This window comes from Rousettus aegyptiacus, unplaced genomic scaffold, assembly GCF_014176215.1.
Source record: "Rousettus aegyptiacus isolate mRouAeg1 unplaced genomic scaffold, mRouAeg1.p scaffold_m13_p_2, whole genome shotgun sequence".
Lineage (NCBI taxonomy): Eukaryota > Metazoa > Chordata > Mammalia > Chiroptera > Pteropodidae > Rousettus > Rousettus aegyptiacus.
Genome location: NW_023416295.1, coordinates 27,811,619 through 27,878,362, shown reverse-complemented (window position 1 = coordinate 27,878,362; position 66,744 = coordinate 27,811,619). Strand labels below are relative to the sequence as shown.

At 35.7% G+C, this 66,744-nt stretch overlaps 3 protein-coding genes and 2 pseudogenes across 5 annotated transcripts; 4 read left to right on the top strand and 1 right to left on the bottom strand.

Annotated features, from left to right (window-relative positions):
• The first annotated feature begins 17,839 nt into the window (after window positions 1–17,839).
• On the top strand, window positions 17,840–29,444 carry CUNH2orf69 (chromosome unknown C2orf69 homolog). The gene is made up of 2 exons (XM_016131111.2): window positions 17,840–18,297; window positions 26,394–29,444. The coding sequence occupies exons 1-2, from the start codon at window positions 17,968–17,970 to the stop codon at window positions 27,219–27,221; spliced, it is 1,158 nt and encodes a 385-aa protein (XP_015986597.1). The 5' UTR covers window positions 17,840–17,967; the 3' UTR covers window positions 27,222–29,444.
• On the top strand, window positions 23,886–24,004 carry LOC118614580 (annotated as a pseudogene).
• A 707-nt stretch (window positions 29,445–30,151) lies between the features above and the next one.
• TYW5 (tRNA-yW synthesizing protein 5) lies at window positions 30,152–50,047 on the bottom strand. Of its 3 annotated transcripts, XM_016131112.2 has the most exons (8): window positions 49,835–50,047; window positions 44,907–45,061; window positions 41,278–41,347; window positions 38,869–38,913; window positions 37,911–38,048; window positions 36,055–36,142; window positions 35,568–35,684; window positions 30,152–33,481 (listed from the first exon to the last, which is right to left on the bottom strand). In XM_016131112.2, exons 1-8 carry the CDS (start codon window positions 49,910–49,912, stop codon window positions 33,225–33,227), a joined length of 948 nt encoding a protein of 315 aa, XP_015986598.1. In that variant the 5' UTR covers window positions 49,913–50,047; the 3' UTR covers window positions 30,152–33,224. The 3 variants fall into 3 exon arrangements, with proteins under 3 accessions (XP_015986598.1, XP_015986599.1, XP_015986600.1); XM_016131113.2 differs by lacking the exon at window positions 37,911–38,048; XM_016131114.2 differs by lacking the exons at window positions 37,911–38,048; window positions 38,869–38,913.
• A 75-nt stretch (window positions 50,048–50,122) lies between these two features.
• MAIP1 (matrix AAA peptidase interacting protein 1) lies at window positions 50,123–58,199 on the top strand. The gene is made up of 5 exons (XM_016131115.2): window positions 50,123–50,705; window positions 54,448–54,519; window positions 54,943–55,069; window positions 56,267–56,414; window positions 57,894–58,199. Exons 1-5 carry the CDS (start codon window positions 50,256–50,258, stop codon window positions 57,970–57,972), a joined length of 876 nt encoding a protein of 291 aa, XP_015986601.1. The 5' UTR covers window positions 50,123–50,255; the 3' UTR covers window positions 57,973–58,199.
• A 3,130-nt stretch (window positions 58,200–61,329) lies between these two features.
• On the top strand, window positions 61,330–61,448 carry LOC118614647 (annotated as a pseudogene).
• The last annotated feature ends 5,296 nt before the right edge of the window (window positions 61,449–66,744 follow it).

Sequence of the window (66,744 nt, the reverse complement as noted above, 5' to 3'; positions counted from 1 at the left end):
CTGTCACAGCTACTTTGGGAAAAGAAAGAGTTCCCCTATTGTCTCAATGTATTGGTCATCCTGTGAAACTCAATTTTTATTTCTGACATAGCAAATCTCTCTCTGGAATCAGAAATAATTATTTTAACAATAGATTTATGTCATTTTCATTTTGAGTTTATTTTAAACTTGAAGTGTGCTACAAACAATTCTTATGTTAGATTGCCAACTACAAAACAGACTTAATAATTATAACAGAGAAGCTATAAAAATGTCAACATATGTATTAATTACATTAAAATACTACATTCTCATTATTGACTTAGCTTTTTGAAATGATACCAAATAAAGCTTTATCGACTCTCTCAGTCATGAATATCTATCATGATGGAACTTTATATAACAGAGGTAATTACTGTTAGGATTAGTTTCAACTGTGAGGGACAGAAAACCCTAAATTACAGTGTTTGAATAAGAGAGAAATTTCTTTCTCATATAAAATCCAGAAAGTGATTTAGGGCTGCCATTATGGATACACACAGACTTAGGCTGTCCTAACCATTATCAATATTTAATTTCCAATTTGTGATTCAAGGTTGTTCCTCTGCCTCCAACTATTGCATGTATAGTCCAGGTAGAAGAAAGAAAAAAGGGAGTGTGTCCCACCCACAATACTGTATTCTAATTTTTATGACTAGCATGTAATCATGATTCTATGACATAGTTAGAGTATTCATAATTTTTAATTCTTTTGTTGTTATGCTTGATTATATACTTTCTATGTTAAAATATAATATCAGGAAAAGGTGATATCATGACTCTTATGCAAAAGAAATGTTGAGAAAAAAGAACAAAGCTTCCCACTACAAATGTTGAGAAAAAAGGTATCAAGCTTCCCACTACATTACAAAGCTACAGTAAGCAAAACAGTATGGCATGGGCATGAAAACAAACACATAGATCATTTGAACAGAATAGAGAGCCCAGAAATAAACTCACAGAAATAAACCATATACAAAAATCAACTCAAAATGAATTAAAAACTTGAATGTAATACCCGAACCATGAAAGTCCTACAAGAAAACATAGGCAGTAAGCTCCTTGACATCAGTCTTAACAATGATTTTTTGGACTTAACACCCAAAGCAAAGGCAACAAAAACAAAAATAAACAAATGGGACTATATGAAACTAAAAGTGTCTGCATAGCAAACAAAACCATCAGCAAAATAAAAAGGTAATATACTAAATGGGAAAAAAGCATTTGGAAATCACATATCTGACAAAAGACTAACAACCAAAATATATGAAGAATTCATATAACTCAAAGCAAAAACTCCCAAACAATCCAATTTTTAAATAGGCAGAGGATCTGAATAGACATTTTCCAAGACAAAGACATGCAGATGGCCAGCGGGTACATAAAAGGGTGCTCAACATCACTAATTATCAGGGACATGCAAATCCAAACCACAACGAAATATTACCCAATACCTGTTAGAATGGCTATTGTCAAAAAGAAAGAAAGAAAGAAAGAAAGAAAGAAAGAAAGAAAGAAAGAAAGAAAGAAAGAAAGAAAGAAAGAAAGAAAGAAAGAAAGAAAGAAAGAAAAAGAAAACCAAGAAATAACAAGTGTTGGTGAGGATGTCAAGAAATGGGAACTCTTGTGCACTATTGATGGGAATGTAAATTAGTGTAGCCGCTATGGAAACCAGTACAGAGATTCCTACAAAAACTAAAATAGAGCTATCATATGATCCAGCAATTCCCCTTTAGGATATTTATCCAAAGGAAACAAAAACACTAACTTGAAAAGATATCTGTACCGCCATGTTCAATGCAGTATTATTTATAATAGCCAAGACATGGAAGCAACCGAAGTGTCCGATGATGGATAAATGAAGAAAACGTAGCTAGCCATGCATATATGTGTGTGTGTGTGTGTGTGTGTGTGTGTGTGTGTGTGTGTGTATGGAGTGGTACTATATATGAAATGTGGATACACACACATGTACATACACACTGGAATATTATTCAGCTATAAGAAAAAAAGAAAATCCTATCACTTGCAACAACATGGATAGACTGTGAAGGCATTATGCTAAGTGAAGTAAATCAGACAATGACAAATTTTTCATATGAAGAATCTAAAAAAGAAAAAAATCAAACTCACAGATCTAGAGAACAGATTAGTGGTTATCAGAGGTGAAAGGTTGAGGGCGGTGAAATGGATGAAGGTGGTTAGAAGGTATAAACTTCCAGTTATAAAATAGATAAGTCCTGGGGATTTAATATACAGCATGGAGACAACAGTTTAATACTGTGTTGTATATTTGCAAGATGCTGAGAGTAAATCTTTTAAGTTCTTACCACAAGAAAAAAAATTTCTAACTGTGTATGCTGATGGACATTAACCTTATGTAGCAATCATTTCACAATATATACACATTATGCTGTATACCTGAAACTAACAATGTTATATGTCAAAAAGGACACACTTGGATGCATTTAATCAATTTATCTGTATTATAGTTTGCAGTATACTATGAGATTAAAATAATCCCATATATATGGTAACATTTATTATATATACTTATGCTAAATTTTAAAACATGTACCATGCCATGTTCTTAAAATCCAGGGTTATGGAGTCAGATGTGGACTCTTCCAAACCAGCCAAGTGACTGAGCAGTTTCCTAATTCGAACCTCAGTTTCTCTGCTATAAAAATAGTTATAAGAAAACCTACCTCAATGGGTTTTCATAGAATTAAATTAACTAATAACATGTCTATGTAAAAATAGAACACAATACCAAACACATATGATGTGCACAAAAAGGGTTAGTTCCTTCACTATCTTAGGAAGCAGAGCTAGAGCAGTAGTGTTGTTTCTTTTTATTTTCTTTTTTTTCTTTTTTCTTTTTTTCTTTTTTTAACTTTACTGTCCTGAGAATGACCTTGGGAGTTGATAGAATTGGGGATTCCTAGGCCCCTCTTCTGAATCTGTGAATTCTTGGGTTTAGCACAGAAAATCACCAACAATGACTTCTGATGTAGTTGGTCCCTAGATCCCCTTCCGAGAAAAAAGTGGTTCAGGTGAAAAGGGCACCAGGTGGTGAAATATGCGGGAGGAGTTGTTCCCTGATTTAGTTTGCCTTTCTAAGAGATTTAACATATGGTTTAAGACAAGATATCTTCCTTTCTATACCTCCTTTAGCCATCTGTAAAATAGGTAATAACTACTTCTCCCTCATCATAAAATACTAAATGAGAATTTAGAGATCAAATATACTATTGCTTTTGACTCAGGTGAAACTTTGGTAAATAATGACCAAGAAAGGGAGAGTTAAATTTGAAAAAGGAATAAAACCAAGAGGAAATATGTTTGGTAAAAGGCATAAAATTATCTTCGGAATGAGGTGGGATATGAACAAACTAAAAAAGGGACTGGAGACAAGCAAAACAAAGATGCAACAGAAACATGGGGCAGAGATATTTGTTTGGGGAATTCACGAATGAACAGTTACTCCGAAAAGGGAAGGTGTTAAAAGGAAAAGTAGCAAAAGGTACAGGAAGAAAAGGAATGGATACACAGGAGAGGGAAAACTTTAAGAAAAAGAAGGCAGAGGGGTCCTGGAATTTGTATCTTGCCTAATTATTCCCTTAAGATCCACGAGAAACAAATAATTCTGCTGAAGGAAAAGAACTAAGCGGAATTTCTGAAGAGCACAGAACCCAGAACTTAAAGGACGATTTGTAGCTGTGAGATTTTTCTTCTAAATCAGCAAATACCCATGCAAGGATTTCATTGAAGGATATTTAATTATAAAGTCACTAGGGATGATTTAAATCTCTCCCATTGACTCAGATGCAAGGATTAAAGATAGACTTTCAGGAATAGACCGAAACAAAGCAAATTTTAAAAAAATCTTTGGGAGAGGAGAAAAACATCTGGCTATTAACACTATTAAAATAGGATACAGAGTTTTTAAATGATTTTTAAATGAATATGTTATCCATAATAAACTGATAGGAAGGGATCATAAAAATGGTAAAACTCCTGAAAAAATGGAATGTGAAAAGAAAAATTATAAAAATGTAATAGTGCATGTATAGCAAGGTAATTTGAGTTACCGGTTTGTGCTTGCTCTCTATACTTCCCTCTGTTTTTCTCTCCCTCCATTTCAAGCAGGCAGCCATGCTTTGGAATCCTTTTGTCAGAGGAGTTGCGTAGTTAGTTTAGTTTAAAAACACAAGATACATATACTCAAGCTCTTCCTGTCTTTTGTAAAGGCCAAAATTCATCAAAGATATTATAGTAGGAACCCTACTGGAGAGGGGAGAAAAGGCAGCCAGAAAGAGAAATATCAGCTGTGCCAACCGAGTTTCAAATGTTTAAAAGGGCATTCATGGGTGAAAAGGATTGTAGTACTTAATTGTAGTACTTAATGATTTTAATAGCATCCAGTTTATTCAAAGTTGTAAATGTAAAACTAGTTTTTCTTAAGGTTGAAACATAACATCTAATAAATACAGTTTATTTTATTGCGGATTTAAAAAATCATAAAATATTTCAAGCTTACAAAGATGTATGTATATGTATGTGTGTATATACACACATATATACAACATGACACATGAAATAATATTTATGGTTCAAAGAATAACAAAATGAAAATCCATGTGGCCACCACCCTGCTTAAGAAAACAAGCATTACCTACGAAGCCCTTTGAGCCTTTACCTGATGACACCCTCTTCCCTTACCATCTCTTCTAGACATAACTGCCTATTTTATGTTGTGTTCATAATTTCCTTGCTTTCCATAATAGTTTTATCTACAAATGAGTGTGTATATTCTTAAATCGTATTGTTTAGTGTTGTATATCTTTGAACCTATGTCTTTTCAGACTTTGTCTGTAATTTGCTTTTTTACTCAACAGTGTATTTCTGAGGTTCACCCAAGTGATTCCATGTGGTTACAGCTCACTCATTTTTCACTGCTGTATAATATTCTATAATTTGAATAAAAAACTATATATTCATCCTTCTGTTAATAGACATTAGGGTTGTTTTCAGTTCTTTTGTTTCACCATTACGAACAAGGCTGCTATACACATTCTTGAATATATCTCATATTAAGAACATATAAGATTCTTTCTAGGATAAAATCATGGGGAGATAAAATCACCTAGGAGTAGAATTGCTGGGTTGTAAGGTACACTAAATTGTGTCCCAAAGGGTCCTATCGCTTTATATTCTCTCAAGCCAAGTGGTCTTCATTCTTTTCAGTACTTGATACAGTCAGACTTTTTCATCATTCCCAATGTGCTGAGGGATAAAATTCCTTTATAAATCATTTTTATTTATTCATTAATTAATGTTCAATTAATTTATAAATTCAACAGATTAAAATTCCTTAAAAAATTAACACTCCATTACAAAAAAATTAGGCCTTTTTAACTATTTGATATTTTAAACTATTTAAGATATCTAATTACCTGTGCCAGTTTTAATGAGTGACAAGGCAGACTAACAACTCACAAGCAAAATCTAAGATTCATAACTATTATAACTCTAATGAATGTGTTAAGTCAAGGCTCTCTTAAACATTCAACACTATTTACAAATTAACCAGTTTTTTAAATATATATTTTTTTCTGCATCCTTAGTATAACATCAAATGATCTTAATTTTTCTGACTTAAATCACAAGCTAATATATCAAATTCTCTTTACCTTTTCAAATACTTAAAATAAAAAAAACAAAAGCAATAATTACAAAGTTTATTCCTAACTCATTATAACTATTAACTGATTTACTTCATCAGTACAATTGACTTACCTAACTATAGGGTTTATGATCACAGGCAGGCTAGATGAGAGATTGCAAACTGCTATATGGATCATTGGTTAGAGATTTGAGACAACAGTCAAGATTGGATGTTACTTCCAGGATCATTCTGTCAAAGTTATAAGCTACTTCACAGAGTCCTTAGTAGGACTTCTGCTTGCTCTATTGATGTTCAGGTTATCTATTGTTGCACAAAACTTCCCCCAAAACTCAGTGGCTTAAAACAACTATAATTTTGTTATATTGATGATTTTTATAAGCCACAAATTTAAGCAGGGATTGACTAAGAGTTTCTTCTGCTCCGTATGACTACCTAGGCAGCCATTTGGTGGTATTTAGCTAATGGCTGAGCTAGGCTAGAGAGTCAAAGACAGTGTAACTCACTCATCTATGTCTTAATGTAGACATCTAGAAGGCTGGGCCCCTCTCCATGTAGTCTCTCCTACAGAGTCATCAAACTTGTTACATGGTTGCTCAGGGCTCCAAGATTGTTTCAAGAGGCTCAGACAGAACCCCCTAAGCCTTTTTTTATGACTTAGCCTCAGAAATTCCAGAGTGTCACTTCTACCATGTTGCATTGATCAAGCAAGTCACTAAATACAGTCTAGATTCAAGCGAGGAATTAGACTCCACCTCTCAATGAGAGTACTGTCAAAAAATTTGCATCCATCTTTAATCTACCACAGTTGAGTTCTGCTTGCTGTATCAACTGACAACCCTATCTATATTCACACTGATCTTCTAGAATTTAGTTTCCCAGAAAAACCATATGCTGCTAGGCATCTCTTAAGTTTCATATTTTTCAAATTTGCATTGTAAACATTTTCAAAATTTAATCACCTGACTTAAGAAAATAAGATTCTGAACTTCCCACCCAGGTTGCAGCTAATCTCTCAGTAAATGATGGGTTAATTTAATTTTATTCTCCACCACTACTCTTAATCTGGCTTGTAAGACTTTATTTAAATTTTGCTTTTTATCTGCCTCTCTAGTCACAATTTTATAATCATTATATTACATTCTTTATTGGGAAAGGTCAGAGGTTGCCAGATCCCAGAGTGTCAGCATCAGGTATATGATAAGACAGCAGAGGGCAGGTAAATACTGAATTGAAGGCACAGAAGCTACTAAATAACTAGTGGAAGATTCCTATCCCCAAGCAGGCAGAAGAGTTGCTGGATCTAAAGGATTGGCCATGGACTAGGGGCAGTGGTTATTTCAGTGAAAAGCAGAATGAGCCAATAACCTAAATTCAGGTATCTGAAGGGTCCTCTGCAGTACAAATCAGAAAGGAGGAGGTTTGTGAGCCCCAGTAATTATCGAGAATGAATTAGTCTCCAGCTTTATTAATGTGAAGCAAAAAGGTAAATTTAAATTGACTTTCAAAAAACAGTGTGGTATGTTCTGCAGACCTGAGTTAATGGACAATGATTCACATTGGACTTGACTAGAACTTTAATACTGTTTGCCAATCTTCTCACTATCCTTTGGTGAAAACTCCTGCCACCCTAACTACTATCCCAAGTAGCTATTAACATACTTCTATCACTATCCTCAAGACCCCTACCCTCACATTCTCAACCAATGGACCTATTTCCTTCTCAGAGAACTTTCAATTTCCTGTCCATCTGTCTCCCAAACTTAGCTATGTCTGTATGCATTCCTCGTGGCAGAGGAAGAAGTGCTCATCTGCTGGCAGAGTTAACTATTCCTCTTCAAGGCAAATTACCCTCCTGCTTCTTGCCTTTGCTAGAAACTAGACTTCTCATCTATACCATCAATTTCTCTTTTTCTATTCTATACTTTAGCTCCATCTATAAACTGGTGAAATCTTTTCCGGTCTTAAAAAAATTATCTTTTGTCCTAAGCTCCCCTCTAGAACCTGCTTCACCTCTCTCTTTTTCATAGCCCAATTTCCAAAATTACTTACTCTAAACTAGTTCACATCTCTAATTTACTCTTTGACCCCCTATAATATGGCTTTGACCCTCACTACTGACACTAAAATTTCTCTTGCAATGGTAACAAAGGCCCAGGCCCCAACTTTGGATTCCTTCTGACAGTTTTGCTCTGCAGCTTTCTGTACTATAAACTAAACCCTCCTTAAAGATCTCTCCTTCTTCATCTCAAGGTACTCCTGTCTCTTTGACCACTCTTTCTCAAGTTCCATCATTAAATACTCTTTCTGTAAACAATTATTATAGGTTCTTCAGAGTTCTGACCCTAGACCCCTACTTATTCAACACTGTTTCCCTGGGCCACCCTGTATGCATCCATATATTTAAATCCTGATTTGTACAGGACTTCTCTTTTGAATTCCAGATCAATACATTCAAGTTAAACTCCGCATGGGGCCAAAATAAGAATAACAGGAGGAGGACAATGTACCTTAAATAGCAAAGTTAGGGAAGACTCCTTTGGAGAGATAAATTGAGACCTAAAAAAATTAAGAGCTAGCTGAAAAAAAAAAAAAAAAAAAAAAAAAAGCAGAAGAAAGAGTTACTCAGGCAGAGAAAGGCAAAAGCCATGAAGAAACAAAGCATTGAGTTATTCCAGGAAATCAAAGACTAGTGTGGCTGAAAAGCCATGGGCAAAAGGGAAAAGAAAAATGAGTTTCCTCACATAGAACCCCAGAATTAGCCTGTTCATCCACCACACTGCAGCCCTGGGCCAGAGCAGGCCTTGTCACATCTCTGCACAGGGCTGAGCCTGCTTGTCCAGGGGTACAGGACAATATGCTCTTTGGAGGCAGGCTTATTACCAAGGAGAAAAAGAAAGAAATTGAGCTGAGCATGCCCCATATACTCTTCCCAAATTTTCCAGACAAGTTTCTCTACCTCTCTAGGCAGGATGAATAAGGTGGCAAAGACAGATATTATCAAAGCCATCATCATAATAATCACTCATAGTTTATAAGCCAAACGAAATGTAGGTAGAACGAAAAAGGAGTTGATCAATAAACAAAGTGGGTGGGATGTCAAGGTACTGGGAGTCTCGATTAAGGACTCCCAAAGCCTGGCTATGGGAGTCCTATGGAAAAATAACTGAAAAGACAAAAGGATAATGGTCAAAAAGCCAGATATTTGCAGTCAAGATTTCAGAGGTAGTGCAAACTTCGGTTCTGATAAATTCAGGAAATGGCTATGGGCGTGTGGCTACAATGAAATGGAGGAAAAGGTGCTGGAGGCGAGAGGATTAAGGACTGAGAAAGCAGATGTAGAATAAATTATCCACATGAATGACAAAGTTCTAAGGATGTCATAGAAGGAGGTGAAGAGAAAGACCAAGATGTGAACCAAAAGCTAAAGTTTCCAATGGATGAGGAGGGGAAGGAGGACATTAAATATTACTGATTGTGGGGGTGGGGGGGGGTGGGGGTGGGGGTGGGGAGATGAGTTTTGAAGAAAGAGAAGGAGGGAGTGAAATGGTTTGAAAGAAGCTATGGGATGCAAAACCATCTACTCCATTTCTTAGCCCTAAAGCACTTTGGCTGTGAGAGGAAAAAGAGCTTCCACATGGGAGGGCTGTCAGAGAGAGCAGGATCAGAGATAGCTTTTGTTAATGCAAGGAAACATTTCAGTAGCTGGTTGAAGCTTTAAGGCAGTTCACAGAACAAGACATACTGGGAGCGTGCTGGAGACCACAGTGAAAGGGTTTGGGAGTTCAGGAAGGGGTGAGCGGAGCACCGTGCACCTTGTACTAGTCACCTAGAATGCAATGTGAATAGTGTTCCCTAAGTTGTGCAGTGCGAGGGCCCTAGAGATAGTAATTAGAGCAACATGAGGATGGGTGTATTTGGGGAAGCTTGGCCCAAACAGAGGTAAACAGAAACACGAAACGTAATAGAACTATTTTTTTATAGTCTCTTAAAGGAGGGTTAGGACTTTGATTCTAACTCTAAGGCATTAATGTCTTAGTTTATGATAATGAAGCTTTGGGGCAAGTGTTCACCAATGGCTTTCCCAAGGAGTACTACATCCTGAGACGCTTACTTTCTAAATATTTCTCTAGTTATTCCTCTCTTCCCTCTCCCCACTGTCGCTGCCTTAGCTGAGGATCTCATTTTCTTTCTTCTGGGCTTTTGCAGAAACCAAAGTCATGACTAGCCACGCCCACACGTACTGAGTCCTGTATTTCCCACCATGTCAATTTGCACGGCGTTTTCTATCCACGCCATGCTTTCTCCCCCCCACATCTTTGTACTTGCTCTCTCTCTTTTCCTGCACTGTCCCTTCTCTCCTTGTTTGCTAGGTAGCAACAAATCTTACTCATATTTCAAGACCCATTTCGAGCACCATTCTTTAATGCCTTTCCTGACCACCCCCACTTTGATCTCACAAACATTTTTATTCCTCATTTGAGACTCCATACCTTGCAGAACGGATTTATATTTGTCTTCCCAGATATGCTGTAAATTCCTCGGGCCAAGCGTTTCTTAAATTTCTTACACACATTTCTATCCATACTGCTTCATATGTAATAAGTTCTCACTAAGGGTTTGTTGAATGGATAACATAACATAATGGATAACACAACAAAGGGCATCTCTCAGTATTTTTCTGTTGTCTTGCCTCATTAACATTAAAGGGAGATGGTCCCCCAATCCTTTCTCATGTTCAATCACAAAGCCCTTACTCCCAGCTCATTTATGCATCTGAGGGACTTTATCAATTATTTCATTTCCTTATTTATCTCTTTACTTTCTTCTTTTCAACTGGCTTTTCCCCTCTGCTATCAAGTATATTCGAGTTTTAATTATTCATCCACAATATCACCACCTTGTCTCTGTTTCTTCTCATAGATACTTTATTATTTCTACCAGATCTCCTACAGATGTGACTTATGAAAGCATCTTTATTCTACTTGTCCAGCAGGTAACTGTCAGATTGCACATCCACAGATCTGAACAAAACAAAAGCAAAAAATAAAATCTTTAAGGAATAAAGGTAATATTTCCCTAATATCCCACAAACTTTCAAGGTCACTGCAAAAAGCCAAACCAACTCTTAGAAATACTTGTTTTGGCCCATTTAAAATTTTAGACCAAGGCCGCCTTCCTTCTCAGGCTCAAACTTGTGGCAATATCTTTGTTCCTCTCATCACATATATAAAGTCCAAAAAAATAAAGCTAGTTCTTAATTTTTGAATGATAGACACTTTAAGAACCTGATGCAAAGTATATAGACCCTTACTTCAGAAAAATGCACACAGTCATTTTTTTACTTAGTTTTAGAGGTTCACAGACTCCTTGAAGCTCAAACATGGACTGCTTTAAAATCTCTTGATATAAATATTGAGCATTTATTAGAGATGATTTAAATTTTTCCTTTTTGCTTATCTTTATTTTCTAATTCTTCCAAAATAAAAATAGATTATTTTTTAAAATATATTGATGTTTTCTAAAATGCCACCCCCATTCTATATGGTTTACTTTAAAGATCTTGCAAAATAAATTCACTATGTAGTGAACTTGTCGGAGACCGACGGACTTTGATTAGAAATGGCTGTCATAAAAGGCACTCAGTTTTCCTATCTATAAAATGGAGTAATTAATATTAATTAGTCATTACATTTTATAAATTAATACTTGGAAAATGCTAATAATTATAATTTACATATAGTCCCTCTGGGTAGTCTCCGTTATTCAGGTTGTAGTTTTGTTCCCTAGTCTTGAAGCAGATATAATTCCACAGCTGTTGCTTCAGCTATTCTGTGCTCTGTGAAGGAACACCTGTTTGGAATGTACCTAAGGAATTATTTCTTTGTTTTTTTTTTTTTTTTTGCTTTTTTTTTTTTCTTTGATAATTAAAGCTCTGCTATGGCGATGGCAGACATCTGGATTCACTTTTAAAGACTTCGCTGTTTTTCTGGCTCCTCGGAGATTCATGAACTATAATGTATTAGATGAAAACGTGGTGATGTGCTTCATTTTGCAACAGCAATTTTACTCTTGCTTTGTTATTTCCCCATTGCAATGAGTGAGAGCTGCCACTTTGTTACTGCTGCTAAGAGACTAAGGGAACTGAGTTGAGCTCCAGAAATTTAATATGCTATATAATGCCTGATTTATTTTGATTCTGGCTTTGACTTGAACTGATAAACTCACTCGGGGCTGCTCTGCAGAATCGATATTCAGGGGATAAATTTTTTTTTTATAAACTGGTTATGAAATAACTTCTTTGGAGGAACAGGAAAATCTAAGTTTACTTAGCGGCTCCCAATACTAATAGAAATAGAGAAACTTGGCAAAAGTATTCTATTATATATAATTTCCTCAAAAGCTATATTCTTCAACCTCCGCTCAATTATACCTCAATAAACATTTTTAGGATTTGCTTTCTAGAATTATTATATTATCACTGCCTCTTCCTTGACATTCTTCTTGGTCTGTTACTCATAGGTAACAATACCAATGAAGAAATATATATCAGTCAGGACTAAAAGGTGACAGTACCGTAGCCCAATTCTGGCTGAGTAAACAGAAAAGCTTGAAAGGAGATAAGAGAACTCAGAATTGGTGGGAGGCTGGAGGAACAGGCACAGAGCTTAGCTTCCAGGATCAAAGCTTACAGCTCCCCTGCAGCACTGACCTGATGAGGAAGACATGCCCTTACTAGTGCCCCAACAAACACTGAAAGCAACTGCTGCCACTCCCGCTGCCCACCAAGGCCACTTCTATACTGGGGATTTAATCTTTTAAGCATCGCCACCCCCAATTGTCAGATGCCTTTACCAGCAGACTGGTTTCCAAGCAGAATCTTTTCTTCCTCAAGCTACTAACTTCCAAATCGAAGTCTTATACAGATGCACTAAATGTTGCAGCCTAGGTCACATGACTGTGCCCTAGGTGTGAGAGTCTAGAGATTTTGTTTTCAGTTTACCTTAGGAAAGCAGCGCTTACATTAATATTGGAAATTCCCTAAACATAGCAAATATATTCATAGCATCCTGGGCAGCCAGAAAATATGAAAATGTTTACAACAGGAGAGAATTAATATTTGCTGAGAATATACGTGAAGTGCCAGTGCTTTAAAGATATTACATTATTTAATCTGCAACAAAATAGACATTTTAATACTACTTTAATGATGGAGAAACTGAGGCACAAAGAAGTTGTTGCTAACCCTGATCATAGATTCATGTCTAGGCTTTTTTTCCTTCAGAATTCTTCCTTGTCTCATGAGGTAAATCTAATTTCCATTTCCCGCGTTCTAGTTCAGCGATGAACAGCGAGTAGTGGGTTGAAGGGAGGAGAGGAAGCACCGGCGCTAGGAGCAGGCAACGAGGGGTGCATCAGCTACAAGAAACTGTAAAGGCAATAATAAAACAGACTAAAAATAGGTCTACTTTATTATTATTATTATCATTATCATATGACAGCAATTCTAAAGTATGTCAGCAATAATATATTCCCCTTGCTGAGGTATTCCTACTCCTTGATACACAAGTATATGAAAGAAGCCCTCGATTTAATTTTTATGTTTTTTTTAAAGGGAAGTTTGTTTAAAACTCATAATCAAAATGTCATGAACACTTTTACGTTCCTAGAATAAGCCATATAATGGGGCCATTTAACACATGATGTACCAAAGTCCCTATCTTTTAACATTATTTCTAAGAAAAGATGAGTTCTAATTTTTATTTTAGAAGTACATCTCTCCCGAGCTGGCAGTGTAAACAGAGGATCTTTTACCTTCCAGAAGCAGCAGAGGCTCTGGTAGTAAGGCAGAACCTCCTTGGAGAGTGCCTTTGTTGGTAGAGGCTCTCTCGGCAAGGTAGCTATTAGTGATGAGGAGGAAAGAGATGGATCCCCATAATTTATACAGTGAAATAGGAAAAAGTATCTCTTTAAATTGGCATGAGACAGTTAATGTTCAGATAAATCCCAAGATACAGCAATTATGAGATCTTAAAGAATAACTTTACCCCAGCATGAAGTCTTATACATTCTAGGTCCTAAATATATGTCAGATATGTCCTCTTTCCTCCTCGCTCTATTCAGATCCCAATACTATTTAACCTAGACTATTAGCTGTTAGCTGGTCTTCCTTCCTATCATTAGTCTCAGCTAATTTCAATCTATTATCCATATAACTATCAGAATAATCCATGAAATCATGAGTGAGATTATGAGGTTTCCTTGCTTAAAATTTTACATTGACTTTCATGTCCACAGGATAATAATGCAAACTCCTTTGCAAGATTCAGAAATTTCTTTTCTGATATGGCCATAGTATAGCTAATCTGAACTACTAGCCCTCCAATTGTGTGATGCTCTTTGAAGTCTTTCTGGTATTGCATATGTTGTCAATTCAGCAGGCTGGGAAAAAATTTTGGAAAATACATATCTGGTAAATGACTGGTATCCATAATCTATAAAGGATTCTTAGAACTCAGCAACAAGAAAACAAACCCAATTAAAAATGAGCAAAAGATCTGAGAAGAGTCCTCACCCAAAAAAGATTTAGAGATGAAAAATAAGCGTACGAAAAGGTGCTCAACGTCTTTTTATTATAAAATAAAACAACAATTAAATACCACTACACAGCTATCAGAATGGCTGAAATCTAAAATGCTGACAATATCAAATGCTGGTGAGGATATGAAGCAACCGGGATTTTCATTCATTGCTGGTGGAAATGCAAAATGGTACAGCCACTTTGGAGGACTGTTTGGTGGCTTCTTACAAAACTAACCTTACTCTTATCACACAATCCAGCAATTATACTTCCTGGTATTTACACAAATGACTTGAAAACGCATGTCCATACAAAAACCTGTACATGAGTATTTAAGTTAGCTTTATTCATAGTTGTCAAAAGTTGGAAGGAACCAAGATGTCCTTCAATAGGTAAATGGATAAAAAAACTGTGGTACATCAATACAAGGGAATATACTTCAGCAATGAAAAGAAATGAGCTGCTGTGCTATGAAAAAAAAGAAACATGGAGGGAACTTAAATGCATATTGTTAAGTGAACTGAAAAGCCAACATACTATATCATTCCAAAACGAGCAAAATTATGGAGGCAGTAAAAAGATCAGAGGTTGCCAGGGGTTCATGGGAAGGGAAGGAAGGAAGGAGGTACACAGGATCTCTATTATTTCTACAACTGCACATGAATCTACAAGTAGTAGAAAAAAAGTTCAATTTTTAAAAATTTCATTAGGCTTATTTTTCATCCTCCTACTGCTGACAAGTTTTGCCAGCTGTTTTGCTATCATATAAGTCACCACATTCCAAGTCTTCAATACAACTTCCCATTTGACTTAGTATCCCAGATTCCCCACACAGCTTCAGATATAAATCTAGGCCTTCTGGGGGTGCAGGAAGAAGAGATGTCATTATTCATGACATGTGAAGAAAACCTGCCTACCTACCTGAGAATGAAAACAAAGAAAACAAATGAGAAATCAAATTCCCTGTTTTAGTCCCTGAAGCCCTGGCCTAACTTTGTTTCTGGTAATTACCTCTGGCCTACCTTTGTTTCTGGGAATTACCTCAATAACCATTTTTTTAGAGCATATTAAAATTTTTTTTTCATTAAGGTGTATAAATTGTATATATATTGGTTAGAGAACTTTTAAATTACAAACTATATTTTTAGAATAGTTTTAAGTTTATAGAAAAATTGAGTGGCAAGTACAGAGAGTTCCCATATCCATCCCTATTTCTCCACCCTAGTTTCTCTAATATTAATACCTTCCATTAGTTTAGTATATTTGCTACAATTGATAAGTCAACATTGTTACATTATTATTAAGTAAAACCCATAGTTTATATTAGGGTTTACTTTTGTGTTTTACATTTCATGGCTTTTGTCCAATGCATAATGCCATGTATTCACCATTTATAGTATCATACAGAATAGTTTCATTGCCCTAAATATCTCCAGTGCTGTCATTTAAATTGCTTTTCCCTTAGAGGTAAAGTTTTAATTTTCTTTGGATGCTTTCAAGATTTTCTCTTTGTCTTTAGTTTCTACACATTTAACTATGATGTTAAATCTATTAGCATAATTTTTTTTTTATTTATCTTATTGGAGGTTCACTCAGATTCTTGAATCTGTAGGGTTATGTGGAGATCTCTCCGTTAGAAAGGAGGGGTAAACTCAAACGACTGGTTACAGTGACATTAAATGTAAGCCTTCTTGTGAGCAAGGAAATCCAAGCTCTAACTGAGAATAAAGGAGGAAAGTTCTGGGCTGTCTGTGCCTATGGCTGTTGGAAAAGTAGTCATTTATAAAACTGGTCTTCCTAGTGAAAAGAGAAAAATAAGTATTCCAGTAATATTGATGGGACCTATGAGAAGGAATTACAATTTCTATGACTTACTATAAATCAACTGTTAGATTGAGAGTTGTTACTTTCTCTGGAAGTGGTTCCTGTAGGGTTGTATAAATCCTTGACTATGGGGTGAGGGAGATGGGAACTTGTGCTTACTTCACTGTTTCTTTACTCTGCCCCTTAAATCTTTAATTGTATTACTGAAAGACATCAATTATATTAGAGATATTGAGACAACTTTTAGTATTTATCTTTACTACAATTAATTTTCTTTCCAAAATACAAACATTCCCCACTCCCTTCAATAGCGATAGATTCAATTAAAAGGTCAATCTTAAAACAAGACACAAAAATCAAAACCTATGTTTGGAGAATATATATATGTGTGGTCTTTCAGATCATATTTCAGTAATCCTCTACCTAACAAGAGAAAGTAAAAAAATGTATGTGGTTTGGAAATAGAATGAAGGCTGGTTGCTTGAGTATCATTATATATTCATTATCAAATAATTAGCCTCTGCTTCTTTTTAACTATTTATTTTTGGAAAGCAGATCTACTTAATAATATTAATAATTTTTGATTGGCTGCACTACCATGATGTTAGATGGAACCCAATAACTTAGGCTAGAGTAGGACAGCATATTACACCTCTCTGAAGTCACTAAGTATATGTAAATATATAGAAAAAATTATATTTTATCATTTGTTCATTGTGCTCTTACTTCAAGGCTATTGTTAGTATGTGATATGTGGAGCAAAGAAAACAGTATGTGTGCTTTAACACACACATATATGTAGACTCAGGTCAGTCAATATATAAAGTGCTTAGTTTGATTCCTGGCCTGTAGTAAGGCCTCCATAAATGTTGGCCATAATTTTTATAATTCTTACTAATATTCTCTCTCACAATGTTCTTTACAGTGTCTTGCCTCACAATTTTAGAGTACTGGATCCTCTCGACTTCATTTTCTGTCTTTAGCATACACTTAGCCAAATCTTATTCTTACACAACTGGCCATAGATGGTTGTTGGACCTCTACAATTGTTCCCATCGTTCCAACTTGTTTTCGAAAACCCTAAAATAGCAAATCTCATTGGCTGGAAACACCCCAAAGCAAGTATATGTCTCGCCCCCATTTTTCCTGTCCCAGTCTATGTGCCCTGCTCCCTGCTACCAACTAAAGATGCATAAGACTTCATATCTAATCATAAATTCTTCTGAACCTAGAAATCTTCGTATATTTACAAAGAAAATGCGAGGGCATGAGAAAAGGGAGATTCTCTTTATCCAGGGCATGTATAAGACTTCCCACACGTTTTCAAACAGGACGGAATTATTCCATTTATATATTTGGGGCTGTATCCTTTTAAGGCTCAACAGACTGGAAAACCCTCCCCTGAAAGATGAGTCTACCTAAACGGGCGCATGGGGTAGTCAAAACTCTATACCGCATTACTGGACAGCGACCTTCGGGCCGCTCCAGCTGCTGCGCATGCGCCATAACTGCCAGCCTTCTTGGTCGGCATCTTTAGTTCATTCTGTGTTTCTTTGGTCTCCTTCGGCTCGTTCCCAAACTTCCGTTCGAATTTCCCGGCTATGGCAGAATCCGCCAATCACAAACGTCCTTCATCGGGCCACGCCCTTCCATTGCCCACTCCGGGAACCCGAGATTGATTTCGCGCACACCCCTCCTTCCCTACGCACGCTGCGCGCAGACGTCGGCCTCTGACGCCGTCGTCGCTCCTGCGCGGACTCCCCCTAGGGCCGCTCCCTCCGACCGTTGGGTGGCCTGTAGAAGTCCCTCCTTTAGGACTTCCCCTCTCCGCCAACCGTTCTTGCGGCTGCAACCCATGTGGGGGTTCGGGCTCCTGCGGTCGCCGCGGCTGCTGCTCCTGTTGCCGCAGCTCGGACTCGGAATCGCCGCCTCACGCTCTCAGGCCGGAACCATGAACTTGGGCGGCGGCAGCAGCAGCGCGCGATGCTCCCCTTCCGACGAGGACCGCCAGTGCCTGCATCTGTCCACGGTGCCAGGAGCCGACCCGCAGCGCAGCAACGAGTTGCTCCTGCTGGTGGCAGCAGCGGAGGGACCGGAACGGCGGGGTCTCTCTGGGGACCGGACGAAGGAGGGGCCGCAGCCGCAGCCCCAGCATCACGTTCTCTATTTCCCCGGCGATGTGCAGGTAACCTGGGGCCTGCCAGGGCACCTGTTCCTCTTGTGCGTATGCGAACTCCCTAGAGTCTCCTCGGAGCTGGTGCCCGGTTTCTTGCCTCGCCAGAACACAAGCACACATGCACTCACGGAGGTGGCTTTTCGGTTACTCCCCGAAATCCAACCCGCCGCTTCCACACCCCTGACCCCCTCCTCTTGTAGCCCCGGAGGGACGGTGTCCTTGCAGAGTTAAGACCTCCGAAGAGCTAGCTGTCAGTTTAGGCTCCAAGAGAGTAGAATTTGAAATACAGAAGGAATGAGACACGTAATGGCTACTCATTCTGTAACTTGGTTTCTCATAGGGGTGTGTGTGAGGTGGGGTGGGACAGGAGACATGGCCTTTAAAATAATTGAGCACGTTGTGTTACACTGGCAGTAATTATAAAGCAAACAAACACACAACAACAAAAAACACTACAAAGGTATGACACTCAGCAACCCCAAGAAAGGGAGCGTGGGCGGAAGAAAGGGACAGTAATTGCTAAGCATGTCAGTGTTTTGATGTTCACTTACATTGTGTACTTTTGTTTTTTGTGTGATCTTATCTTTATTATCAGTTTTATAGCTGCAGGCATATAACTAGCTATGTAGTCTTAGAAAGCTTGGCCTCAGTCAAGATCTTAATCTAGAACCGTGTTGTCTAATAGGGTAGCTATTAGCTCTCTATGGCAATTTAAATTAAATAGAATTAAAAATCTGGTTCCTCGTTTTCACTAGCTGCATTTCCGGTGCTCACTAGCAGCTAAGGTTTGTGTGTGCTGTAATGAACAGCACAAATACAGAAGAAGGTTCCACAGAACATTTCCATCACTCAGAGTTCTATTGGATAGCGTTGATGTAGCCAGGTAAAGCTAGAATATGGCTAGATGTGCTTCTTATACCATGAAACAGTATTAATGTATTGTTTTTGAAATCGATGCTGTAAAATGATAGACTTAAAAACTTTTTGCCTCAAGTCAAATGATGCTTAAGATATCTGTAGTTTTTTTCTCATCTTCCAAATAATTGACTGATTTAGTTGACTGCTAATAAACACTATGAAAAAACTAGTATACAGATTTAAGAGAAGAAACTTAATTTACTCAATCAATACCCTTTTGCTCAGTTTGGGAAAACAGCATGACATTGTTGACAGTGACTTCCAGTTTGTGAACCAGCTACTGTGTGCATCTATGATAATGATGATGATGATAGTATGATAACTAACCTTCATTTAGCATTTACTAAGTGTTTTTAAAGTACAGGTTTTTAGATGAGGTCTGAAAAATGTTAAGTATAGTTAGGGTATTACCGCCTTTCATTTTGACATCATCCATTTCTTTATGTAGCCTGAGATTCCATTAGTTTTTGGACAGTGATATAATACTGTTGATTGAGGAAGAGTATGAAAATCTGAAAATCCAGATCTTTTAGAGAAGGAATAGAGGATAATGCATCAAAAGGTGTTGAGACCAGATTGCCTACGTTTGAACCCCAATTCTGCACTTTTTAGCTGTTAATCTCTGGTCAGCTGCATCTTCAACTATAAAATAAGAATAATAATTTATGGGATATCAATGAGGATCAAATATGTGAATACCCACTGAGTTACAATTTCTTCTCCCGGAATACCTTTTTAATTATTGGGGGTACCCTAGTGCTCAGTTCTTGGACTTTTCTTCTACCTTTACTCCTTGAGTGATCTCTTTCAGTCTGTGGCTTTATGTACTACCTGTACTCTGACGACCTTCAACATTTGTGTATCTAGCCTAGACATATTCCCCAAACTTTAGTCTTACCAATTGCATGCACAATATTTTATTTTGGATATTTAATAGATGTCTCAAACTTAAAATCTCTGGATCTTTGACCCTAGACCTGTTCTTCCTGCAGTATTCTTCATCTCAGTTAATGGAAACTTCCTTTTCAGTTGATCAAGTTAGAAATCTTGAAGTTATCTTTTAGTCCTTTCTTTCACATATCATATCTTAATTCATCAACAAATAAAGTGGCTTCACCTTCTTAATGTATCTAAAACTGTTCAGAATAATCATTTTAAAATGTAAGTCAAATCATGCCACACATCTTTCTGCTTAAAACTCTCCTATAGCTTCCCTTATTGCTCAGAGTAAATAAAAGCTAGGTGACTCCTTGATGGCCTGCAGGGCCCTTCACTGTCTTTATTTTTTTCCACCTTGTTGCTTTTCTGACTGTTTCTTTTTTTGTTGTTTGTTTTACCCTGTTCCAGCTATACCAGCCTTCTTCAAATTGCTAGTTAGGCACACTTCACCTCAAAAGGTTTGAACATACTGCCTGGAACAATTTTCCTGCAGATACCTATAGGATTCATTATCTTACCTGTCAAGTCTTTGCTCATAGTTGCCTTCACAGGGAGGCCATTTCTGATCATCCTATTTAATAATCAAACATATGCACAGGATCCCTGTTAACTTTAATTTTTATCCATTTAACTTACTATATTAGTAAGTTACTATATTCATTTTGATTTTTGTCTACTACTGCAATTTAAGATTTATGTCTATTTTCTTCACTGATGTATCTTTGATGCTTAGTGATTGGCATGTAGTGGGTGTTCAGCAGATAACTTGTTGAATGAATGAATGTATGCAAGTTGATTTGAACATTGCATGAAGTGTTCGATAAGTCTTGGTAATTATTATATGAAATGCTTGTAGGCTCAGATTTCCTCATCCATATTTTTGTACTTGATTCTTTTGTGCTTGATGTTTATCCATATGAAAATTACCCTGTTAATTACAGCTCACCTTTTTAGTGTGTTGATCCTTTAAGAGCCATTATTTGAGTTTGTATCATGTAAGATTAAATAAGCCTTCTTTCTGTATCTTTATTCTTATTTTAGATAAGTATTGAACAGAATAGGGCCAAAAAGAATTTTGTAGGGTATCATTAGAAACTTCACCTCATCCTAACACAGATTCATTATTTGGTATTAATTGGATCCGGCTATTCATGTAATTTTAAATCCTAAAGTAATTACCATTACTATAAATCCTAAAGTAATTACCATTACTTTCTTGATGTTCCTTTTGCTTTCATTTTTCATTTTATATCCTTTTTTATTCTATATTTGTCCTTTTATCATTTGTATTATAGGAAAGCTGAGGCTGTAGTTATCCATATTTCTTTAGGAACCTCTTGATGTTTTTCTTATTCATCAGTAATGATTTTAGAGGGGGGATCAGGATTCTTTCTTTTAATTAGGAATTTTCTAATTTTCTTGAGTTATCTTGCTTTTTAAAGCCTCAGGATATAGAACTATACTTCTTTCTTTCTTTTTTTTTAATCGTAAGCTTACAATTTGGTGAATTTTGGTGAATTATTACAGTAACGTAACCAACACCGCAGTCATGTAGCCGACACCACAGTCATATAATAACATCTCTATCATTCTAAAACGTACCCTCGTGCCCCACCTCAGTCAGTCTTTTTTCTCTTAGCCCCAGGCAATCACTGATCTGCTTTTGTTCACTATAGTTTTTGCTTTTCCTAGATTTTCATTAATTGGGGCCATCAAGATGGAAGAGATGCATAGGGTAAGGCATGTGGGAATGGGTGTGGAGCTTCGATGCTCTCTCTGAACACATCACTTTCCTAGCACCTCCATGTGTTCACCAACCTGGAAGCTATTCAAACCTGTACTTTGACGATTTTTATGAAGGCTTCATTGCATAGTCATGATTTATCATCATTTCCAGCCCCTCTCTGCGGAATGGGTAGTGGGGCAGAAAGTTCCCAATTTCTGGTCATGTCTTGTTCTTTTTGGTGACTAGCCCCTATCCTGGAGCCCATCAAGAGTCACCTCATTAGAACAAGAGATGCTCCTATCACCCAGGAAATTCCAAGGGTTTTAGGAAGCTGTGCCAGGAATCGGACACAGACGTGTGTGTGTCTACTGTATTATTTCACACCTGGCTATGTAACCTGGGGCTCTGTCAGGCTGCCTTCTTAGGCTGGATCCTTCTAGCTACCTTACTTGGGATGCCCACTTTATGCTCAGCAAAGCTTTATATCCCCTTGCCCCATTTTTGACGGATGTACAGCTTGTGCCCAATAAAGTTCTCGTGTTGCTATAAGAGTAGTCCACCTAGCTTAATCTTTATCATAAATGTATATACTCTTGGAGATATGTGTGATGTTTTCCTAAATACCCTTTGTACCTTTACTTCAGTAGCAGTATGGGGTGGGCCTGTAAGTTTTTGCAGGTTAGCAAGCATTTGCCTGTGGAATAAACATCCCTTAATCTCTCCAAGAGATTCTCTTGCCACCTGCCTCACTGGGAATGATGAGAAGCATGCCTCCTACCTCTTAACCCCTACAAAGAGAGTAAAGGCATTGCATTCCCAACTGGGATAAAAATTCTCTCAAAAGAAACTCTCTCTTCCCACAGTCTTTAGCCTTTTCTGTAGATTGGCCTTGGGTAGTTTTGGCTACTTATTAGCAGGTCCTATGAGGATGTCTGGTGTCTTTTTTTTTTTTTTTTTTTTTTTTTTAAATATGGGAGTGCCTATCTATCGTTCTCAGATCTGGGCTTTGACACCATAGTTAAGAATTCTATTTTTACATTTTAGTTTGCACAGTTCCTTAGCATAAGCATTTTCTCCTTCTGATCATGGAGAGAATCAAAGAAAATACCAAGTTTTTAGATTTACTACCTCCCGGTAGAGACTGAGACTCATAAAGTCTTGACTTAATTTTGGCTCATTAATTAGATAACTACATGATATGAATAACTATAGTTTCTAGGACCTCAGTTTCCTTAGCTATAAAAAGGATTTAAATGAGCCCTTTCAGCTATAAGCTTCCTATGATCATTTTAGCATAATTTTATCACAAATCTGCAGAAGCAATAGCATAATCCATAAAAACTTAACTGATAGCCTTTTAACATAGATGATAAACTATTAATAGTAATAATCAACAAACTGTTAAGAAGGACTTTGAGCATCCTATTGGGAAAACTGACAAAGGACATAAAAAGATAACTAACACACAAAAAAGAAAATTGCGAATAAACATAGAAAAAATATTCAACCTGATTAGGAATTAAAACATGCAAATAAATTAAAAGTAAGATATTTTATCATAGTAGCAAAGCTGTTTTAAAAATTACTGCTAATAGCCAGTGCAGGCCAGGTTGTGGGAAAATAAGCACTCATATACTTCCAGTAGGAATGTAAATTGATATTAATCTTTTTGATGGGAAGTCTAAAAATTACGATGCAAATCTGTATTGGTATTGAATCATGCCTATAGTTATTAAGTGAAAACTGCATGTGTAAGCTTGTAGAGGGAGAAGAATGCTCTCTTATATACATACTTATATGTGTATATGTATTAGAGAAAACTGGAATCCTAGACACCAAAATTTAATAATGATTATTTCTAATTGGTGGCTTTATGGAGAGTTTTTCTCTTTTTTGTAGCTTTGTATGTAGACTGAATTTTTGTAGTATTTATTTTAATTTTTCAAATAGAAAAAAAATGCATTTTGCTAAAAGTTTAGTTTATTTGATTGTACATTGAAAAGTTAAGTTTTCAGTCTACGGCCATGCCACCCTGAACGTGCCTGATCTTGTCTGATCTCAAAAGCTAAGTAGGGTCAGGCCTGGTTAGTACTTGGATGGGAGACCACCTCAGAATAGCAGGTGCTGTAGGCATTTAAATTAAAAAAAATAAATAAAAAATAAAAATAAAAATAAAAATAAGCTTTCTTTTCATCCCATTCCCTCTAGATTCCCATTTATTTTCCCCAAGGCTATCACAGTTACCAATTTCTCTGTCTTTCTAGAGATATTCTATGCTGATGCAAACTTTTTTAAAAACATAAATGGTAGTATAGCATACAAGGGTTTTTTAGCCCTTATCTTATAACCCATAGGAGTACTCATAAAGCTGTCTCATTCTTTTGAAGCAGAAATAAATACCATAAATATATTTACTCGTGTATATAAGTATATCACTGAGATAAATTGCTAGAAGTGGAATTACTAAGTAAAAAGGAAGGTGCATTTAAAACTTTACTATAGAATAAATGACTTAAAAATAAGGAAAAAATACCAGTTTCTCTTTTCTCTCACACCCTATATCCAATCCATCAGCAAATGCTGTTAACTCTGCTTTCAGAATGTATTCAAAATCTGACCACTTCTTACTACCTTTGCTTTTACCACCACTCTGGTCCAAACCACCTTCTCTCACATCAGGATTTTACTTGAGTAGCCTCTGCTTCAACTGTAGTAATCCTTCCAAAACACAGATTATAACAGCAGAAGACTGTCATATCATAGCAAAAGTCCAAGTCTTCACAATGTTTTACCAGGCATGATCAGCATGACCCTCCTCCCCAGAAATCTGACTTCACTAGCGATACTTTTCCTCCTCCTTCACTCCGCTGGGACTCCTCTGGCCTCATTGCTGTACCTTGGTTATGCCAAGCATGCTTCCACTTCAGGGCCTTTTGCAATTGCAGTGCTTATGCCTGAAATATCATGATTCATTTCCTCAGTTCCTTCAGGTTCTTCTCCTGCCCTGCCCTCTCCAAAATCTTGCACTCCTTTCCCCCTGCTTTAATGTACTGCATCGCACTTACTGTTATCTACTGTTTTGTGCTGTCCAGACACTAGCCACTTGTAGCTGTCAACCACTGGAAATGTTAGTCTAATCAAGGAACTAAATTTTTAATTGTATATAACTTTAAATCTAAAAACTTAAAAAAGAAATCTAAAATTCGATTCTCAAGTCAGTTTCTAGAAAAGTTTTAAGTATGTTTGAACAACTTTGTGATTCTACTTTTTCAACAGTAAATTTTATGAAATCTAAATTCAGATTATTTCTGATGAAAATATAGCATCCAAATTGAGATGCGCTGTAAGTGTAAAATACACTGGATTTCAAAGACTAAGCAAGAAAAGGAAATGTAATAATTTCTCTGTAGTTTTTTTTTCTATGGGTTGCATGTTTAAGAAGTAATATTTTGAATATATTGGGCTCAATAAAATGTATTATTAAAAATAATTTTCATGTTAACTTTTTTAGTTACTAGAAAATTTTGCGTAGCTTATATTTCTGTTGAACAATTTGGCTCTATTCACTAATGGAGTTGTTTGTTGTGTATTTCTGTACTTACAATGTCAGCTCCATATAAGCAGGAATTTAGTCTGTTCTGATCCATAGCCAGTCAGGTATCCAATCAATTTTATAGAATAAATAAATTTGAATTTTCCTTTTAAAACTATGAATAAAAATTTAAAGGAAAATAAAATCTACATGTATGTCCTAGAACCTATACATATAGAATACTTATAAGATTAAAAAGGGGTAAAAGACATGAACTTACACAAGTATAAATCCAAATGGCTAATAAATATATGAACAGATTTCAACTTCAAATTGTCAGTAAATACAAACTAGAGTATCATTCCTATGCCTATGAAATTAATGAAGATAAAAGTTATATGTACTTCTCCGGAAGACAGTATTAAATTATAACCTAGTTTTTCCATACCTAGGAATTTAAGGATGTAATCGCAGATGTGTCAGAAGATTTTTGTATAACGTTCATTGCAGCTTTGTAAAACAAAAATTGAAGTCAAACAGCATTCAGGTTGCTAGAGTAATCCAAAGAGGGAGGAATGCAGGATAGCAGTTTTAATAGGAAAATATCTTTATTAAATTTTGTGTTGGTTAAAAAGTATAATAAACCAAATCTTTGTTTTTGGTTGTTAATGTGTTATGAATGATAGATTGTATGTATACTAAGTAAAATTTATTAAAAATATCCATAATCCTGAAATAAGTGTTTTATCATTTAAGTTCCTACTGTGCTGTTTAGCTATATTTTATAACCCTTTTGATGGATTTGAGGCTTAAACTGAAGATTTGTTCAAAATCTTATAACCAGAAATAACAGATTTAGTTTTTATTTATAGTATGTTAATCATAGGTCATAACCTCCCAATGTTCTCAATAAAGATGAGAAACTATTCTGCAGGAATAGGTTTATATAAATATGTTTTTAATGCTTGTTTCATCTTTCTTACCTTTCAGAATTATCATGAAATTATGACTCGTCATCCTGAGAATTACCAGTGGGAAAACTGGAGTCTAGAAAATGTTGCCAACATTTTAGTCCAACGATTCCCCAATAGTTATATTTGGGTGATAAAGTGTTCCCGAATGCATTTGCACAAATTCAGCTGCTATGACAATTTTGTGAAAAGTAATATGTTTGGTGCTCCAGAACACAGTACCGACTTTGGAGCTTTTAAGCACCTTTATACATTATTAGTTAATGCTTTTAACCTAAGTCAGAACAGTTTGCTATCAAAGAAGAATGTGAATGATTTAAATAAGGACTCCAAAACATCTAATTGTAGATCCAGTTCTTCTCATACTACAAATGGTTGTCAGGGAGAAAAAGAGAGGACCTGTAAAAACTTTGATGAGTCGGCCATGAATTTTTATCCACCATCACTAAATGGTGCTGCTTTTACTTTAATTGGATTCAGTAAAGGATGTGTTGTTTTGAATCAGTTGCTCTTTGAACTGAAAGAAGCTAAGAAAGACAAGAACATAGATACTTTTATCAAAAGCATAAGAACAATGTACTGGCTGGATGGTGGTCATTCTGGAGGAAGCAATACTTGGATTACTTATCCAGAAGTCTTGAAAGAATTTGCACAAACGGGGATTATTGTTCACACCCATGTAACACCTTACCAAGTACGTGATCCAATGAGATCTTGGATTGGAAAGGAGCACAAGAAATTTGTTCAGATACTTGGAGATTTTGGTATGCAGGTGACTAGCCAAATTCATTTTGCAAAGGAAGCTCCTTCCATAGAGAATCACTTCAGGGTTCATGAAGTATTTTAACACTATAAGAATATTAATGTACTCATTCAGTGGAAGAGCAGAAGCACTTTGTTTTATAAATTCAGATGAGATGTAATTCAAAAATGCATTGTCCATTTTTGGCGGGAGCACACATTCCTAAAAAGAGTGTAATGTGCAATAGTATTCCTTGTGAATGTGAACAGTTTTTAATTTGGACTGGGTTAGAATTAGTTCATTTGAAATCTAAAAGATGGTTTGTGATAATCCTGATATATAAGACCCTTTAGAATGAAAGTCCTTATAAAAGGTAATTAAAATGATTAGAAATAGTTTATTTTCTGAGTAATGTTTAAAATTAGTTTTGGTGGCACTATAACAGTAATTAGATATTTTGGCACTAAAAACTTTTGAGTAGAAACACTATTTCTCTTCAAAAAAAGCAAAGGCACCCTAATATTTTCCATCATTTTGGAATAACTATACCCTGCCTTTATGTTTTATATACTTGTGGAATCATTCTTTAATGTGCCACCAAGAGTTTTTTCTTGAGAGTCAAAATATATTTTTTTCCCAATATCCAAGAATGTGCAGTAGTATAAAGTTGTTTTTGAAAAACATTACACTTAAGCACTCTGGCTAAATTTTCACTTCTGGATATTTTGGCATTTCTTGATCTCAGCCCAAAACCAGTAATTTGGGGAAAATTGTTTTAAATTGAACATAATTATGTATATTGGGTACAAATACATTACTGATTTAAAATCTTTTTATCATATCAGTCTTTTGAAAGAGATCAACTTAGGTAAAATATATAATACTCTGTTAGTGCTCTATTGACAAGCAAACATACTACATACAGATCAAAGTCCATGTTTCTCCAGAAGCATGATTTTTGTCTGCCAAAAGAAAGTAGCATTCTTTGGCCCAAATGCAAATTATATTGCTATAGAAAAGTTACAAGGAAAAGTACCTTTAATTTTGACTCAGAAACTCAATTTGCCTAATACTACTACATAATTTGGGTGAGGTTCCTTTTGCTCATTTTTCTTGACCTAAATAAAATACATTGAGAAACTAAGATCTAAGTATTATCAACAAGCACTGAAACATAGCTGTGTAATTGCAATAAAAAGTGAGTGGTCACATTTATAATTAGCTTTTGCAGGACATGAAAAAAATGTGAAAGTAACATGCTGCTTTCAGACTAAGAAAAAAGACTATCTTAATAACACAGAGGACCTACATTTATAAAATAATGAAAATGTTAATTTCTTATTTTTTTCCCCAGAATATTTTAATGACTCTATACATTCCAAATATTCAGACTTTGGATAAAGAATTCTTAACCAAATGCTTAAAAATAATATCCCTTAATTGTACAAACTTGAGTAGTATCTCTGAATGTTATTTCTTTTTTTGAGGACAAAGTAGCTTTATATATTGCTTTGGTTTCTTTAAATAACTTTTTTTTGAGACCAAAAATTCCCAATAAGGAAACAAGACAGCCTGATTCTAGCATCTTATTACCGTGTCTTAAAGGAACATAATTGATTAGATGGCTTTTTTCAATGTTTAGTAATCCTTGGTTAAATTCATGTGTATCTAATGTAAAATAGCTGTTACTGAATGCTCTAATGGGGGGAAGGAAAGATATTTAGTTTTACAGGATTCAAATGGAAAAATAGGACTTTTCAGCAGGATTCATTAAAAAATCTGAGATACTGAAAATCTAGGTTCTTTAGTCATGTGAATGCTTCATTGTAATTGTTATGTTGAATGGATATTAAACTCACTGGACAGTTGGAACTGCCACTGCATCAAAATGAGACAGTGTTGAAGAGTATTTCTTGAATGAAATATATTCAAGGTGACCCACATTCAAAATAAGCCTTCTGGACTTTGTTTCCCTTGTTTTGATATTTTATGGAAGCGATAAGTCAAATTTGTTCTCCACATTCGTCTAAAACTTTTGTAAATGTTAGTGTATCCTTTTGGATTATACCTGTTTGTGTCATGAACAGAGAAAAGTAGTTATACAATATGAAAGTTGTTTCTGTCACAGCATGAATGTACAATTGTATTAAATCTAATCCATAGAAGTCTGTTTGGATATGCTTTATGTTATTAGATTTGTTAAAACTTCAGACCGTTATTTGAAAGGAAGCTTTGCCAATTTGGGTATGTTTTCATTGACCCCCATGTTTTTTCAAATGACCAACTTTGAAACTTCCTTTTAAAATACATCTGCTTTGTATTGCTCCACACAAGTCTGCATTATTTCCATTTCTTCTGTTCCAAGTGAACAAAATCTCTCAAAAATAAGTTCTTCATTTTGTGCTAATCACATCAGGTATCTGTATTCTTTTGGCTCTCCTTAAGAGACTTGGTTAGAATATGGTGTGATCTATTTTTCATTTTATTCATGTAGTAGTACCTAAGCACACACCCAGGCAAGGAAGGTTTAGGAACTAAGAATATAGTACAAGCAAAACAGTCCCAGCACGTGAGTAAAAAAAATGTGTAAAGCTTAAGAGGTAAAATAGGAAACAAAAGGTGGTAGTCTTAAAAGAACTATTCTGTTAGGCTTCATTTAAGGGCCTTTATGAGAAACATGCTTTAACGGATAAGATATACATGTAGATAGACTTTTTGTCTGTAAATTCAGGTTGCTCTTTCCAAAGACAGGGAGACCTAGTAGCTCTGTTAGTGGAAGAGAAGCGGAGTCAGATGGCCATTTTAGTATCCCATTTTATGAAACTTTAAAAATTGATACAATGTAGGTGTATTTAAGACATTCAAACACTCATGGCCTGTATGCTTAAAATAAGACTTTAAGGTAACACCAGAGATATGTGGGTGACTGCCAATCTATGTTAGTTCCTCCTGACTACATCTGTGTTTTAGCGCTGGGGAAAGGAATCACAGCAGCACAGTTCCAATTCCATCCAGACCTGCATACCAGCTTCCTGTTTTTTTTTTTTTTTTTTTTTTTTTGGCAACCTCTTAAATTCAGCTTAGATGTCTACTAGCAACTTTAGATAGATGAGAGAAAAGCCTTGTTACTAAGGTTCTTTCCAAATGTTCACATAGCTGCTATTAAAAAGGTTGGAAAGATAGAAAATAAGCCTTCTGGACTTTGTTTCCCTTTTTATATTTTATGGAAGTGATAAGTCTGAAATTCATTGCTGAATAAATAGCATTCCAATGTAATTATGTATCAAGACATACTGTTAATGTGTTCATGAAAAGCTAATTACAACATACACGTTATTTTTTAAATTAATTTTAAAATACAGGAGCAAAAATTTCAAACGATTTGTCTGCTACCTATTTGTCTAACCTGAGGCAGTGACTCTCACTGGTTTCTCATATATCGCTGCAGTAATAATTCTATGTATGTACAAATATGTTTACTTACAACATATCTTTGTTTTACAAAATGGCAGCATATACCCAATTTCAAACCTTTTTCTCATTACCTTGGAAAAATTCCTTGCCAGTACCTACATATATCTCTGCCTCATTCTTTTACTGCATGGTATTCCATTTTTATATTATACCCTGCTGTCTACCTGTTCATCATTAGTCTTAACTTTGTATCCCTTGTCTATGTAGCAAGCAGTACAATGAGAAGTTTTGTTGGCAGAGGAAAACTATTCCTTTGTGCATCAGGCCAAGCCCCCAAACTGTAGCCAAATAATTATATAATGTATTCAGAAGTATTTGAGATGAGCTGCACCTAAGGCAGAAAGAATGAATTACTAACCTGGTCACCATAACTAATTCCAGTTTCTATCACCTAGTTTTGTGAGCCCGGATCATCATTTAAGCAATCTGGATTGATTAGTGATTTCTAAGATCCCTTTCAACAATAAAATTCTAAGATTTGAAATTCCTGATAAATTACAGCAAATACTGTAATGTTTTATACATGAAAAACATCTCGTTTGGTCTTAACTAGGTAGGCAAAAAGATTAAAACAAACACCAACATTAGAATTATAACCAGAGAATTAATTTTAAAACTTCCCAAAGTGTTCATCTCAAGCTTTCCAGATACCATAACTAACCTCAAATCACTCGGCAAAGAAATAAAAGTGGAAGCTACTACCAGTCATCAATTATGTGCCTACCTTTGAACCAACTCTATATTTCTGTAGCAACCCTACAAAGTCTTAGTTCTATTTTAAAGATGAGGAAAACAAGCTTCATTAAGATTAACTTGCCTAAGATCATTCAGTTTGCTTCCCAAATAAACAATTAAAATGAATATTCATTGAGCAAAACTGTAATCTCAGTTTTCCAAATTTTCTACATGGCTCTGGGTATACACTTTGCAATGATTCGCCTACTGGTTAAAGAGTAGGGGGGAGGAGGGCAAAACAGAGGGTTTATTAAATAATTGACTATAAATACTGTTCAAACAAGGGCATTGTCCTTTTTTTCTTCCCAAGAGTCATGTAAAAAAGTTCTTTGCTTAACCTAAGACATAACCAAATATCAAAATGTAATAATTAGATCTAACATAACAATTTCTTTTCTGACAGATTCTCTTCACTTTTGTTGATCAGAGTTTAACTTCAATATCTTTTTTCAAAGACACCTAGGAAGTTCACAACAGTTTTTTATACTTTTCCTTTCTGATAATTTTTTATACTTGAAATTAATCCAACTCCAAATACAGAAATGAATTATTCCCAATAGAAAAAAATTATTCTCTCTGAATTAAAATATACCAAATTGATATACTCAGATCCTTTTAGATGGGCACATTTGTGTTTATGAAATATATTTCATCTTCAATGACAGTGCAAATAATTACTAAGGTCCAAAACAAAGAATGGCACAGATCCATATACAATGGCTCATTGTCTTCAATGGTGACATTTTTGGGCTCTCACTTTTTTTCTTTTTAATATATTTTTTTAAGGGATAAGTGGAAAAGCATTTCGTGGAGAAAACTTGAATGAGGTTGAAGTTTAGCCATAGTATAAATTAAAACTAATTTGAATATTTTTTGACATTCAAAACCTGAAAAAAAGGGGCAGGCCTAACATATACTGGGTTCCAAGAAAAACCAGAATCATTAATTTGTTTTAAATGAATCACAAAACTAGTAATCTAAATTACTATCATCTAATCCAGTTGTTCTCAGTCCTGATTATGCATCAAAATAACCTATGATGTCTATCAAACACAGGTCTGGTAAAACCTGAAACACTGAATCAGTCTATAAAGTTAGTACCCAGGCATCTGTACGTAAAAGCTCAAAAGATTAATGTAGTAGATATTTGTTGGTTGCCCATCATTTTTCCTTATCAGAATCCTGATTTCAAAAATAATCATTCTGCCCCCATATGTACCTCATGTACCTTAGCTCCAGGAGACCTGACTGGCCCAGGGGTTATTCCATACCTCTTGCCAGTGCCTGGCTAGCGGATGGACTGGTCTAAGCCACTTTAGATTAGTGAGACCAAGGATTTGGTGGCAAACTCTGGGAAAGCTTTCTTGTATTTACAGGGCCCCTGGAATCCAGCCTGACTCCTCCACTGCATTTAAATGAAGGTGCACACGGCCCCAACTGCTACTGGCAATCATTCCATGACCATGAGGTAGCCAGCCTTAGAATGATGCCAATGCAGCAGTTGAAAAAGGGAGGAAAAAACCCCGAGGTTCTTAATGACACTACTAAGTCACTGGATCAGAAATAGATCAGAAGCCCAATTATCATGAGACTTCATGTATAATGATTCAATGCATTTTCTTAAGTCACTTTGAATTTTTAGTTATTTGCACCTAAAAGCTAAAGAGTAGTTCCAGTACACATTCTTTGAACCATAACAATCTGTATTAAATAGAAGCCACATAAACATCCCTTGATTCTTATTTAATCTATATTTTAATCTGTAATATAATCTGAGACTGATTTATCTTTCCTCTTTTAACAAAGAATCTATAAAAATAATTTACATCTTGTATATTTTTCTAGTATTTGAGCTGAACTCTATTTACAAGTTTAGATTCATTGCATTCGCTCTGTTATTTACTCAAAGTTTTTGCTATAGGCTTTGTCTTGAATGTGTAAGACCATTCGCCGTGCATAGAAGTCCTGGTATTCCTCTGGTAATTCAGCTAGTGTTTTTATGGCTCTGTCCAAAATTTGTGCAGCTCTTGATGCTGCTGTAGGATCTTTGTTTCCATAGGTATCTGTTTTATCATAGCATTCAGACGGAAGGTGCTTCCAAAAGACATTCACTCCCACTCCAAACTCTTCAGAAATTACATTATGGAACCATAAAGCTGGAGAAAAAAAAAATTTAAGTTAAAAATAAGAACTACAGTTAAAAAAAATAAAATGTCAGTGAAATATCACGAAATGCATGTAGCCAATGTAAGAAATAATTCTTGTAACGAAGATTCCTTCGTTAGCATACTCCCAGTTTTTAACAGAATCATTTTAACTTTTATGAACTGCCAACCAATTTAAAGTGTCAACAGCACAACCCTACATTTAAAACCTTTGGAAAAAGCAATTTTTCCTTTTTAACTTAAAAGACATAATAAAGTTATATTTGTTTTGTAGTTTTGTAATTTGGGGCTGTGTTTTGTTACTTGTTTACACTTCCTGAGTCCCATGACCACATCAAAACTATTTCTTTTGTACACAGAACATTTCAATTATTTGAGGAGTATATATGACCTTTTCTTGCTCAGTACAGTACTTTTGTTCTCAGAGACTTCCTGTTCAAGCTGTATTTGATTTTCTTACTTACTTAAATTTGCATTCATTGTAGCCTATTCAGTTTTATATTTCTAATGCAATTACAATCAGCTTGTATTTTTTTCAGCTCCTTTAAAATAAGTATATAAAACTAGAGCAAACATTTTGGTTGAGAAGATGAGTAAATTTTTTCATATTATATAGCTATTTTTTACTTCCACTATAAAGTTTGCTTCTTTGTTTTCAATTGAGTTTAAACATTTTTAAAATATGGGTGCTACAGGAATACTAAAGCAATACCACAATATAACAAAGATAAAGTAACAATCACATTAAAAAAAGGTTTAAGCTAGTCAAACAATGAAAGGAAGACTTACAAGATACTAAATTTTAGAAACAAACTCAGAGTGCTCTAGGAAAAACAAAAGCTTAAAATATTTTGACTTGCAAAACTTGTTTTCAAACATGGTTTTAATCTTAAGCACTCTTTCTTTCAGAATCTCTTTTTCCTTATTTAGTAAAACAGGAAAAAAAGCTAAACATTTTGTTAAATTTAAATCCAAAGATGGGGCTTTTGCTTTTATTTCAAAATATATGCATATGTTCAGTATTTCTGGTTTTACTTTTTTAAAAAAAATTGTGCACAGAATAAGGGAAAACTACATAACCCTTAACCATATTCTAAAGATAAAAAAACTCCAAAATTTAAATAATGGCAACAAATTTAAAGACTAGTGTGCTGATTGTTTTCAATGAATATAAAAAGTCAATGTATCAAATTTTTATAGACAATTAATTATATGAAGGACATTGTATCCAGCCCCTGGGGCGGGTGGGGGGGGGGCGGATACAAAGATTAACAACATATGGTTTCTTGTTCTCAAGCAATTTATAATCTAGCCTCAAATAAGATCATATTTTCACTAATATTTTTACACTTAATATTCATTAATAGTGTTTAACTTAATTTCATCACTGAAAAAAGGTATTAATGTTTATAAATATATTAACTTAGATATGGGGAAATAACTATAGAATAGAATTTGTTAATGCACCCTTTTAATCTTAATTATGGTTTTTAAAATTTTCTGGTATTCATTTCAGAATCATAATTACAGATATTAATTACATTACTGGTTAGTAACTAATGCTTATTTATTGTACAAAGAAATTAACTAACACTAATTCAGACTGTAGAAAAATAATGCACATAAAAGACATCACAAGTGTTGGAAATTATAACATTTTGATATTTAATAAAACCTCTAATCTGTTTTGGCTTTAAAATATATTTACCATTTCTTAGTAACTACTTAAATTACATAGTTCTAAAACATATAAATATGTTAGAAATAAAATAATTAAAAAGAAAAACCAGGTATAATATTTTCCCAGATAGAAAGGTATCTTGCTTGACGTCATTTAATAAAATAATCTGGAGTATATAAAAATATATTTATAGGTTGCCTTTGAAAAAGACTGTTAATTTTCTAAAAATTTGCCTAAGCATACTTTACACACACACACATTTGTGAATAAAAAATATATTGTACAGGACAAAATACATATTACAAATATATTTTTGTACTAAAAAAATCATGTAATGGATAAGTGACAGAGTACAGATTTTATAAATAGCAAATTACTGAGTTCTAGAAATCTTACCAGGAATGAATAACACATCTCCAGCTTTAAGGGAACATTCATACCTTCTAGCCTGGGAAAACAGTGGATATTTAGCTAAGTCTGGGTTATCTATATTCAGTACTTCTGATTTAGTACCTGAAAAGTTCCGAAAAAGGATAATAAAGATAGAACGAAGTTAGTGTTTTTAAAAAATTACATAAACTTGAAAATTTATTTTCTGTACAATTACTTACAGTACCCACAGTGAGAACAATTATTATTCTCCTTTCCATGACCCACCCTTTATTTATGACCATTGATAGCCATATAATACAATTAAGAAAACCTAAAATCTCATTCTTTATGTTGGCTGTCATTACATGTATACATGTACACAATGGAGAACACAATACATTATAATTAGGAAGAAGCCTTAAAATGTTTTTCTATGCGAATAAAAAAAATTCTCAAAAAGAGTAGCTGAATAAACTACTTTAGAAATATTCACTTAAAAAATAAAAAGTACCTGATAAATATAAATACTGGGCATCTCGAGGACTGAACAGTACTACACGCTTTTTTCCTGTCACTTGTATTAAAATGTTATCCATTACCTGAAGACAAATGAGAACTTATAGATAAGAAATACCTAAAACTTACATACATAGAACCAATGATATTCAGTTAACTGTAAATCTTATCCTTTAGTAAGACTTGACTCACATTATCTAAAACTCTTCTAATAATATTCCAATGAAAATACTTGTATTCCAAACACAACCGTGCCTTTATTAAAGATATTTCTGCGGCACAGCCTTAAAATGGAAAACGCTGGCAAGCCATTAGGAAATCTGAAGTCAAAACTACATGCCCTTGCCCCACCATTACAACAGTGAGAGTGGTTACACCTACTCGAGGCTCCCCTTGATTAGTATATACTACTTGTCTGTCAAGCAATGCTATAAGGCCAACATTCAACAACAGATTGAAAGCACTTAGAAAAATTATGTGTTGGGAAAATACAAGGTATTGTGGCAACCACTGCTCTTTTAGTAACTTTTAATATATGGCCAACTATAATATGGTTACAGGTATCTCAATTTCTAAATTACTGCTTTAGGACTATAACCCGGCAAATTTTTTTGATATACTTGTTAATGGAGCAATCTTGACTCTTCTTGGGCATGCAAGGGTGTACTTTGTTGGTACAGGTTGTGGAAAATGTTAAAAAGCAGAGCTACGTAATTCTCAACTAAGGAATTAAAGTATATACTAAGCAAAATACATTCATGATTATTTACATCTCTCTTCTATTTAAGCATTTCTCCTTTAACCACTAAGCCTTTACTTATATAAACCTTAACTATATCACTAGCATTCCTTTGTGTTAGTTTTAACTTAAGAAAAGCTTTATAATATTCCACTATAACTCAATATAAAACAGATACTACTTAAAATTTAAAACAGTCAAAGAATATAGTTAAAAATGTATTTGAGTTATCACATCATTTTCTTACGTGATCACTTTATGTAAAACCTTTAAAAAACAGTACGTTAAGATTTTATGTCTATCTCACTTAATTACAGTTGCTAGGTTAAACTACTCCTAGGACAGGTCTTCAGCTGAATTATACAACATGCTTATAAAACTTAATATAGTTCGACTTAGAACTTTAAAACAAAATTCCTTTATATTTAGACATCTCTTAGGTATTGCTTTAGCTTTCCAAATATCTCCACCCAACACCAAACTATACACAACACTAGATTTTAATGTCTTTTAAAATATTTGTATGCATATATTTAAGAAAATAAAATTATAACACCATAGAATAAATTATCAAAATCAATAATCTACACATCTTGCTACTCAACAAATACAACAAGCAGGTGAAATCCTCGGGGGATATATATCCTAAGACCTTCGGATATCTCCTGAATTCTTACAATTGGAAATGGCTCTCCACAAACTTCTGCCATTATCCTAAAAACAGTTCCATCTAGTTATGTGTATCATTTCAACATCCTCATAACATTATCTCATCACTTTTTCCACTTTCATAATTTTCACCCTCATCTGCTGGCCATTTTTCACATGTAAAAAAAAAACCACACACTGCATAAAACTTGATATACATATATGATGAATCAAGAACAAGGCCAGAGAAATGCACATGTTGAGAAAATAAGCTTTAACATTAGTTAATAATTCACTCCCATATCACCACCTTGCAGAGAGCATCTGTTTTTTAAACCTCACCATTCAGCAAATTACATGTCAAGGATCTTTAGGGTAACCTACAGAGTTGAAACTGTGACTATTATATCTATGGATGCTAAAGATCTACAGTAGCTTTTAGATGTCTCATTTGTGTAGCATACATCATAGTGGGTCCAAAGTTGTAATCCTGGTGAGCTAATTCGAAAAACACTGGAAAAGAATTGTTCCTCTTTGAAAAGTTTTGGAAACTTAATGTCTCCTTCCAGTAAAGGAAACTGCTTTCTGATATCTGCAACATCCTGCATTGAGAGAAACAACAAAATTTTAAATAATAAACATAACATTGGCATAATGCTTATTTTATCTAAGGCTGCCATCAGAGTCCACGATATTAAGAAGGAATGGGGCAAAACTCTGTTTACTACTCTAAAATACTAGAGCATTACCATAGCCAACAAATAAAGGAATAACAGACTGTATAACAAGACTGCAGATTCAACAATATCATTACTATTAAGTTTACGATGCTCCTTTTATAGGAATGTTCTTCCTACTTAAAGCAAGATTAATACAATTGTCATCTAAGATCGAGTATTTTAAGTTTAGGAGTCAACAACCTGAATGTTATCGACTATATAAAACCTGTGGGTTCTACTGAAGAAGAATAAAAGAAGGTAAAGAACTAAATGGTGACATACAGGCAAAAATATAATCTTATTTGGTTATTTCAAGGACCACTCCTTAGCAATGAAGCCACAGTAACTGGATTCTGAATGCATGTCAAAGGTTACATAAATTATTTGGAATTTTTAGTTATTTTAGATTATATTTTATTAGCTGAATGGCAATCTGTAAAATGTACAGTAGAAAGGATTTCTTAATTGTGTAGAGATTAGAGCAGATGACTTTAAACACTAAGATTCTATGGTCCTGCTTGAAAACTAACTTATCAACTTTTAATAGACGTACTTCTTATTCAAGGGCTAGAATCACTGTGAAAAACAGAAAAAACATAAAATGGGTCATATGTCAGACACTAAGTATAAAAATGATAGTGCCAGTTAAAATATATACATCCACGTAAGCTTTAAGCAATCGTTTGATATTCAGAATTCTTACCTTTCTAGGGTCTTCCCCAAGTGACCGTAAGTAGTACTTCTCATTCTTAAATATCCCAAAGAAAAACAACATCAGTAGTCATGTAAAAATATTAGAAAGTAAAGATGGAAGGAAACAAGTCCTAAAATCTACCCCAGTTTTAAGTCATTTTCATAAACGTTCCATTTTTCTACTCTTTCAACTAATGCTCTCTGGTGGTCAAATGAAGAAATGTCTCATAATAATGACTGAATCCTCAAAACATTAAGTAAAATAAATTCTAAAGGCAATATACACATACCACAATGCTTAGACTTTATACTCTAAATCATATGAATTCCTAAAAATGTCTTAAGACCTAAAAGAATTTTCATTCCCATTTGTATAGCACATGATCTTGAGATATTGCTGAGGGCCAAGAACAAACTAATATGATGCAAATATTGAATAGAGGATAAATAAAATATTTTATACTTTTAATAATAATTTTTTTTAAAAATTCTGAAACACTGTATTTTACCAAGCTAAGCCTATCCCTGATTATATAAATTCTCAAGCCAAAGTGAGCTCATTAGGAATTAGAAATATGACATCTTATAGTAATAAATGAAGTTGCTACTTTAAAAAACGATCAATTATACTTCACTGAGTAGCTATAATAAGGAACTGTTTAAATTATAAAACGTTACTAGTGCTTGCATTTCCTATAAGAATTAGACAACTGAGATATACTGGGTCAAGCACAGGCGCAATTCAAAACAAGAATTCTGCCTCTTTTATCCCTACACTGAGTGTTGTAACACAAACTTCAAAATATATCTTATTTACTGTAACAACACATTATAAATCTATGATCATAAATTTAACTAAGCTTTCAACTGTTTTTGTATTTTTAACTAGTATCGTATCAGGTAAATTCTATAAATTACTGGCTAATTAGGTTTCAAGTATGTTCTTCAAAATTCTAAGTTTTCTACCAATTCTAATATTTAGGATTTATAAAATATGTGGCAGATACAGAAATACACTGCTCAGACTCTCCCTTTGAGAAAGTACTCACTATTTCATTGCAAGGAGTGAGATTAACTTCCAGCTGCCAGCTGCTAACTCCTTCAGGTTCCCCTCAGCCTTTGAACCAAGCGATGACTGAGCAAGATGGTAAAAGACCTAGACAATGCTACCCAATACGGGACTCCTCTAACAGGCAATCTTTGCTCAGGAGTTCCATACTGAGTTGGCAGACTCTGTCAGATCTGTAGCACTGGTTGACGGTTTCCCAGTACCCAGTTGTCCCCTTTCCTTTCACAAGTATTATTTCCCAATGAAATTTTTTGCACTCCTAACTCTATCTCAGCATCTGCTTCCTGGAGGACCAAACTGACAGCCCATACTCATCTTATTTACACATTTACCACGATTTTTAGACTTTAATCCTTTACCTCGTTTCTATTTCTTTTACTTCACTTGACATTTCATAGCTATTTAAGCTGTGTCTCTCATTACCATTGGACAGAAAAGTACCAAAGGAAAACTGAACCTACATGTTAAAGCATAAGCATAAAGTTAAATTACCATTTTTCAGGTATGGCTAATGAAATCAATTTTAGTAGACATTCTAGTTATACTATAGAACCACAGACCTCCAGAGTTTGTAGGGATGTTAGTGGTAATCTAGTATAACCTGTACTTGATGAGACAACTGTGAAAATGAAACACCTTTTACAATCAAACTGACCACCAATACAGCTAGCTCAAATGCAACTTTATTCAATGCTTAAAAAAGTTTATTTTTGAAATGTGCTTTTGAGATGACAATGAATTTTTAAAATGTATTTATATATTATAAGCCTCAATGCCTTATCTCAAGATATTTGAATTGCTCTACTTAAAGGTGGATTATAATGTAAATGAGTAGAATACTTCTGAACAAATGTTATATACAGCAAATACACACAATACACTGATAACAACTAACATAAAATACAGAAATAGTCTAATAGTCAATAAGATGAAAATAAAGTTCTCCATTAGCAATTGAATTTGGCATATCAGACCAAAGCATTTTCAAAGAAAGGAATATTAAATATTAATGGCTAAAATTTAGCGAGTAGTTTCTAGTCAAGCACTGAGTGAAGTATGGATTTTATTTAATCATTACAAAACCCCTATGAAATAGGTACTGTTATTATTCCTATTTTCTAACTGAGTATACTGAGACACAAAAATAATTCGGCCAATGTTTAAGATCTAATAAATAGCAGAATTAATATCTATGGCATCACAACCAAACCTTAAAAGTAACTACAGCTGTAGTATATCAAAGAAGTGTATCAAAGAAGGCTATTGCTGTTATATACCTAATGTTCTTATAAGAAAATTCACTTAGTATACAGATATTAATGCTTTCTAAAGAATGTTAAAATCAATTACCTCTGAAATGAAGAATTCTTTATGCTTTTCTTCAGCAGCCCTCTGAACCAACTTGTCAAAAGGTAAAGTTCTGAAATAAACATAAAAGAATTCTTGGATTAAATAATAATAAATCAAAAAATAATACTCTAATCACTATATATAGGGGCTTAGAATTAGAGATGATCTTCTGTTTTACAATATCCATAATTTTTTATTAAAATCTATTATGTGGAATTCTAAATTTTCAAAATTCATTTAGTGGTGTGCTTATTTGACCGAGGTTGTCTGAAATTGTGATTTCAAAAAGTAAATATTTTTAAATCTATGGTAGAGATGGATCCTTCTCATGTCAGCATCCTCCTATTCCAAGTTACTGCTAGAAAAATGTTTTTACATTGTTTGATGACCTTTGGAAATACACAAACTTTCAAGCTCTTTTTGCTACCTACTACCAAGTGTCATGGCAAAAAAAAATCCAGTGATGAATGGGGCAACTACTAGTGCTTCTTTGGAAGAGACAGTAGGCAAAGGATCCAATGAAGATAAAGTCCCTTCTCCTCTCACTGATCTTCCTGCCTTCTGGTACTACCATAGAACACAAAACACTTGTTCTCATCCTCCTACACCACCCTCTGTCATTTTAAGGCTTCTGAGTAAATATCTCAAGGAGAATTTTAGTGAAACAAAAGTTTTATTCTTCTTCAATATTTCTGCCCAAATGCCTGGTTCCTTGCACCCTGGTGAACAGGGCTAAATACCATAGAAGCCAAGTTTATATCCTTTACCTTGCATTCTTGAGCCTGAAAGGCAATCCCTTCTCTAGGTCCCATCCTATATCTTCAACCTTCTAAAATCAAAAGTACTGCCTACTTTCCTCTTCTCTCCCACTGCACTCCAGCCTCCAAACCTTTGATTAAGAGTTGTAATCTTTTCATTCTTACTATCAAATATCTTTCCACTTGAAATCTGTACTAGGGAGAGATGGAGAGAAAGAGTTAACAAAATGCTTTCTCCTCCTCTATAAGAAGATGACCTTGGGCTTCCTTTCTCCTAGCAATGTTTTCCCAGAAATGAACAGGATTAAGATAAACATGGAATGTCAGCTGTGATATCAGGTAACACTGTTTATTATAAAAATGACCCTTGACTGGTAAACTATGTCTGGACTAGAAGGCTGGTGAGTGGACTATAAATACTTATTAGGAGGCAGAGGATTTGACTTCCCTGTGTGCAGTGTAACTCTTGCAAATGAGTAAGCCCCTTGGAGGAACATGGAAGTTCATGAGTCTGTCATGCTACTGGTATCTAAGTTAGGGTATTTCTGCATCCACCTCTATAGTCCTGTTCCTTTACAAGTAAGCTGTTACTTGGTGAGCCAAGAAATGGCTCCTAGATTAGTATAAGGACTCCTACTGATAATATCTTGCTAGAATTCTGTTTCCTGCAAAGCCAAGTGAATCTGATGCCAGCTTATAGACCAGTGGGTCCTGTGACCATGAATGTCAATCTGAACTTGAGGACACTGCTGTTAGTTATGTAGAGTGAACACTGCAAGAGAGAAAGAAATCTGCCATCTACTTAGACCAATTTCCTACTATAGCTTCTGGCTAATTATATCAACAAATTTACTTGGCATCCTCCTATTCAATGTTTTCCATCTCTGACCTTGCCATATACCCTTCATTCCCACTAAAGCATCTTTAAGAGTTTGGGAACACTGTGGAAGTCTCTCTGGCCCAGAGCTATCTCTTATAATTGGTGCAATTGCCCAGGCTTAGCTTTTTTACTCAGGAGAACCCATAAGTGTTTCAAGACCTTTATAAGAACAGAGCAGATAGAGTAGCTCAGTCCAGAGAAGCAGAACGGGGTGCCCCCAGCAACCTTCTCCCTTAGGTAGTGGTACATGTCAGACATTCTGCAGAAGCAAAGGTGAGAGAGAGGGAAATAAAGTATATGAACTAGGAAGTTCTTAAGCCTTAAGATCTTATCCAGCCCATGGATGATTCAAAAAGGGCATCTGGTACTGAAGTTGCATTGGTCGACTGTTGCACAGACTAGCAAAGGAGGTAGTATCAAATTGGGGTTAGGATCATGAGCTCCATGGAGTCACACAAATTTGGGTATAAGTCCTGATTCCATCATTTCAAGCTATATAATCTCAGGTAAATTACTCAACATTTTTTAGTCTCTGTTTGTTCATCTGCATTATAATTATTGTTAAACTGAAGTGATAATAATGATAAATGTGTGTAAGATTTATTACTTTCTATTCTTTCTTTAGCCTAAATGCCTCCCTTCTTTTCTACTCCCCGTTAACTGCCAAAAATGATTAAATTGATTTTTTTTTCTTGCACTAAGAAAATAATCTTGCAACTCTTTAGTAGCTCTAATGAAAGCTTTGGAGAAAGCTTGGGTAAGAACTATTACATAATGTATGTGCTTCAAAATTAAGTTTCAAAAAGTTTACAGGACATGCCAAAACATCAAGGCAATTTAAAATGAAGTTTCAATAACTACTTGTTACAGCATCGGAATCTCTGGGAAATAAACATCATTAACTGCAATCAGAAAAACGCTTATCATTCCAGCACTTTCTTTCTTTTTCTTGATTTAATAAAAAATGAAAGGTTCTTACACTTGGAAAAACTATGGCAATTAAATTAAATTCATGGCCTATTAAAAAACCAAAACTATAATGGTGAATATTCAAAGGATCAGAAACTGAAAATACTTTGGCAAGCTGCTATATGAGCTTGGAAAACTCTAATGAGAAAGAAATGGCCCTGGACATTAGAAGCTCTGTTTAACCATCTCTAAACTCTGGAAGGAACAGTGAGAGCTAACTCCTTTTAAAAATCAGGCTATTGTGAACTACATGGTTTCTCAATAGATTGAATTTGCTGGGAACTACACATGCTCAGAATTTGAAAGCTGTTAATTTTTTAAACATTTTTAATGAAACTCATGGGAATCAACAGTATATTAAAGCTGTAACATTACAGCATCTAAAGCTTTCAAATTTAGATATCCAGCAGCTTTTAACTATCTCTTATTTACTTTTAAGAGATCTTAAAACATAAAAGAACCACCATGAGGAAAATTAAAAGTATTTAAGGTTATTTTTTCAAAAGAGAAAATTAGGACTGATTTTTAAAAAAGTTATCTGAGTTAATCAAAGATTATACTAAACACAGCAACTCTGTGTCCTATATTTCCAGAGAGGGCAGAAAGGAAAACAAGGGCTTCTATTTATCTAACAACAATCTGGATTTAGAAAAGTTTCCAAAAATAAGGGTATTAAAAATCAAAACAGGTTATAAAGGAAAACTTAAGAATTTATTACTGTAGATAATAATTATTAACATGGTAGGACCAATTAATTAATGAAGCATGAAAATTCTGTTCCTTGTGTGATTCCAGAAGGTATCAGTTATATATCGTATTTAAAAATGGTCATAGGAAATGTCTTTGAATAATTATGCTAACTCAGAATTCTTGTCTTTTAAAAGCCGTTCTTTAAAAATTAGTAAACTATTCAGGATTATACAAAACTAGCCAAATGATGAAGTGCCATAATAACACAAAAATATTTTAAAGGTTTAAAATAAGTTATTTGTATTCCCAGAGTAAACCTCAGAAGAAAATACCTATATACAAAGTTCTTACTAATGAAGTCCATCTGGGCAACTGCAGCAACATGAATCTTTACTTCTTTCTTCCCTCCAACTTGACTTAGGTAATCCACTGTCCATTTGCTTGTACAGGCCCCCAAATCAATTCCTTCCAACACTAGAGGTTTTCTCTTAATTGGGGAAAAAGTACAAAAAATTAGGGAAAACCAATAATATATCAGAAGTTGTATTTGGCAACAGAGGTACAAAAATAAATAAAAATGACACTTGATCCCAATATGCTCAAGCCCAAACCTTTTGATAATTCATGCTGTAATTAAAACAGGAGGAAGACTCATGTAATATATTTAGCACAAACTTTTAACATTAGGATAATAAAAACAAAACAGCAGTACCATCAATAGCTAAGAGATAGGGAAGATCTTAACATTACTTAAAGCATTTTCATGAGCTTTACTTAAGACAAAAACATAAATGGTTAAAATTTGTAATTTATAGTCAAATATGGTTTGTAATTTTTTATTTTGATACCATGTCAGCGATTATGGCAGTCTCAAGAACAACACAAAGAACTCCTATGTACCTTTACTCTGATTCATCAACCATTTATCTAACATTGTGCCCCATTTTCTTTACCTAATCTTCTCTCATTCTTGCTATGTGTGTATAGAGAGGAAGATATTATTCAAGATAATTTAATTTTTCCTGAACTATTTCATGGTAAGTTGCTGATATTATGCTACTTTAGCTCTAAAATCTTGAGCATTTTTCCTGAGAATAAAGACATTATCTTACATCATCACAAAAGTATCAAAATTATAGTTAATAATGACATATTACTATTATCTAACCCACGGTCCATATCCAAATTTTATTAACTGTCCTAATAATATCCTTTATAGTTATTTTTTTCCCATTTGAGATGTCATACTGCATTTAGTTATGTCTCATTTATCAGGAATAGTTCCTCAGCCTTTTTCTCTCATGACCTTGACATTTTTGAAGAGCACAGGCCAGTTATTCTGTAGAATGCTCTTTAGTTTGTGTTCATCTGATGTTTCTTCATAATTACATTCAGGTTATGCATTTTTGGAAGGAATGTACCGCAGAAGCAATGCTGTGTCCTCAGTGCAACAACCTCAGATAGCATGTGGCATTTGCCTTACTATTTGTGATGTTAATTTTGATCAACTGGTAATTCCTGCCTGAGTTAAGTATGCCTATGTTAAGTACAACGATCATGGTATTTAAAAATTCCATCATCTACATTTATTAGCTAGCATTCTAATGTCAAAATGTCAACTTTTGCACTTATTTACTTTAGTCATTGGGTTATAATCTATTAATATAATTTTGATGCTCAAATTATCCCAGATTTGGTCAGCAGGAGCCCCTTCAAAGTGGCTCAGGACCGTTTTTGTTTTACCTGAGCACTTGCTTACTTTGTAACAAAGTAACACAATCCAGCATCCTCTTACGCTTTCTCTGCCTCAGCCCTACAGTCATTTCATAAAAGAGTTCTCATTTCTTTCAGTGGGAAATGCTATTTAGAAACCATGACCTGGATGCTAGGTGTGTTCATTGCTATTGAGGTGTCATTACTTCCAGGCTTTCTCAGAGGACAGAACCAAGAAATAATGCTAAGTTGTGCATATACTCACCCTCTCAAAAAAAAAAAAAAAAATGTATATATATATATATATACACACACACACACACACACATATATGCATATAGCTATATTTATTTATCTCTCTCCATATATACTACACACACACACACTCTTAAGGGATATATATATGAACCATGATACCTCTGATTCTGATACCTGTCATATCTTATATGACAAGATTCATTCCAATCTTTACTGTTTATATATGTGTAATCCCTTCTCTAATAGTGAGAAACCTGGTTCCTATCATCCTTGATGTTTAACAAGTCTACTAACCAGAATTCAGTACTTGTTTACAGTTTTTTTTATTTTAGAGTGAGAACATATACTCAAAGTTATTATGTTCAAAAGTGACTTGACTTACTTTTCATCCTCCCCATTCCTGAGATTCACTTTTTTAAAAAAATTCTATATTAGTTTTGTTTTTTAAATCATTCTTAATCCTTGTTAACTTTATTACTATTACCTTGGAATGTAAAACATTAACATGATCCCCAAAGTCAAAACTATACAAAAAGATCACCCCATTTACATTCTACCTTGTATTCACTCATTCCCTACAGACAGTCTTATTAATTTCTAACTTATGGTTCCTGTATTTCTTTTATTGCCAATTGTTCAAAAACATATACTTCCTATATCCCTTCTTTTTTTACACAAAAAGTGGCATACCTGTATTTTAGAGATTGTTTTTTAAAAAAAATGTAAAACTATATCCTCGATATCACTGCTGTCACTCAGATTATCTCTTTCACTTTTTTTAATACCTCAGTGTGCCATAGTGTAAATGGACAGTTTAATCGATCACTCTCTTATGCAAAGATTTAAGGTTATTTCCAATAATGTGCAAGTACAATAACACTTTATTTATTTTTATTATGGTGACATTGGTTAATGAAATCCGGTAAGTTTCAGTTGTACAATAAACACTATTTAAATATTTTCATATTGTTGGAGGTGTATCCCCAGAGTAAATTACCAAAAGAGAAATTGCTAGATAGTAAACACATACGGTTTTGTTAGATATGCCAAATTCCCCTCCATAAGGGTCACAACACTTGGCATAAAGTGTGATTGACAGTTTCTTAACAGCCTCACCAAGAGTGTATTATTAAAGCCTTTTAATTTTTGTCCATGTGGTAGGTCAGAAATGTATCTTAGTGTAACTTTAATTTTACTTATGAAAAAAAGTTGAACATCTTTTCATATGCTTAGAGGGCATTGTTATCTTATTTTTTTATTGTTGTCAACTGTTCACTTTTTATAAGATATCTGGACTTCCTCCACTTAATTTTTGAAAGTTCTTCACATATATGAGCTTTCACTGCCTTTTATGAAATACATGTTGAAAATATTTTTCCCTGTTTGTATTTCATGTACTTAATTTTTTTATTATACCTGAATTTTGATTTACAGTTAAAAAATCCTTTTACAGACCTATAATTTAGAAGAATTTACCCCTGTTTTATTCTACTGCTTGTGTAGTTTCATTTTTTTTTACCTTTAGAACTCTGATCCATTTAGAGATTACTCTTATGTATGGTGTCAGATATAAATCTAATTTTATCATTTTCTAAATAACTATAGCAAGCTTTCCCAGCACTGTTGATTAAAAGTTCATCTCTGCCCCAGTGATTTTTACAATGTCATGTTCATCACATAGGAAATTTCTATGTTAGCTTTTCTTTAGTGTTTCCCAGTAGAAAAGTCTTGTTTTGCATTTTTGTTACTAATTTCTAGTTTCTTACATTGTGACCAGAGAGTTGTCATTTTTCACTTTATGAAAGACACTCAGTGATGCTTTCTTTGTGATATATGTCTTGCCTGGAAGATTAAATTACAAAATGTGTTTTGCTATGCATCTACTTAGCACTTTCACATAAACCATTTGATTTTCACAATACTGCCCTGCAGGCATTTTATACTAACACATCCTGAGGTGGAGGTGGGGTGAATAACAACCACCCATCCAGCACTAGTTCCCTAAATAAATGAGAATCTGTGGGCTGCTAACTCCTTAAAGAAAAAAAAATTTCATCCTTGACTTTTAAAATACTCAAACTGTAGCTCTAGTGTGGTGGCTGAAAAATTGACTCTTACTGGAAATTACTGTTTGACTATCACTATGGACACGTAGGCCTTTGATTATAGGAACATAACATTCTAAACAAGCTTTCTGCTTCTGTAACCCTGCTTACACACCTGACCTGTGAGTTGACAGGTAGTGAACAGAAGAACGATAGCCCTTTGTGTTTAGGCGGAATGAAGAATAGGATTTGGGGCTTAAAAACCCTGTACCTCTACATTTCGGTGCTGCTTAATTTGGGGGCTGGTAAAGCCAACCTGGGTATCCCTGGCAGACCCAGCTGGCTAAATAAAGAGTGTTTCCTATAACTCACTGAGTTCTGGTGGTCTGTGTGTCTTTCGGGGGCTGGCGGCTACAACACTGGGACCACCTTTATAGGTGTAAATATCAAGTAAAATTTCTGGGGGTGTTTTCTGCCATAAGCATGCTAACTGTAATCATGTGGGCTTTTTATTTATTTTTATTTTTTGCTTTAAATATCTGCTGGGCTCTTTATTCCCAGTTTTTCGGAAGCTTGGACTCCCTTCCAAAACACTACAAGTAAAAATACTTTTTTTCCCCTTAACATTTTTCTGAGTTTTCTTTTTAAAGAACTAAGGTTCGAATTACATATATAAAAGATTCCAACGTTTCAACTAGAACCCCGTAAATGAGAATCCAAAACCAGACCACTGGACATTTCCTGGGGATTCCCATTGCTGCTTCCTTTGGCATAACATAATGAAAAATTGCTCCTTTAAGTCCAATAACTAGAGTGGACTGACAGGTGCCGTTCGCGCCTAAAGTGGGGTGCTGAAAAACCTCTAAATTTTAGGAAACCCTAAGGAAAATAGGAAGGTGGGGCAACCCTTCATTGCTATGGTAACGACGGAAAACTACATAATGGAACGCTCCTTGCAGCGAGCAGCGCTTCTTGGGCAAAACGTTTCAGGCACTCAGCTCTCCATGGTCACCCTGCTCCCCCAAAACGTAAAGCTGTTTTCTCCGCAAACTTTAACAGATGAACCAGTCAATATCTCCCATGCGCCCTCGTCTTGGCAGCAGAGCTAAGCAGCTATTTTCGGCCCCCCGCCGCCTCCCCCCCACACCCCGGGGCGCAAGATAACAATTCGGAGCCACCCAAATGGTAGGGATGGGTATTCATCCCCTGGCTTCTCGCCGTTCATCCTCGCGCAAGGGTCTCACCTGCGGATAAAGGTGTTGCATGAAATGCTCCTGCGAAACGCCCTCGAGCCGAGGTACCGAAATACGCTGCTCCTCCATAGTTGGTCACGCTCGTCCTCTTCCAAGTCCCGGGAACCTCTACCCTGACCCGTTCTTCAACTTGTGATCCGTCCGGAAACACAACCCGAACAGTATAGGTCCGCGAGGCTAATGGACTCGCGAGACAGGCCGGTCCGGAACGCTGGGCTGGGGAGTCTCTGTACGGACCGTGTGTTGGAAAGCCAGGATGGGGCGGAGGTGGTAGCAACAGGCTAGCTTTACCAGAGGTGGCAGCAACAGGCTAGCTTTACTCTCCAGTCTCCTCCTAACCCCGCTAAGGTGGTTTCCCACCGACTTTTTTATGGTGCAGCACAAGCAAGCACGGAGGTGAAAGGTCGTAAAAATGGCGCTGGCCGCTCATCTTTTTCCCCGCTTGCTGCTCTCTCGGCCGTGGCTTGGTGGGGCCGCCCGGCTTCGGACTCCGGGTGCAGCTGAGGTGAGGCCGTCCTTGGCTGGACTTTGCTGTTTCTGCCGCCGCCACCTCGGTTCGGGAACGACCCCATTTCCTCGAGTCACTTTGTTTTCGGCAGCTTCAGCGTTGCCTACTCGGGGTCCCCGTGGTCCCCTGCTCAGCCCTCCGGGGCTCTATGCAGTTCTCCCCGCTTTCCCTGCCTTCCCTCGGCGCAGCTACAGCACCGAGGAGCAGCCCCAACAGCGCCAGAAAACCAAGATGATCATTCTGGGGTTCTCCAACCCCATCAACTGGATTCGAACTCGAATTTACGCCTTCCTTATCTGGGCCTATTTTGACCAAGAGTTCAGCATCGCAGAATTCTCAGAGGGAGCGAAGCAGGTTTGTTTATTCTCCTGGGGTTGACTGTACGCCTCTCATGCATTCAACTATTACACGTAAAAGTATTTAGCGGGGAGCTGACCTCACTGGGTCCCAAATTATCAAACGTGTGTAGTGACCCCGGCACAGAGCCCTCCAGCCACTTCTTGACTTAAATTAAGCTTCTGCTTCTGTTTTCATGGTCGCCGAGGAGGAGAGATTCAATTGAGACACCAGAGTGAAGTCCCCTAATTACTTTTTCCACTTTATAGGATTTGAATCAGAAAAGTATTTAAAGCCCATTTCTGCCACTTACAAGCTATATCTTTTCTGAACATGATTTTCTGCAAAATGAAAAAGACTGCTTGGCACTCCATACATGGTTTTTGAATAAATGAACGAGTGGATAAGATTGTTTTGAAAAGTAAATGAGATAACATTTTTAAAGTGCTATAAGGTCATTTTTGGGTAGAAAGATAAAACCCGCCAGAGCTCCGTTGCTCTTTTTTCGTCTGTACCCCATCCTCGACCCTCCCCATTATACTCCTAAAGAATTACGCAGAGATGAGCAGTTTTCCTCCTTCAAAGGATTTGCAGAGACAGCCTGGCCACTGATAAGTGCACAGTATTCTGCGCACTGAGAAACAGCTTTTGGTGATTCATAGTGCTGATGGTCCTGTCCCTCTTTCTCAGTAGCTGATAATATTCCACTTTACCCTTGCCACGGTGCCCATCACTTTGAGTTTTGAGATTATTTGCACATACATGCATTTTTCTAGGATAAAAAGCCATTTATAACTTTCTTTTGTGGCTCTGTTAGAGTTTTTCATTACCAAATATTTCAGAACTATTGATAAACGATAGAAGTCATAGTTTATTTTCCGGTTCATGCCTCCTGTACCTTAAAATTATGCCATCCGTCTTATCATTTTACAATATTGAGTGTATACTGGTATTGATATGTTCACTCCTAATTTATTTCAGTTGTTTCTATAAACACAGCCATTTATATTTATTTATGTGACCTGTCAGTTATAAATTAAATATTAGAGTCAGTGTTAACTCCTTTTCTTGCTTTCCCGAATCAACTCTTGACTGTGTTAGGTGGTTATTAATAACTTAAACGCAAAGAGCATCTTGATTAATAGCATCTACTCATGTCAGTTCTCAAAATCTTTAGTCCACGCAGAGATAAATTGGCATGACCCTACTATTCTCCACAATGCCTGCTGATGACGTGAGCTTCTGTACTTCATAATACATACATGACTGTACCAGTTCCTTTATGCGTTAGGGAATGGAAATCATCTCCCCACCATGGGCAAAAATCAGACTTTAGTCCCTATTTCCTCTGAACACAGAGGAGCATGGGAAACTTTTTAGTCACTCTCCAATCTTAGAGGTCCTCCAGCTATTAGTTAGCTATTTTAGCACCCCTTTTTGCTGTTAAGTAGCATCTCCACCCCTTCCTTCATCAGCCAATTTGTATGCAGTTTTGCCTCATCTAAGTCAATTTTTGCGCACTTAGCTATTCTGATATCCAGAAAGGATTTTGGGTCACCCATAGCAAATGTTTGGTGAATCTTAAATTAGTGATTACTTAACATATATTTCAGATCAAATAAATTAATTCTTCAACACCCGAGATTTAAAAGGACATGGCCAAAAAACCCCCCTGTCAGATCTCATATTGCAAACTGTACGTTTGCATGAATATAATTCAGAGGCTTGGGAATAATCTGGTGCAAAAACATTAATATATCTACTCTCACAGACTCCCCTTGCCCTTTCTCCTTAGGCTTACCTTCCATCAATAAGATGTTGTCTTGGGTTGTGAATATCAATTTATCAATTAGATCATGTTCATTAAGATTTTTCTTAATCATAGAACATGAAAGTGAAAAGTCACCTTAGGACCTATCATTCTAGTTTAATCCTCCTTTGCAGATGGTAAAACCAAGCTCCAGAAAGGTAAGATAATTGGCTTAAGAATGCACTATCCTGTGATCCACTCTACAAGCAGTCTTGGTCCTCTAGAATCACTAAAATTGAGATGGTTAAGTACAATCTAGGCAAGCTTTTAGTCATCAAATGAGCCAAGGGAGTAGGGAATCCAAAGCTGTAAATGACTTTATTAGCTCCACAGGCCCGGCTTTCCATCGATGTGTATATATGACATATCTTCCTTATTATGATCATCAAACCACATTAATCAGATCCTGTTTGTTTCCCAAATCTTGCACATTTTAGCCTTTTCTATGAACAAGAGGACTATTTCCTAGAAAACTGTTTAGGTTAGACACCCCTATGTCATCAAGGCCTTATCAAGGCTGCTTACTACAGTTCTGACACTAACTCCCCAGATTTAATTCAGACCCCACAGGTTAAGGTCTCAGTCCTACAAGTTTAGCTGTACTTCAGATACCAATCCCAAATCCTGTCCTCCCATACTTTTGACCCACCAGCTATAAACCGGAAGTTCTCACATCCCCCTTCCTCGGGTTCAGTAAATTGCTAGAATGGTTCGGGGAACTCAAGAAAGCACTTTACTTGCTGTTTCCAGTTTATTAAAAAGGAATAGCCAAATGGAAAAGGTATGTGGAAAGGGGTGTGGAGTTTCCACGCCCCGTTTAGGCACAACACTCTTCCCACACCTCCATGTGTCACATGTGCCCCTGGTATATCTTTGAGTGTCCAAGTTTCTCCTTTTATGAACACCAGTCAGATTGGATTAAGGCCCACCCTCATATAATCACCATTTTAAAGGCCCTATCTCCAAATACAATGACCTTTTGAGGTACCGGGATTTAGGGCTCAACATGTGAATTTGGGGAGGACACAATTCAGCCCATAGTAATTATGCTCTGAAAACCATCTAGTTATTCAACCAGATAACTAGTTTTTATAGTATTGTCTCTGACATGCCTATGCATTCTTTCTTAAGCCAGTTCTTCAGATTTCATCTTAGATATTACTTCCTTTAGGAAGCTCCCTCTCTCTGATTCTCCTAGGTCGCCTTAAATGGCACTTCTGTATGCTCCCAAATCGTCCTTTTCTTACTCCCGTCATAATTCTTGAACTTGTCAGTTTACGTGTCTACCTCCATGGGTAGATTGAAAGCTCCTTAAAGGTAAGATTTGAGTCTTATGTACGGTTTTATTTCTCACTGCTGGGAATGAGGATTGAAGTTGGTTTCCCCCCAACACACACTTTAAAATGAGATGTCATACTTCAAAATTGGAACCCACCATAGTAGCCTCGTTATCTTTTCTGACACTTTCCAAACCTGCATTATCTAAACGAGTTTTAGACTATAATGCAAGATCTCCAGACTCCAGTGTTGTCTAGATTGTGCTGCTTCCCAACTGCTATCTATGTATGATAGCATGGGGGGAAAGAGGGGCTATATAACACTCAGGATGGTTGATTACTTCATCATTATTTTGAAAGGAAATATACAGAATTTTTATTGAGGACCTCGTGTGTACACCACACACTGTCTTTTCCCAGGTCCTGAGAGCGCATAAATAATTAGCAGTCTGCTCACTTACTGCTATGTGGGAAAGCCATGTGAGAAAAGAAAAGCCAGCCAACTCCGAGTCATGCCTAACACTGACAACTTAGTGTTTGACATTGTTTATCGCCTTTATCATAAAATAGTCTTTTTTATACTTAGCCATTTAAGTTTGAGCATTGTATATTGTGTGGTATTTTGCATGGTGTTTTGAAATAATCACCACCCTCCTTCTACTGTTTTTTTAAGGCTTTTGCTCATGTGTCCAAGTTGCTGTCACAGTGTAAATTTGACCTATTGGAAGAACTTGTGGCCAAAGAGGTAAAGTATACTTTGAATTTTCCTTTAAAAATATATGTATTATTCTCTTGCAGTAGAATGGTATACAGTACATTATCTCTATTTATGTGTAAAAATAATGTGTGCCATCAGCTAAAGTAGAGTCTCTGTATCATTTCTTTTGGGTACTTTAGGTCATATAAAAGCATAGAATGACTTGGCTCTTTAAGGCATAAGTAAGTAAATATGATGTTTTTTGCTGGTTCTCATATAGAATGTTTTGTTAGGAGTTATCTGGTTGAATGACTAGATGGTTTTCAGCCTTTCTTTTGAAGATGAGTAAATATGGTAGTAAATTTAAAAATAGGTTTAGAAAAATTCATTTCATTAAGACTTCATTATGCATTTTGAAAAGCTTTTGAAATTCAATATGCGAATTATAGTTTGTTTTTTTGCCAAACTTAGGTGCTAAATGTATTGAAAGAAAAGGTTACTTCATTACCCGACAACCATAAAAATGCCCTTGCTGCTGACATAGATGATATTGTATACACTTCAACAGGAGACATCTCCATTTACTATGATGAGAAAGGTAATGCTGGAGCACAATTAACTTTAAATGATACGTAATTATCCAGGTAAGCTAAACTACTGGATAATCATGACATAGTGGGTGTTCGTTGGTTCAAGTGGATATTTATAGAACTTCAGAGAAAATACTATATTCATTCTTTAAACACCTAGCTCTAGAACAATTGAGATATGGTAACAATTTCTTATGCCCTTCTATCTGGAACACTACTATTTAATTCACAGGAGAGAGCATTGTCATGTAAGTTGATAAAAATTGTCTAAGACAAGCGGCTCCCATATATCAAATTAAAAATATTTGTGTTTCAAATATCCTAATTTGAAGGAAATAATTGAGCATTTTAAATGCCCAGTTGTATGTTAAATAGAAGGAGTAAGGAGTGAAATAAAAAGCAAATGATATCAGCTAAAAACTGTTTTGAAAGTAAGATTAACTGCAGAACTCCCAAATTAGATTTGGAGACAATGAAAAAAGTTGAAAGGAACATTAGTGGTTATCTGCTTGCCCAATGCATACACTTTCCTTATGGCATTCCTGAAAATGTATTGACTTATTTGTTCCTGCTACACATATTTACATATGTATTATGCATCAGGCACACAGGAAATCTGGCCTTTGCTTACACACTTTTCAAGGCAGTTCTGATTTGTACTCTTAATAGTTAAAATTTTTTCATTTACATGTTAATTTAAAACATTCGTAAGGGTACTTTTAAATATTTTTTCTTTCCTAATATTTCAAATTGCATCTTTGCATCATAGTCACTGCCTGATTTTTACACAGGAATTGTTATAATCAGTAGGTGTAACAAAGTGAATTAGGATTGAATAGAAGTCTGGCGATTGGGGTTAATTAGCGACAAGAAGTGTTTTTTTCCCCCTCATTTTTGACAACAGATATATGTTATAACTTTAGAAAATGACACAAATTGAAAATAATCTATGTAGTATACTTAATAAATAGTACATGCTCAGTAAAGAGCTATTACTGCAATGCAAAGAGGGCAAATATATCATAAACCCTAAGAGAATTTTCAAAAAATAAAAAGTTATCAATACAGATATCTCTTAGGCTAGAATAAACACAAAATTTAATCTGTAACAACTGTGTAACTACTGCCAATTTCTGATTTCATTTTGGATATATAGATGATAGATTATTGTGATTTGTATGTGTATGTGTGTTTTTTTCCCTAAGGAAGGAAGTTTGTTAACATCCTGATGTGCTTTTGGTATCTAACCAGTGCAAACATCCCCAATGAAACTTTGAGTGGAGCCAATGTATTCCAGGTTAAGTTGGGGGATCAGAACGTGGAAACTAAACAGCTTCTTAATGCAAGCTATGAGTAAGTCTAATTACATTTCATTGTTTTCTTTCTCTAGAAAATGGAAGGTAGTATGAAGGTATGAAAACTAAAGGGAGCTTTAGGAAAAAAGGATTGAAATTTGAGAAGTTATTTATGAAGAAAAAAGTCATAATGACAGACTGGCCATGAAGCAGGAGTGTTCAGAAATAGAAGGAGGTAATATTTCTGAATGCAATTAAACGGTGTTTCCGCTGTTGTATTGCTGCATTACAGAACACTCAAGCTCAGTAGCTTCAGACAGCCCATTTATTTTGCCTGCTGTTTTACTGCTCAGGAATTCTGGAATTTCAGCTGTGGGATTTTCTCTGCTTCACCTGGCATCAGCTAGGTGGCAGGGGCTGGAGGATTCATTTCCACAGTGGCTTCTTCACTCACACATGCAACACCTTGGTGCTCTTTGGCTTCTCCACATAATGTCTCATTCTCCAAGGACTCTCTTTGTGGCTTGGGCTTGTGGTAGTCTCAGGCTAGTCCATGTTTTATGGTGGGTGGCTTCTAAGAGGCAGAAGATGTAAGATGATAGACCAGCAAAGGGCTATGCTCAGGATTGGAACAGCTTCATTTCCGCCGTGGTCCTCTAGTCAAAGCAGTCACAGGACCTGCACAATTAAACAAGCCTAGACCGACTCCACCTCTTAATGGAGCAACAGCAAGGTGACATTGCAGGAAAACACATTGGATGGGAGATACGGTTATGGTCGTTTTGGGAAAATAAAATCTGCTATAATTGGCACATGGACTCTCCACTCACGGACCATTTTTTGACCATCTCCCATTTACCCAGTACTCTGGTAAGGGTTAAGATACAAAATTGAAGGGTTCTTGCCTTTAAGGAGGTGCCATCTAGTAGGTGGTTAGCAAATTATTAAAAAGACACTATGGTATATTTTTATGCTAATAAAATTTGGAGTGGCGAACAAGTTAAGCAAGTCAGTGGAGACACAATTACATATTTAAATAGTTATTTAATTCGAATTTACTGACTTCCTTTTTTAGACATCATTTATAATTAACACATACTATAATCAATACTAATGGTTCTGATAATAGTTCCTACTAAGACCATGGGCAGCTCATAAACACTGTTATTTTCAAGACTGACTAAAGTAGATAAATCCAATTCCACTGAAGTGCTGTTTTCATCACCATAGTCCAATTTATTTCTCCTCATATTAGGTATATATTATAGCTAGTATTTAACCACAGAATAATACCTCAGTTTCTCTCAAGGCCTCACAGATCATGGAGTATAGATCAGTCCATTGAAAATGTACTTTGATTTTGTGAGAGATTTTTCGTTATTGAAATGATTAAACTTTTTTAATTTTGATTTTTATTTATCATTGACCATTAGCTTATTTCCAAAAGCTGCCTCTAATGTACACTTGCAAATTATATAGCTACTAAGAAGTATTTGGACTAATGTAAAATTCACATTATTTGTAATTTTTTTCCTAGATTTCAGAGGGAGTTTACACAAGGAGTTAAGCCTGCCTGGACCATTGCACGGATTGATCACTCAAAGTTGTTAGATTAAGCTTTCTTGGAAAAATCAGCTAATTGGACTTTTAGCAATTGCTGTGAAACACTGAGGAAGAAAAGTTTTGGATCAACCGATCTTCACTTAGTCAAGTCTGTGGATTACTTTTGTATTATTTCAAAATACTCTTTGTAGTATATTATATTAGCATGATACAATAAAGCATTTTCCACAGATTGTTGTCACCTTCTGTAAAAGAGGTCAAAATAAACTACAACAGCCTATCGCTGATGTCATATTCAATATCACTTCTAATATTACATATATATGTGTATACACACAAACTAATTTGATAATAAAAATATTTAAATGTTTCTAAATTAATAGTTCTTAAATGTTTTATTTTTAATAACATTTATATCAATAATTCAAGAATGTATAAGACTTATTTTTAAAAATCAGTGCTGCTATTTGACAACTTCTGATCACCAGCTAGATGAGAAGGTGGAAGGGATGGAATTACAGCAAATTGATTACTGTAAAACTAAAGATCAGTGAACTTGAAACTTTTAAAGTACAAAGAAAAAAAAAAAGGAACAGTGCCTCCCCCAACTATGGGATAATATCAAGCCTTTTAACACCTGTATTTGGAGTCTTAGAAGTTGGGTAGGAAAAACAAAAACAATATAAGAAGAAATGTCAAAATTTTCTTAATAAAAACTATAAATCCACATATCCAAGAAATTCAATAAACAGGATAACACATAAAGAAAACGTCACTGAGGTACATCATAATCAAATTTGTAGAAAACCAGAGAAAAATATAAAATCAGTTGGAGAAAAAGCTCCATATAGAGAATCACTGCATTTTTTTTTCCCTCAGGCTGTGCAAATTAGAGACCTTGGCACGAAATCTTTAATATGCTAAAAGAAACCCATTGATTTAGAATTCTATATTCATCAAAAATGTTCTTCAGAAAAGGTGAAGAAAGACTCTCAGACAAGGAAAAGATGAGAGAATTTGCTGCAAGTGTGCCTATTTTATAAGAAATATTAAGAACCAAAATGAGTAGAATGTAAGATTTAGAAATGGAACCATGCATATCGGACGATTGATTTTTATTTTAAGGGATTGATTCACAAGGTTGTAGAGGCAGAACAGGCCAGCAGCCTGGAGACCCAGGGAAGACCTGGTGCTGCAGTTTGAAGCAAGTCTGCCAGCAAGATTCCTTCTGAGCGAATTGTCTCTCTATTAAGACTTCATTTCAACACATTAGGTGAGGCCCACCTATATGATGGCGGGTATTTTGATTTATTCAGAGTCTGCTGACTTAAGTGTTAATCTTCTAAAAAATACCTTTATAGAAATATCTAGAATAATGTTTGACCAAATATCAGTACAGTGACCTACATCTTTTTTTTCTCTTATAACTTGGGAAATGCCTAAGGTGTTAGGAGCTCTGGGCCAGAAACTGGGATAAAGTCTACATACTTATTATTATAAATTATAGTATCACACACATAGTTTTTATCTAAAGCATCTGAAAGTAAATTTTAGACATACCATAGTTTCAAGTCACTAAGTTTGAAGTAATTTGTTACATCAGCAACAGGAAATTAATATACAACATGGTCCTTGCACAAATCAGTGTTAACATTACAGTTGGAAAAATGATTCTCTAATTCTATGTCTTCTACTGGCATCCTTCTATAAAACAGGTCCCCCTTCCCTTTATTATTTTTTTTAAACTACTATAAACAATTTTAATCATCCAATATAGTATCAATTACAATTATTCTTGAAGCTTAAATAGCCCCTAGTTTTGCCAGTGGGAGCCCCTACAATCTGTCTGCTGTGACAGGTTAAAGACTAACATGACCCTGTTAGTCTTTGGGTGCTTCTGCACTTTCTGCATAACTATGTCCCCGGATCTTTTGTCCATTTCCCACCATATCCTGCAAAATCAGTGGTTTCTCCAAGGAGTTATGATTTCTTCTCAGGGCAATTGCTATACATTGAATGTTTGTTCTCCCCACCCCTGAAATCCATATGTTGAAATCCTATCCCTCAATGTGATGGGAGAAGGGACCTCTGGAAGAGATTAAGTCATGAGGATGGAGCCCTGTGAGTGGAATTAGTGTCCTTATAAAAAAAGAACCCAGAGAGCTTCCTCACAGTTCTGCCATGTGAGAACAAAGTGAGAAGGTGGCTAACAAGAAAGTGGGCCCTCACCACACACTAAATCTGCTGGCATTGTGATCTTGGATCTCCCAGCCACCAAAACTGCGAGAAATGTGTTCATTGTTTAAGCCACCCAGTCTATAGTATTTTTGTTACAGTAGCCTGTACGAACTAAGGGATGACATTCAGAAACCAAGAATTGGGCATCTCAAAGTGTTTTGACATTTTATGTCTCTAAGAGAACGTTCATATTTGTAAATATTTCAGATTTTGGATCATTTATCTAAAGGAATGTTATGTTGGGAATGCTAAACGTGGACTATTCATCTTATTTCTGTCAACCGTATGTAAAATATTCCTCCCCCATTACTCTACGCCCTAAACGAGATTTATGTTAGTTTATAGCACTTATCATATCTAATGTTTATTTGTTCCATTGTCTTTCCGACTAAGGCAGGAACTTTTATATCTTGGTTCTGGCACAATATCTGGTATGTAGTAGAGCTCAATAAATATTAGTTGAATAAATAAATAAATGAGTGAACCTCATTACTATTGAGTTTCCTGACTCATAACAGGAACATTTTTCCTCTTGATTTTGTGCCTTAGCAAGCTAAATGCGATTTCTTTAATCAGGTATAGTCCCCCTCTCAAGAGGTATATGGTATTGGATAAGCGACCTGGCTTACATAGACCTATGATAAATGTCATTTATCCTAAACACCACACGGTGGAGCTAACTGTGTATAGAATCTGCTGGAATCAGCAGTAATTTTGAGTAGGTCTGGAGTCACCAAGTGACAGGAAGATTGCTTTGCTTACGGACAGATTTTTGTAGATTAATAAAGGAAACTGCTCAACAAAAATTTTATGAACAGAAATTGTTAATGTTGAAAGGTTTAAGCTCATGGGCCAAATTGGAGGGAAATTTTTCCCACATCTCTTCTCTGGTTGCTAGAACCATAGATTATACCATTCAGTTCCTCTGCAATTACCCTCGCTTTCTGAATAGTGTGGTATACTAGTCAGTATAATGTAGATTACGCTGTAGTCACAAAAAATCTAAATCTCAGTGGATTAAGCAAAAAAAAGAGGGTGTATTTTTTGTTCGCACTGCATGTCCAATAAGAGACACTTGGAGACTCCCCTCGGTGGTGGCATCACCCTCCCTCCTGGACACAGCTGATGAGCAGCCACTACCTGATACTACAGCAAGTGAAAAACACAACTCTGTCTGTGGCCACGCTACCCTGAACGTGCCCGATCTCGTCTAATCTCAGAAGCTAAGCAGTGTTGGGCCTGGTTAGTACTTGGATGGGAGACCACCTTGGAAGACCAGGTGCTGTAGACGTTAAAAAATATAATAATAAATAAAAATAAAACACAACAATTCCTCACATAAGATATTACATACTAAACTAGGAAGCGATATAATTCACTGGCCCGAACATATCCCCCCACTCAACCACGTAGATCCAGGAAGTAAAACTCTACCATGTAGCTGGAAGACAGAGAGTAAGAAGCATTTTGTGAGCAGCAGTAATTACCACGGGCAGCAGTTAATGGTTTCTCTTGTTTAAACCCTAGAAATGGCAATCTTAGAGCAACACAGTACACACTATTGCCATCAGAGATCAAGAGGCTCAGGGGAAAGAAAGATTTCCCAGATCTTTTGGTGACATATTATTAGCTGAGAATTATTGACTACTCTGCTATAGAAGCTTGAAGATGAGGATATCTCTTCCTGTACATCAATGACTATGGTTGTCTTAAACCAGTTTTAAATGAAAAAGGCCACAGAACACATTCCATTCTCTTCATTTGATGAGATCTGCCGAGGAGCATTAAGACACCCCTTAGATAAATGGGGGTACCGGTGAAACAAAAATTCATCAGCTAAGACCTTATATAGTGTCAGTCTTACTATAAATTATTTATCATTTCAAAATAATAACTAAATAACTTAGATAAAATAAGACTTTCTGAGAGCACTTAGTCATTTAATCTCACTATTTGGATAGAGTATGCAAATAATTGGTGTATCATTTAGGATTAGTTTCGACTACATGAAACAAAAACTTTTAAAATCCCAAATTAAATAATAGAGAAGTAGTTGATTTCTCTCACACATAACAGAAGTCCAGATATAGGAGGCTTTGGGTTAGTATGCCAACTCCACAAAGTCTTTGGAGATCCGGGTTCTTTCTAGGGTATGACCCTTTTCCTCATAGTACAAAATGGCTGATACAACTCCAACCACCATATTCATATTCCAGGCAGCAGAATGGAGGAAAGGAAAAAATGGGAAGGAGTATACATCATTTGTCTTTTAAGATGCTATCCCAGAGTTCACAAAACATTTTCACTTAACTTCATTGGCTAGGAATTATACGACCACATATAATTTTTGTGGGCCAGTGAAATATAAATATAATCTTTTAGCTGGGAATATTTTATTGCCTCAGATATAACTATGGGTCCTCAGGAGAGGAGGAGACAACTAGTAATTTGCCCTAATTGTGTTACTTGAACTGGTACAGACTCTGGTAAATTTGCTTTGCCGGCTTCATTAATTAACTGAGAGCTTAGCTCTTAGAGACTCTGGGGTCTGGTAATAGTCCTAAACGTTGCCCAGCTAATTTTTAAAAGCTAAATGTAATAGAGAACCCAGAAAAGCCTTGTTGATTTCAGAGCTATTTAAGGATGCTCCAAATAATATGTCCAGACCTCTGAGAGCTCACTTCCTGTTGTTTACGCCACAAACACATTCCTGCCTGGAGGACCCTGGAAACAGTTTATCTCATCTTCAAAAACAGAAACCTCCTCCTGCCTGCCCACCCCTCTGTAAACCGGTCTATGGAACATTCTATCAAAATTTACTTCATTTATTTGCTTAATAAAATACAACTCTGGCTCAGTTTTCTGAGAAATAGGCAAAGTATCCTGTGATACTTTTTGTCTATATGTAAAGAAATCCACCAAGTATAATGAAAGAATTAGATAATCTGTTCCTTTTTATGAGCCTGTCCTTAACTTCTGACATTGTGAACTCAGAGTACCTATGGGCAAAGTCATATGGGTTTAGCAGAGCACCCTGCCTGTCTTCCACCCTGCCTCCTATTCTGGCTTTATTGATTCTCAAAATGTGCATTGCAATGTTGCATCCTACTCAGAGCAACTGAAAAGCTCTCATGGAGCAAAATGGAACTGTGTTCTAGTCTCCCTTCCTTTTAACTTCCTTCTTGTGGTACCACATTTGGATAGCTACAGATCAGGAAGACACAAGATGGTCTATCTTAGACCAGAAGTAAACAAACCCAATAATTTACTTCATTAAATAATTCATTTCTAGGAAAGAGACTTCCTATTATTGCTTTTTAAAAGAAAAAAAATAATTTTAAAACCATTAAGTTGTAACACATAACAGGTTGCATCTTTCAGTCATTATCTAGTACTCTGAGACAATATTTTTTCCTAGGGAGTAAACCATGCAGTAGCATTGTTCAAATGAAAGCATTCTCTGGGGCCTTATTGGAATTTCATTGGACTCTCATATCCCTCCATGCCACTACTCTCATTCCTTCTGTTTCTCAGTTACCTTGAGATTGTCCCTACTTTCACACCTTTTCAGGAACTCCCCTTTCGCCAGTTATGCTCTTTGCTCAGATCTTGAACGGCGGTCACCTCTCATCAGGTTTCAGTTTAAATACCAGCTCCTCTAAGATGACGGTCACCTTTCATCATTCAGGTTTCAGTTTAAATACCAGCTCCTCTCATCATCCAATCCACAGCAGCCTGATCCCATCACTTTCTACCTGCCACCCTGTTTCATTTTTATCGCAGCATTTATCATATCTAATAGCTTCTTATGTATTTGTTTGTTTATTGTCTGGCCTCCCTCCATCAGGATGGAGACTTGCAGTTTCAATTTAGTACATCATCATATCTGATGAAATATTCTCTGCCTCACTGGTGTTTAGTTAGGACAGAGTTTCTTTCTCATTTGGGGCCACCTAATTCTTTGTTGCGGAGAGTCGTACTGTGCACTGTAGGATGTTAAACAAAATCTTTGGCCTCTACCCATTAGATTCCTCCTGGTGGTGATAAAAATGTCTCTAGACACTGCTAAATGTCCTCTACGGGACAAAAATCACCAGCAGTTGAGGAGCACTGGTTTCGGCTGTATTGGCTACCTTGTTGCTGCTTTGGTAATTCAGGAGAAAATATCATCTGAATGTAAAAATAACTTTCATTTATCTGAATGCCTGTAGGTATTGGGTACTGTTCTGTGGGTTTTACATTTAATCTTTACAATGATCCTTATAATAGGTACCAGTTATCTTCATTTTACAAGAAAACTTGTCTAAATTGATAAACTTGTCTAAATTCACACTATTAATAAGTGGTAAACCCCAGGATTCAAATTGTACAACAGGCTTCAGGGCTACTGTGCGAATCTCGATATCCTGACTCTGCTGGCAGAGACCAGGCATCAGATGGGCTCACCATTCTCCCAGGCCCCAGTCTTTCATTCAGAGTGACCATGGGCAAGTGACAACTTTCTACTCCAAGCCTCAGTTGCCTCTGTAAATAATAATTAATAATAATAATAATAATAATTTCCATGCAGAGTTGCTTTAGGAATTCATTTCAATAGCATATGTGAAAATGCTTAGCCTGGTTTTCAGCTCATAGTAAGTTCCGAATTCGTTTCTCTTCTCCTTCTTTTTTCTGTGGCTCTAAGCTCCAAGCACTGAAAGCAGGTCCTAAAAACTTTGGTCAGAGAAGCCCATAGGAGAATCTAACCGTTAAGCAATCTGTGCAGTTTTTGCTTTTGTTGACCAGGAGTAGGGGAAGTAGAGGCATCAGCCCTCTTAGAAGCAGCCTGTCAGGCTGGCATCTTATCCTTTTCAGCTCATGACCGATAGCACAAACATTCAGCACTTTCCCATCAGGCCAAATTTGGCTTTTAAATCTGGACTGATTAGATACCCTGGGGCCTGGCTGACAAGCAGCCTTCCCGCTCCATTTCTTGATGTGTGTCAGTAAATTAATTGCCTGACCTGTTGTTTTTTAACATGGGCAATTAAATGAGTTTTTGGTTGAAGAAGAGCATGAGCCTTTTGGCCAGCAGGGGGCCACCTTTGCTAACATAACTGACTCGGTGCTCAGGCTAGCCCACAGAGCTCCCCTCAAAATTAGGTACCTTTGAAAAGTTTGCTTAGAACAGGGGTTCTAAACTTGGGGGCCACTAAACTCCAAAGACAGAATTCTATGAACTTCTATAGGGAAAAAACTTTATTTTCACTAACTTCCAACTGAAATTTAGCATCGTCTTTTATTATGAATGTAAGCAAGAAATCAAAGCTATTTATTTGTAGATCTCACTACAGTTGCCGCAGAGATCTTGAAATATGGCTTATATCCCTCATAACTTAAAAATTACTGTAGCTAGAGGACCTGCTGCCGTATCTTGTTATTTAATACATTAATAAAGAAGCACATATGGACCATAGCACAAATTTATCATTTTTGTTGATGGTATTTTAATATCATCAGTTTGCTTTGTCATCTTATGTATTTTATTTTATTTAGTTTAAAACATTATTCTGAGAAGAGGCCCATGGAGTTCACCAGACTGTCAAAATTTATTCATGGTACAAAAAAGGGTTAAGAACACTTGGCTGAGAGGCTACTGGGGGTGGGAGGGGAGTCTCTGGAGGGAAAAAAGTTACGTCTTCAAGAGAGTCTTTATACTTTTACTTTTAGTCATATCTCATCTCTTGCCCTTCTATCTCTTCTGGTGACACAAGGATGTGTTGCACATATTAAAACTATTAGCTACAATGCTTTGGAGCGTAAAACTCACATCAGAATGAAATTTTGGTGTATTCAGAATTGTGTTGACGAAATTTTAGAACGTCCAGGATGCTGTCATCCCAGCCTTGGAGGGGAGAGGCTTAGCTTTTCCAGCGGCCTTTGGCTTCAGATTTTTGTTAAGCTTGGTTCATTTCCAGGGTTCAGAGATCTTCTGAAATCATAAGTTTCTCTTTACACTTAGCACTGAGATTTGCTTAATTTTCAGTGAGAAGGCCTCAACACTCTGAGAGTGTCGCTTCCAGAATCAATTCTTCTCCCACTGCATAAGAAAAATCCTGTAATACCAATGCCAGAAGGAGAAGAAGAAATGAGCACTCTAAATTTCTTTCCCCCGATTCTTCTGTTTCTTTTCACTCGGAGAAGTAAGGCCACACTGGGGAGATGGCCAAATGGCCCAGGCTGAGGTATCTGTTTTCCTGACTAACACTGATAGCTTATTCCAGGCATTGGCCTCTGAGGGCACAGTAACCAAGTGAGCCTAGCAGACGATTATCACCTTAGCACTTTCTCTTCCCTTTTCTGAACCTTCTACTTTTTCTCCACAGCCTCTTCCCCAGCTATTCCTCAGGCCTGCCCACTCATTCTCAAATCAAACCTTTTCTGTATTCCCTGAAAACAAACAAACAAGCAAAAAACAAACAAAATGACAATGGCCCCTGCAGTAACAATAATAACAAAACAAAACTAACAAACGAAAGAAACAATAACCACCTCTGTATTTATTAAAGACCTAGACCATGTAAATATTATATGGGGCTCTTCACATT

Coding starts and splice junctions, on each gene's coding strand:
- CUNH2orf69 (XM_016131111.2), top strand. CDS start 17,968: ATGTGGGGGTTCGGGCTCCTGCGGTCGCCGCGGCTGCTGCTCCTGTTG. Junction 18,298..26,393: donor ATTTCCCCGGCGATGTGCAG/GTAACCTGGGGC, acceptor CTTACCTTTCAG/AATTATCATGAAATTATGAC.
- TYW5 (XM_016131112.2), bottom strand. CDS start 49,912: ATGGAGGAGCAGCGTATTTCGGTACCTCGGCTCGAGGGCGTTTCGCAG. Junction 38,049..38,868: donor TTGGGGAAGACCCTAGAAAG/GTAAGAATTCTG, acceptor CTCTCAATGCAG/GATGTTGCAGATATCAGAAA. Junction 35,685..36,054: donor CCAGTATTTATATTTATCAG/GTACTTTTTATT, acceptor GGAACTTTTCAG/GTACTAAATCAGAAGTACTG.
- MAIP1 (XM_016131115.2), top strand. CDS start 50,256: ATGGCGCTGGCCGCTCATCTTTTTCCCCGCTTGCTGCTCTCTCGGCCG. Junction 50,706..54,447: donor TCTCAGAGGGAGCGAAGCAG/GTTTGTTTATTC, acceptor TGTTTTTTTAAG/GCTTTTGCTCATGTGTCCAA. Junction 56,415..57,893: donor CTTCTTAATGCAAGCTATGA/GTAAGTCTAATT, acceptor TTTTTTTCCTAG/ATTTCAGAGGGAGTTTACAC.